General features: G+C 40.9%; 2 protein-coding genes and 1 long non-coding RNA gene across 3 annotated transcripts in view; 2 read left to right on the forward strand and 1 right to left on the reverse strand.

The window, feature by feature from the left end:
• The window catches only part of LOC120788029 (somatostatin receptor type 5-like), a 2011-nt gene extending 658 nt beyond the window's left edge, over positions 1-1353 (forward strand). Inside the window, exons 1-3 of the mRNA XM_040123485.1 lie at positions 1-50; positions 175-519; positions 1279-1353. The exon at positions 1-50 is cut by the window's left edge and continues 658 nt beyond it. Of these exons, the coding sequence (XP_039979419.1) occupies positions 1-50; positions 175-519; positions 1279-1353 (470 nt within the window). The remainder of the gene's footprint in view (positions 51-174; positions 520-1278) is intronic.
• A 17642-nt stretch (positions 1354-18995) lies between these two features.
• Positions 18996-51317, forward strand: LOC120785982 (Na(+)/H(+) exchange regulatory cofactor NHE-RF2). Its single transcript, XM_040121029.1, has 6 exons — positions 18996-19644; positions 20395-20694; positions 41998-42216; positions 49544-49697; positions 50211-50329; positions 50446-51317. The coding sequence occupies exons 1-6, from the start codon at positions 19438-19440 to the stop codon at positions 50608-50610; spliced, it is 1164 nt and encodes a 387-aa protein (XP_039976963.1). The 5' UTR covers positions 18996-19437; the 3' UTR covers positions 50611-51317.
• LOC120785991 lies at positions 50323-57565 on the reverse strand. Its single transcript, XR_005706653.1, has 3 exons — positions 57462-57565; positions 51694-51776; positions 50323-50509 (listed from the first exon to the last, which is right to left on the reverse strand). It is a non-coding gene; the product is annotated as an uncharacterized LOC120785991 (long non-coding RNA).
• Positions 57566-72089: the final 14524 nt, after the last annotated feature.

Genomic DNA, 72089 nt, shown 5'->3' on the forward strand with positions numbered 1-72089 from the left:
TTGTTCCCCTCTTTGTCATCAGCCTCTGCTACCTGCTCATTGTCATCAAGGTAATGGGACAGATAAACTTGGCATCTGGCTTTTGTTGGTGTCCAACTCAATTTTTGAATTTTCCTGCGAGGTACTGTTTTCATAATCTCATTAACCCTTTTCAATCAACCATCTCACTTTCAGGTGAGGTCAGCAGGTGTGCGTGCAGGCCTGACAAAGCGGCGGAAGTCGGAGCGTAAGGTGACACGCATGGTGGTGATCATCGTGTTGGTGTTTGTACTTTGCTGGCTGCCCTTCTTCATTACCAACATTGTCAATCTGATTTATATCATCCCTGAGAGTGAAACCAGCGCTACAGTCTACTTCTTCCTGGTCATCCTTACCTATGTCAACTCCTGCGCCAACCCAATACTCTATGGTTTCCTCTCTGACAACTTCAAGCAGAGCTTCCAGAAGGTGCTCTGCTTCCACAAACCAAATGGTGTTGGCACTACAGACCAGATGGGAGGTAGAAAGACTGCACCCAAGGTAAATTACAATCCTATTTTCTCATCCAGAAATTACACACAGATTTTGATTTCTGAATAAAGACACATATTCTTCTTTATTACTGCATTTTTCAGCAGGTATACTCTGTGCATTTGGCAGCATAGTTTAATCCTTTCGCGTCACCCCATTTCAAATTTCAGCTTCTGATACTTTAAATAGTTTATATGTGTGGTACTGTGTACTAAACTGTCCTGAAATTTTGAAAAGACCCTTACCCAGATTAAGTGATTTAGGCCCAAGCCAGATAATTAACACAATGTTTTGGCCCAAACTAGTTCTGACCATAGAGGGTGATATTAAGGGGGGGAAAACTTCAAAAGAAGGGTGGAAACAGAAGGAGATATAATTATTCTGCCTTTTCACCAAATTTTTATTGTTTGAAGTCATTCTTAGTAACATGTTCACGAGTTATACTTCCGGACGATACCATATTAAAATCTGAACTGTCCATGCACACAAGTGCCATCGGCAACCCCCACACTGAGTGCTATCCTCTTTTCTTCGGTGTGAAAATGTGACCTCCAGTGATTTAGCCGACTTTAGATAACAGGCAGAAAATAACTGAGCCCCAGAGTATTACCCTTAACAATAACATTTCCAGGGTTTTCTTAATTGAAAAAAAAAAAAGCAAACAGCAGTTTATGTCAACATTTTCTGTTGTTAAGCTCATCAGTGATTCTGTTTCTTATTCTGTCTTTATTGCATCGTTAATCTCTGTGTGTGGCATTGTTTCCACAGTCTCTCCAGATGGAGGTTGTTGAGAACCTTGACAGTGAGCCTTTCACTTCAAAAATAGCAGTGAATGGCCAGTGATCGCTGTGACCCACCATGTACTAGTGCGCGAGCTACCACACGGAACTTGAACAATTTACCCCTGGACCTTTTATGATTGGTATGTCCTGCCTTTATTGCTGATGCTCCCTCTGTGACTGGGACATTTCTGGAGAGGACCAGAGGAGTAAAGCTGGAGAGAAAACTACTTACAGCATTCATCACAGAGCTTGGCATTTTTGTTTGTACTTTTTACTGTTAGCTGACTGCATTGTAGAAATCTTAGTTTATGTAATAATGATCTCAGTACTATACAAAATACAGTAATGAGAGTTATAAATGCTGTAATTTCTCAAACAGCGCTAGAGAGAACCAGGTTTTTATTATCAAACAGATGTATACTAGAGACAAGCATTTTTTGTTTCTCAGTTTTTTTTATATTTGATCATATTTTAGTAAGAATCATTGTTGTCTGATCTGCTTTAGTTTTATTTGCTACTGTTGCTATAAATGCATACTCAACACTTGCCATATGTTTCCCTGTTACCTTGATAAATTCATTATAATGCACATTTCACAGCACTAAGAGACATCTGTGAAGGAAGCCTTGAGTTGATAGTTCAAGCTATTTTAACAACAAATGGCTTGAAATTAATCAGGGAGTGAGAACAATATTTCTGTTGAAACAATAGTTTAATATTTTGGAAAATAGTATTATAATCATTCTCTGAGAATTAGATAAGACTAATATCACTTCTGTGTCTGTCTGCTAAATATAAAGCTACAACCGGCATGAAGTTAGCTTAGCTTAGCATAAAAACAGGAAATGGAGGTAAAAAAAACAGCCTGGCTTTGTCCATCAGTAACCTGTAGAGCTCACTAATTAAGATGTTATATCTAATTTGTTTAACTGATGCAAAAAATAAATTATAAAAGCCACAAATTGCTATTTAATGGTATGTAATGGGCCTGAATATGTCTTGGCTTTGCCCAGTTAATTCCTAGAGTCTGGGCTGGTTGCTGGTTGGCAACTACTCCCAGCCAAAAAATAGTCCAGCACATAACCCCTGTAACATGGCAAATTGTTGTTTTTACACTTTTTGTACAGATTAACCAGTGATATAATGTGTTCATTAGTGATCTCTAGAGATGGTAGTAGGAGGATTTTGTTTGCAATGGACAGAGCTAGCTGTTTACTCCTGTTTTCCGTGTTTGTGCTATGCTAAGCCTTATAGTTAAAGACACAGTGAGATGAAAAAATACATTTTCCAAGCTCCAATCATGTGCGAGTTATTCATCTGTCTCTTGTTACATGTTAAAATGTGTCCAAAACTCATTTGATTATTCTATAGTAGCTAGCTCCTTGGTAGCTTGTAGAGCATACACCACATTGCTGAAGCTAAAGACACTCATGTCTGTTTCACTTTGACTTTAACGGACAGACATAAGACTGGTATCAATCTTCTAGCACATTTCCCAAAAAGTCAAACTATTTCTTTAGTTTAGAGTGATGGAATTAGTCCTGTGGAAATCTACATTATGCTGAAATTACCATGTGAGCCATGATAATAGAGGTCATTTCACCCTGCTCAGTGATTTATTTATTTTTTCAGCAGACCTCTATTGGGCATCATATTCACACCAGCTTTGACCCCAGCTATTATTTTAAACTCAACCTTTGTTCTCTCTTAAATCTGAGAATTTACAGTATTTAATTTGAACTGCTATAACCACATTGATAACTGTTCTGCTGGTTACTGTAAAGCTGGTTGAAATATTGTTGATGGTCATGACTATTATGTTTCTTTTGACTTGTTAGTTTTGATCGGCTTTTTGTGACATTTTGACTTTAATGCTATAAAAGCTGTGAAAAATGCCTTGAAATAGCACAGCCAGGTATTGTCTTCTAGTGAATTTCTCTCTTCTCTTTCACATTGCTAAAACAAAATCTGTTGGAGATGATAACTTGGTGGAGTGAAAGAGCATATCATTTTCCAACCTTAGCCACATAGCTTATCATATCCTTACTCACCGTTTAGCTGCTGGACAGTGAGCTTTGACATTTGATACCAACATCATTCGGGAGGGGCTGGACAACACTCTAGTAGCGCCACAGTTGTAACTTGGACCAAGCAAAGACCATGTTAAAGATGTTTATGATTTTTATGGTGAGTTTGAAAAGCTACCCTGTAAGATGGAGCTGTGGAAACATGGACACCTTACAGGAGACAAGGGATTTATTTGTGTTAGAAACACTGTGAATTTTAAAATGAAAGGTAATTTTGAATATGGAGTTTTCAGTTCCAGGACGTCCTTACATGCAGAACAAAAATGCTAACACAGTTATGTTATCATGAATATTAATAAACGATCAACTCTGTCATGCATGCTGACCTTGCATTAATCCAACATAGTACAATGTAGGGCTGCTGATATGAGCCTGCATGAAAAAAACCTCTTTTATACGTACATTTATCTCGTGAACAATCAGTTGATGTTTATTGTTGCTGTGATTTATAAATATTATGGCAGGTTGATGTTTAGACTGAGGCACTTTATCATTATTTCCAGTCGAAACTTGAAAGTGGCAGCTTTACACTTAAATGTTAATGTCTCTCAACATAAACCAGTTTAATTTTCCTGATTTTTTTGAATGAAGTTAAGTTTTATTGCAAAATCAAAGGGAACAAGAAGTAGAAGTATCTTTTTTCCAAGGCGGGTCATTGGAACAAATTTGGATTTATGTGTTATAGCTCTATAACATAGGTTTGCCACAGAAATAAAACATTTACATAAAAAAAATCAAAAGCTGATGGCAGCAAATTTTAGCAAGACAATTGAAAGTTTCCCCCTGAGCTGACTTTTTATTTGTTGGTGGTGGTGGGGTTTTGTTTGCTTTTCCCCAGATTAATGATCTAGCAATGCTTTCACTGTTACTTTAATAAATGTCACCGTATCAAAACAGTGTGGAGTGCAAATTGTTTAAAGAATCGAGTTGAAATAATTAGTCAATTAATCGATCAACAGAAAATTATTGGGGAACTAATTTTATAAATGAGGAATCATTTCCAGCCCCTTCAATGTGAGAATTTGCTGCTTTTCTGTTTTCTGTTTCACTGTAAATTGAAAATCTTTTGTTTCCGGACTGTTGATCTAGAAAAAAGACATTTGAAGATAACAACATGAGCAATAGGAAACGGGGATTTAACTAATAATACACAGCTCATTGTACTGTTCTCGTCCATATTTAATATGTCAGTCAAACATTCACAGTGTAGGTTGGTTAAGTATGTGAACCCCTCAGCTAATGACATCAACAAAGGCTAATTGGAGTCAGGGGTTAGTAAAACTGGAGTCCAGTCAATGAAACCAAGTTGGATGTGGGGATTTGAGGTGCTTTGACAAAAAAAAAAAAAAAAACACACTTCTGAGTGCCTCACAATGGGCATCTGTGTTAACAAACTAATCTGAATGAGTTTAAATATTCATCAGTCCACAGTTCGACCTGTGTAAAAAAATGGAGATTTTTTTCTTTTTTACTCTCTCTAAGTGGGCACACAACTGAATGACTCCAAACAAACAACAACAGATATACTCAATGAGGTAATAAAAGAAGCCAAGAGCAACAGCTAAAGGCTTAAAGGACTCACTGGAGCTGGTTAACATCTGTGTTCATGAGTCTACCATTCGCAAATCACGGTGCATGGTTGTGTGGAGCATGGTGTCAATGGCAGGACATCATGGAGGAAGCTCTCTAAAAGAAAAAAAACATCACTGTGTGCCTGAAGTTTGCCTAAGAGTGCCTTGGCACTCCATAATGCTACAGTCCAAATGTTTTGTGGACTGATGAAACTAAGGTGGAATTGTTTGGGAAGAACATGCAGCACTACACCTGGTATAAAAAATGCACTGCATACCAACATGAAAATCCTATAGGTGAAGTACAGTGGAGGGAGCATCATGATTTGGGGCTGCTTTGCTGCCTCTGGGCCTGTATAGCCCGCCATCATCAAGGGGAAAATGGAAAATCAATTCCCAGGTTTGTCAAAGTATCTTACGGGATAATGCTAGGTAGAAGTTGGGTGTTGCAGCAGCAAGGGTTTACTTACTTTTTCCTCCAGCACTGGGAAGGTTTAATGGGTGTGTTCAGTAAAGACAAAAAAGATTACAATTGTGTTTTTATTAGCGTAAGCACATTGTCTTTGTTATATACTTTGTTTATACTTGTTATTTAGATGAAGATTAGTTCCAATTTCATTTACAATTAACACAGAAAACTGGGTCATTCCAAAGGGTTCACACACTCTTTTTCTCTTCTAAAGACACACAGGTAACAGGAATACAGGGAAAAACACAAGGTAGCATGAGCAGAACAAAATGACCCAACAGAAAACCAAGGGAGTGAACTGGTACGTATAGTCTAGTGTTGATTAGTGAACGAAGTGCAAGTGGGGAGTGCTCAGGTGACCGCAGGGCTGCAGACAGGTGGGGACAGGTGTGTGGGGAAGTCAGGTGACTGGGAACAGGGAGGAAAGCCCAGGGTCAGCTGATGGAAAAATGGCAGGAGACATGGGCAGAATGGCCAAAATGAACAGGACTTGGGCAGGAGTCATGACACTGTTGGCCTAAGGAAGACGATGATGTCTATGTTTTGTGTTGTAGAGATATCTACCAAAGTTAGCATGCTAACCAGTTAGCACTGGCCCCTCCTGTCTCATAAGACCACTTTGTACCTCAAGAGGCAATAGTGAGTCACTGTAGCATCCAGTCTGACCTCAGTCAGACATGAGAGGATGAAGAAGTAGCATCTGCGAGTAGGCTATTAACCCGTGTTGCATCCATCCTCTCTCTGCAACATTTCTCCACTCTTTCCTCAAGCTCAGCTATTGATGCTGCTTCTCCCCTTCTCCCTTGCGTTCGTCAACCTCTCATGGCTCATCCTCTACTCCTGCCACCACTACATCTTCCCTGTCTCTCTTACTGGGAAAACTTGGTGTGATATTTTTTTCGTGAGACTAACAATAACCAGTTTGTCTCTGTGGCAAAAATTGTGTCCCAGTCCATACAAGTTTGACAACAAGTCAACCAAAGAGTGCATTTCCTTGTTTCTCAAGATAGGGGTGGACACCCAAACCCTCTGGTAATATGCTGCCCCCTATTTGTTTGGAGTATGAATTCGACAGTTGGACAGTTTTTACATATTGCCCCTTTAAGCAGCTGTAGTCAATTTAATGTATGCCTTTGGCCAACTACACATTTTTGAGACATACTGTGCAACACAGGTTGCACTTAGTTTAAGCTTGTAAAAGAACAAACTCCATTGTTTTGATAACTTTACATGGAATTATGCCATATCACACTGTATTTAATTAACAGGAGTTGATTCAGTATTCATTCAGTGCAACGCATTGAAGGTTATAATGCAGTCTGTGAATTAAACTAATTACCCCCTCCCCTGCACGGTTTCCTCTTCTACAGCAATTTTTTGCTTTTCTACTGCCCTTTAAACTCACCTTTATGTTTTCCTTAATTTCTCTATACTGTATTTCTATAACAGAATCTGTTATTTCCTTCTCAGCCCTTATTCCGAGTGTGTTTACTGACAACCTGTTTTTGTGGCAGGGTGTGGGGGTAGAACCACTATGTTCCTTCTGCAGCTTCTGGCTACCTTTGTGTTTGTAGTCATGCTGCTTTTGTTCCACTGGCCTCAGTGTCAATTGAAAAAAACAGTATTATTATCAAACAGAGAAAGGAGCAGATTACACTAGAACTGTTGTTGGCTCTTGATGAAAGGAAAATACCCATAAATGTTTTGTTACTGAACTTAATAATGACTTTAGTCCCTTAACACATGAACACATATACATCTACTTCTTCTACATTTTTCTCATTGACTCCCATTGTAAGAAATTGGTCCAGTTAACCAACAAACCTCAGAGGGGTTTCTGTATCTGGACAAAAATGGCACTGATTTATCCCTCTCCTTTATTAGTGAAACTAAAAGAATAAACAGTTACACTACAGCAGAAATCTGCTGAAAATGCTCTGGGCCATTTTTGACTTTGGATTTAGAGGGTCTGAAGCTCTGCAGGTTAGAGACATTAATTTCTAGCCACATTAGCAGCATAGCTCCGGGGGAGACTCTCAACACACCGAAAGGCGAGGGTCACGTGACTGAAACGGACAGTGGGTGCTGTCACTAGGATACATTTGTTAGTCTTGTTAGCTGGTCTACTTGTATTACAGAAGAAGATAAGCGATGAAGAAGCCCACAACACAGCTGTTCTTGGAAATCTCTCATAACTAACTTCAATAGCTCAAATAAAAGCTCACGAAACAGCATTGTCAAACCTACAGTCATGTTCATCAGTTAGATATTATTGGAACAGCTTGCACAGCCAACAGCTAGCTCAGCTACCACAATTCATCCCGTGACCCTCTCCTTGCAGGCTATAGTGGTCCATTGAGAGTCTCCCAGGGTTTGAGTGATTTATTTCTGGACAATTACTATTTTAAACTCACTGGAAAACATTCTGCCCATAAGTATCCGTTCAAAGATCAGACTCATTAGTTGTCTGACCACAAGACATTGGAGTTGGAAGAGAATGTTGGTTGTGGTGGTCCTAGAACATTCGGTGCCAGAGGCAAGACTGCACCCACAGTGCTCTTCTCACAGATTTAACATCAAAACAACATTAAAGAGTTAGTACATCACTATTTAGCCTGTAACAATGAAACAAGCAGCACTTTCATCTATAATATGTCGATTTAATTACATAAAAACAAATGTTCTTCTCAAGGAAAAACAGTGTGCAGCTTGATAGTTGATGACAGACGATGGCTAGATTCATTTTCTCTAAATTAGCACTAAAGAACATGTATTGCACTTCAGTCATCTCCCCATCAGGCACCGGCCCAGTGGCCCAAAGAGTCAGGAGGGCAGCTAGGTCAGAGCCCCAGTCTGAAGAGACAGGTAACATTTCTTGATGGAAAGTCAGTCAAGAGACTACAAAGATACACAGAATAATTACAATGGGGGCCAGGGAGCCCATTGTCTTATGATCCGTCCATTAATATGAGTATGAATATAATTGTCATAAAAAGACTTCAATTTTTCTTTAATCACAGGAATTCCTTTCCTGGCCCTGAACATTATAAGCCTCTCAATTCAGCTGACTTCATCGTTTTGTTGCCTCATATTTCAGTGCAAACTACAAAAGCATTGATTGTATCACAGCCTGTGTACAGGCCTGTCACAGCCTGACATACCGAAACTGTCCAGCCCCCAACCCCCCATTTTTTTTAAAGAGCACCACCTTTTGCAGTTTTCATGACATATAATAAGCAAGTCAGTGTCTTTAGTACTGTGAAATGCCACTGTGGCAGGGTAAAAACCCAAAAACATGGTGTTTTGTAAAAACACGTAAACCCCATGTTGTAAAACGTTTTCCCCATTTTCTGTTTGTCAATTAATTTTAACCCATAATGTAACCATTACCACCTTTGTAGAAAAAAAAATTAATCTTGCGGGTTGATTACAGCTTTACTTGCCTTGTTGACAGTTTGACCGGTCAGCACATACACACACACACACACACACAGATTGTATCATTTCCTGTTATAACATGTAAACTTAAAAACAAATCATTAAATGTGTGACTTATGATGTATGATGCAGTTTTAATGATGTTTATTCTCACGAAAATGATATTGTTGGAAGGTGTGGTAGTTTCAGTTATGTATTGTGGAAATGTGGTGCTTTGGTTTTTTATGAGGTAAGGGACTTTTATTGTATCTTTTTTTTTTAAATCTCTCTCTACTGTGAACACTGCTAACACATAAATGATCTTTAAAGAGTGCAAGCAGTAAATAAACAAACCTAGCAGTGAATGAGGAATTGAAAATGGAAGCAGCCTGAGGATATCAGTTTGATATTCTCAGTATCTCATGAAGTTTCTTCAAATTAGCTATATCACGTTATAAGACATTCATGAATACTGATTTGATTATTTTGGGCAGCTTTTATCATGTGTTCATGTTCATGCAATGCAATGTTTGTTGTCTGAGTTCAACGTCACTTCCAGGAAATCAGTCTGACTCGTTTCAAATGGAAGATAATATTGAGCGTGTGACCCATCCTATCATCGATGTTCTAGTGGTCTCTGGGAATACACTAGGAAACAGACCACACCCAATTTTATTATATGACACACAAGATGTGTTTGTTGACACTGTGAAATCAGTGAGACACACAAGAGAAGAAGGGTGAGTATTTTGTCTCTCTAAATAAACCACATGTCAGTTTGTGTGTTGACAGCGAAGAAAGGAATTTAAGCATTTATTTCTGTGGAGGGGAAAGAGAGGTTATAAGTCGCTGACACCTGAAGATCACCAAGTGAAATGTAAAAGTTGTATTTCTATATTCAAAAAAGGCACATTTTTAAACAATTACAAAAGAAGAAAAAAAGCTCTGAGTATTTTTGTAAATACTGGGTCCCAGTGCTGGGAACTAAAAACCAAAGTTTGGGGAAAGTTACGTTAACAACACTGATATTCAGCTTCTAAACTGTGACAAAGCACTGTTTAAAAAAACAAACCTTTTTCTGATCTGACACCAGACTTTGGGAGAAATGCTCAAATGCTTCTTGTTAACTTAATATATGTTCTGGTTTATCCATTTTTGTGTTATGATTATGATGATTTTTGGACTGATCCTCACATTAGTGGTTCAGAATTCTCATTATATTATAACTTAACATCTGGAATGTACTTAAATAGGCCTACTTATGTGTTTTGAAAATATTTTTCCCATTGATGAAATTATGTTTTAATTTTGTTTGTACTATATCGTATTTCTGTATATTATTCAGGTGTTTAGCTTGGACCTCTATTTATACATTATTTTAATGGCTAAACAAATATCAATACAAATAATACAGATACAGTCAATTTATTTGTAGCCCTTACTTTTAGATTGTCCTCATTAAGCTGGGTTATGGAGACATATGGATTTAAACATATGGATAGAAATGCTAATATATTCTCTTTACTTGTTTTAATGTTCAGTGATTGTGATGAACTCAAGAGTTTCCTTGTAGCCTGTTGATGATGTTTGCTGATGTGTTGTTGCTGAACACCATTTATCCCAAACTTTAGTTTTGTTTCCCACCTCTTTACCCCATAGGTACACAATATTTACAAAAATACTTAGTGTAATTAATTCTCCTTCTAAAATGCCCAGCTGTTACTTTATTGTTCCCCACTTTATTGTTTTTTCTTCCACTGTAACCAAATTTCAGTACAAGTAGTAACTTCTAAGTATTTTATTGGTGCCTGATTCATACAATAAAAATATACTGTAAATCGTGGGCTGTATTATAAAGTGTTACCCAAAAGCTCTTTATCACAGACGCCATTGCAGCCGTGGCAAGCCAGTACTGATACTAAAGGAGACAACTGTTGAGACTGAGCAGTGGACAGAATCATGCTTTTTACTGAAATTCAAATAAACAGGCTTAAATCTATACAAAGCTGCTAAGTTTAATTTTTAGCTGTTTTCCTCAAATCTGGTCCTGATTACAGTTAGTATAGTGCTCCTTTGCATCAAAAGGAGCCAGTGGAGGTGGTTTGGGCATCTGATCAGGATGCATCCTGGGCACCTTCCATTGGAGGTTTCAGGCACGTCCAATTGGCAGGATACCCCAGCGTAGACCCAGAACATGCCGGAGAGACTATATATCTCCCGAGGGGCTCCCATGCCTCCCAGAAGGAGCTCGAAAATGTTGGAAAATGGAAAGCCAGGTCTTGTCCAGTGCCCATCTGCACTTTTGACCCTTCATTTCTCATATACCAGTATATACAGAATACAGTATATCCAAAATTTATAACTTCTTTGCCATTGTTACTAATTAGGAGAAAAGTTTTTTTGTTGTTGAAAGCCCTCAGCCATCCATCACAGGTGTGCTGTGTAGATCTTAATAGTATCAACAACACCTTTTTTTTAAAAATTCTTTAAATGAATTAACTGAGACACGGCGGACATGAAAAGGGATATTGCAAACTGAAAAGAACCTGGGGAGGGTAGTGAGGTAGTGTTCATAATTCCTGAACGCAAAAAACTGCATTAATTAATTAAATCAAATGATGATGTGACATGTGAAGATGTCGGACATCAACCAAATCCGCAGCTACACACCCTTTGAACCTTTTTTTTTTTTTGAAAAAAGAAATGAATGCAGATTTAAGGTCCACCAAGACTCAATACAGTTGAGGTCATTACTGTAACATTAAAGGGGATAGTAAATTGTAGTTGTGTATAGGCACAGAAATGTATATGATTTTAGAATTTGCTTCACCTGAATGAGGACTAAACATTGTGTGCAGAAATTAAGGGCAGAGTCAATAATCAATAAGTCGGTAATTACTGTTATTAAAATATCATGTACGGTCCACAGCCTTGTGGAGCTCAGTCGATTTGGGCAGCATTTCTACTTGGTACTTAAGAACAGTACACAAACATATGTATTATTTTTGGAATTCATATGAAAGTCAGGAAACATGATTTTTTTCTTCCTTTGCAGTTCGCAGTGTGTTTTAGCTGCAGATGTCTGCACGTACGGGAGCGAGGAGCACTGGAATGATAAGAAGGAAGAGTGGGGTGTCCTGTGTGGTTAATTAAAGCTGAGAGTTGTGCCCTTCTCCACCTGACAGTGTCTTTACCTCCATCTGCTAGGGGGAGAGGCAGGATGCCTCTGTCCATTTCAATAATGTATACAAGATAGTTGATCCAGCAGAATAAACCCAAGATATATGCATGCTGCCACACAGTATGTCACAACATACTGAGAGTAAGATGAATTTGCAATCTAAAGAACGTGTATAGGCATTTGTCTCTGTCTCTTTGCCCATTCCCTCTTTGTCATTGAGTATCACTGGACCGCTCTCTTAGTTTCAATATCTGTCTTGGGGAAACAAAATGGAGAGGGTAAAAGTGAAAAGTGCATACAGCACTACAAGACTCATTTAATATTAGGAACACAGTAAAGTGTCACAGCAGCCACAAGATTTACGACACGAGAGTCGTCCAGTGATGATGATGGCTTTAAGACTAGAAATTGTCATTATCTATATTTGTTCACATAGTATCAGTCCACGTCAAAGCATGACAAAGTGGTATTTTCCTCACACACGTTTCTTTCTCACCTACACCCATTTGATATTTTGGTGACTCTTTGTAGAACCCAATACACCAGAGTGGAAGGATCGGTGCAGTAAGGAGTGTGTCAGTGTGTCAGTAGCAATTAAAACAGGTCAAAAGTGTGTGGTAGAGAGCCTGTTTGTACTTTTTCTTTTTTTTTTTTTACACTTTTACCAAAACTATTAATGCATCTTGAATGATACATTCTACTTTGAGACAGATCCCAACAAGCAGTAAAAAAAACCCCACAAAAAACTGTTCATTATAAATAAACGCGTTAGTGGTTTGAGAGCTGCCCGGATGTGCCGTGGCACACGGAGTGATAACATCTTCTACAGATGTCAGATATTGTTGGTTACAACTTAAGTTTTGGTCATAGTGTTTTATAAGTTGTTTATATCAATGAAAAAGCCTGATTTCTCTGGCTTAATGAATAAAACTTTGTTCGTTTGTTTTGTCATCAGCCTAAAAAACCTGGTGTTTGTAGATAATACTGTCTGCTGTGGATGTTGTGTGTGCTGTGTGTTTGCTGACTCATGGAGCCATTTAGGTGAAGCTGTGACAGCTGTGACAAAGACTTACCTAAGACTTTCCCCTGGAGATTCACCCCTGATGACAGCCACGGTCTTCTTCAATGTCAACACAGGGCAACTGAGCCAAATACCTAAACAGTGCTGTTAAACAAGCCTCATAATGTGTGTGTGGGAGGGTAAGACGCTAACAGACAACTGACAAACCCATCCCTTTCCTATAGCAGAAAAACATTGGAGTAACACCGCAGCTAATCTGTATTTATTAACATTTGCAGGCATTCCTAACCTTGCAAGGGTAAAGAGTTGGTACACTGTGCCACACCCAAGCTGGAATCCACATTGCTCCTCATGGATCTACTGTGAGACCCGGCTAACTGGAGCACACCCTCCACTACTCCTTCTCAAACAAGGGAACTACCACCCCACTCTGCCAACCCACAGGCACTGTGGACTTGTTTGGTGAAGAAGGAGCTGAGCTGGAAGCCAAAGCTTTCGATTTACCAGTCGATCTACATTCCAAACCTCACCTATGGTCATGAGCTTTGGGTAGTGACCCAAAAAATGAGTTTCTTCCATAAGGTAGCTGGGCTCACCCTTATACTGTAGATAGAGTAAGGAGCTCAGACATAGAGCCAGTGGAGGTGGTTTGGGCATCTGATCAGGATGCATCCTGGGCAACTTCCATTGGAGGTTTTCCAGGTACGTCCAATTGGCAGGAAACCCAAGCGTAGACCCAGAGAGACTATATATCTCCCAAGGCCTGGAAATGCCTCATGATCACCCAGGAGGAACTGGAAAAAGTTGGAAAATGGAGAGTCATGTCATGCCCAGTGCCCATCAGCACCGTTGACCGTGCGTTGCACTGTGTCATGTGCATGGTCCATGTGGAGTGTGGAACACAGGGAGATGTCTCTCGTGTCTCGCCACTGAACAAAGGCACACCCAGATCCTTCCTGAAGGAGGTCTCAGAAAAGGTTGGGACTTATGTAAAAATTGTCAACTAAGAGCTTGTAGCTGGTGCCCAGCATCCATGTGTCACCTAGCTCCCTCACTGACTCATAACTGAGCTCCTTACCACTTCTTCCCTGGAACTTTCCCTGATGGTCAGAAAAGTCCCACGTATAACTGTTCCTCAAGTTTGCCAGAATGAAGAGTCCGTATCCCCAGCAAGCAGGCTTTCTTTTTGATGTATCGTTTGAACCCAATACAGGCTTTGGAAGCAACCACTCTCTAATCAATGGAAATTTCCTGGTTAGGGTGATACTTCCTCTTGCAGGCATCCCTCATCTCCTGATAGAGTGGCTTCATTTTGCAGAGCGGATCAAAGGCTGCTGTGCCTCCCCTTTGCTCGTTAGCAGCATCCTCTGCCAGGGTATTCAGCTGAAGGGACTGGCAGATCCTGAGGAACTTCTTACCGGTCATCATGTGTCTTGCGAAGGAGAAATTGTACAATTTACGCACTTGCCAGTGTTCGGTGAATGCAGAGGATTTTACTACACTCATGTGGACAACCAAGGCCACAATTAACAACATTTAAACAGGTCAGCAGAGTCACTGGGGAAACACACAGGGAGAGGCAATCTACAACATATGTATTCATAATTCAAACAAAAACGTATTTATGTCGAAAATATAGAGTTAAATATGTTATAATGTAATTAATGCTTTCTTGTCAAGAGTAACGCCTCCTCCCTCTAGAATCATTGCATCTGCCTCAGAGTCAATGGTAGACATTTCGCTCTCCTCATCAGTACATGCCCCCACCACTTCCTCCTTTTTATTTTCACCATCAGTTTCACCATTCTTTTCTTCACTAAACTCAAAGACCAACAAGCCTATTACAAACTGCGCACAGGCGACTGACTTGCAGGTAGTTTGCTTTACATGGAAACTTCTTTGTTGTGGCTATAAAGCTACCCACTGAACCTGCATATTGTTGTTTTCAGAATTTCATTTGCTATACAAAGCACCAGTCATCAGCACAATCTGTTCCACCTGGCACAATCTTTAAACATCAGTATATGCCTAATATTTACATGCTACAGAGTGTTATCTCACTCTGCACAGTGAAACCCCTACAGATATTCCAAAATGTTGCGGCACATCTGGCTTTTGATCAGCCTAAAGGGGAACATGGTACTCCATTGTTCATTGACCTCAAAATCAAATTCAAGTCACTAATGCTCGCCTACAGAGTGACTTCTGGGTCTGCACCCATCTACTTGAACTCAATCATACAAGCTTGTGTTCCTTCTTGGCCACTGTGTTCCTCCAGGGAACGTCGTCTGCCATTGCAAACCCCACACACAAAGAAATCACAGTCCAGTCTGTTCGCGATTGTAGTTCCCTGATGGTGGAATGAGCTACCAAATGCCATCAGAGCAGCGGCATCCCTCTCTATCTTCTCTATCTCTTGAAGACTCATCTCTTCCAAGCACCTCCTCTCCCAACACCTCTAGCACCCCAACATGGCTAACGTGCACTTAACTGTGCACTTCTTTACCTGATCTCTACATACTTTGTCTTATTGAAAGGGTTTAGTACTCAGTGCTTACTCCAAGGTCTCCAATTGTACTGAAGCATAATTGTTTCACTTGTAAGTCACTTTGGATAAAGCGTCTGCCAAATGAGTAAATGTAAATGTAAGTAATGTTTGATTAAACTTTTCCCCGATATCCGGGCTTGTGGATTAGTGAGTGCACATGATGCATTATTTCGTAGAAGTCTTGTAACTGATGTAAACCTTGTGCTCTTAATGCCAGGCTGCCACTTTTATATCCTTTGAATGCACACACAGAGGCCAGAGCAACTTGAACATCCTTAACAGGCTTATTTCAGTCATAAATGTATAAGTTTTTTTTATCTGCAAACATCTATCAGAATTTTAGCAGGTCTGAAAAATTGCAAAAAGACACTTTTTAGCAGGAAAATGTTTTTGCAAAATTAAAGAAAAGTAAATGGTACAACATGGAGGGAGGAGGAGGGAGGGGCAATACATCTGTAGAAAAAAACATTACAACATCTGTCTAATTGTCTTTCTCTATTTCTTATTCTGAACCACATAGAGTTTCTTAATTGACTTTCAGTTTGAGTACAGGCAGGAGTACAGGAGTTTCTGAGGGTCTTAGGTCACTATCCACTGTGTCCCCCGTGCAAATTTAATATATTCTACATTTTTTTTAAAGATGTATCATGATTTTATGCCCTCTGGTTAGGCTGTTACTAACATTACTAAAATAACAGTGAAAAAAAACAGTGAAAATGCCCATTCCAGTTCCAAGAGCCCAAAGTGACATCTTAAGATGTGTTGATTTGTCTGAAAAATAAAGAGAGATTTGTTTGTTCCTCAGGACATGCTAACATCAATCTAAAAATAAAGTACACCTCCAAGCAGGAACAATAACAACATAAAACGCTGTTGCTGTCATTGTGTTGTCTCTGCTGAAATTGAATTCACCAAAGTAGCCCCACGAAAAGGATGATCCCTCCTGGCTTGAATGACTCGAAACTGATGTATTAAATGGGACAGTCATCAAGATTAGACCGTTTATGAGCGAGTGGGCATACGGGTGAAAAAGAGTGAGCGAGTCAGTGTGTGGCTCGCGTGTGTTCCCCGGAGGGGCTGATAGAGGAGATGATGCTCCGAACCAGCGGAGCCAGTGCTGTGGACAGGAAGATATGTAGGATGGCACAAAGATAATAATCTGGGATTTAATAAGCTGTTTGTTTTTTAGTGTAGCAAGGCTGTCAGAGCTGTTCATCCCAGCATCAAGTTAGAAATGATAACAGACAGTTCTTGTGAATACAATAACTAGTGTAAATATAATGATGTGTGTTCCTTTGTAACTATGTAACACATATTTTATTATGCCATTTTGGCCAGGTCTCTCTTGTAAAAGCGAAAATGTATCTCAAAATCTCTCTAACTAAATATAAGTGACTAAACCAAATCTGCAAAAAAATGTTAAATGTTAATTATATCTGTATGAATTATATAGAGTTTATTATCAAACAGCCTTATATGTAATGCATTCCAAAAAATTACTTTTGTGAAAGTTTTTTCCACCTCCATTTACTTGTGCTGGACTGAAAATGTAAAAGGAGTTGACCTTTGAATTTAAGTGTTCACTGCCCTCCAGCTGTCACTACAGCACTACATTAAATTGGTGGCTAACAGTGTTAATATCAGTATAATCAATTCAATATTAGTGCAATTATTACAAACAACAACAGTGACATCAGTACTGATAATAACTGCCGGTTACAAGTTGTTTAAATGGCACATTTATAGTCTGGAGTCGATCACGGCAGCGAAATTAACTAACTAACCTGCAGTGAATAAATGTTAGTTCACAAATGCATCTACAGGGATTTTCTCTTTCCCTTTAAAGCTGAAACGTTTGGTTTTTCTGATTTTAATAATGATCTTGAAGGAAAAAAATGTATACACTTTATTTTTACACTTGCCAAATATAAATGTCCATAAGATATCTTAGTCAAATAAAGTTATGCAAAAATTAAAAAAGATTAAAAATTAAAAACAATTGTGACCACAGAAACCGATGATGATGTTCAGTGCTCCGTGGTCACAGTCAGAGACTACAACTCCATATTCTTCAGTAGCAATATTGCAGATGTTGTTACTGATAATTACAGGTACTTATACTCATGTTAGTACTAATGATATATATATATTTTTTTAAAGGTGTATGCATTAGGCTTTCCAGTAAACAGTCCTTCAATAATTACGTTTTGTCCACTTTCATTGAACATGTGTGGGGTTTTTTTTTTTTTTTTGAAGGTTTTAACCAGAGATGTTGGGGATGCCATCGTGCCTGCCCTGACATCAGGTGGTATAATGGTGAATTGAATTGGTTTTGGAATCGCGAGTGTTCACTGCCCACCAGTGGTCACGGTGAGGAACTGCAAGACTGCAATACAAATACCAAATACACAGTCTCAATATGTATCAACTGTTATTATTATCAATATATATATAAGTAATTATTAATTTCGAACAACAGTAACATCATTACTGGTAATAACTGTATTATTAAAGGGCTGTTTTAATAACAGTTCTATGCCGGTCCTTTCTGTGCACATCTTTGAAAGTAACCTTTCAGAGACGTGCACACGTGATGGCATACGAACATCAACGTGAAATACTTATAAAATGAAGTCCCCAAACCGAGGTTGGAGTAACCCCTTGACAATTATCTAGAGGTATCGGCAATGACGTTCATCATACCGATGTTGATAGCCTCGGCATCATAAATGCTGCCGAGCAACATCCAGGACCCCGTGGTGCATTTCACCGGACGGTCCTGCAATGACAGCGCCCGTGTGACTGCGAGGTGGACGGAATATTAGCACCAGAGCTCAACTCAGCCGAGGCAAGTGGAAACTGGCAACGGCTGCTATGAAATGATCACGTTCATCGTTCTGATGTGTTTTTTTTTTTTTTTTTTTCTTTTTCAACTGTAATAACAGCATGCAACTAAGAGCACTTTTTCATATTCCAAGTAGAAGAGCATTTCGAAAATAATAAGGGCCGGTAAAACTCGGTTTTAGCAGCCCTAACCTGGCCTAAACCTGGCCTAAACCTGGCCTAAATGGTGTTCAGAAAAACCACAGTCAAGCATCTCAGGGTTAAACAGGTTTAAATTGACACAGAAGATGCGTGAACAATTTTCATCGTCGCGTTTATTTCTGGGGTCATCTTCGCATAAATTCAATACAGTGCAAAGGACTATGTATGTTCGTCCTTCGGCGCTCTCGTTGGCTCATGGGGACACTGTTTTTAATGATTTCCTACCACCCAGGGGCAGTATTGTATCACTTTGAACCCCACCGTCTCCGGCCGGAATATCGCCGTTCCCTCGGAGAAACAGACAGGTAGCCGGGCTGGAGGTAGGTGGTGCTGTCGGCGTACCGGGCGCAGACTGCACTTATAAGTGGACGCGTGTTCTCCGGCCGGTTGTCACGGATAAGGCGCCGAGGGGGGACGTGATCTCTCCGTCTTGAACGCGTCCTGCCCGGAACTTTCGTGATGCTCCGCTGGAGGCTCTGAGGTCTGGATGAGTTTTGGAGTCGCCAGCGGTGCGCTTCGGCTTGGACACGAGAGACAGGGTCTGATGGACTGTTCGCGTCGTTTTCTGAAACTTTCACTGTGCTGCCTTTTCGGGTGCATTTTGTACAGTGGGATTTATTCTTTCGGAGCTGCTAACTCTGTATTTCTGCGTTGCTCTAGAATGGGGGAGAGCGTGCGTATCGGGTAGAGATGTTTTCGCTCCGTGGAAGTTTCGCCCTGCGCCCGCTCTCCTAAACTCCCATCTTTGCGTTTTGCTTATTCGACTTTCACTGAGCGCTGCGGGAGGCTCAAAACGACGGGAGGGAATGGCCGGCGAGCGGAAACCGCGGCTTTGCCTCATGGCCAAAGGGGAGAACGGGTATGGCTTCCACTTGCACGGCGAGAAAGGGAAGAGCGGACAGTTTATCCGCAAAGTGGAGCCTGGCTCCCCTGCAGAGGCGTCGGGTCTGCGCGCCGGGGACCGGGTGGTTGCAGTGAATGGGGTGAACGTGGAGAAAGAGACACACCATCAGGTAAGTGGATGGAGCGTTCATATCTAATGTCACGCTGGCTGGTGTGCGCATCCTGACAGTGCGGTATGGGATGGTAAAAATCATGCCAACCAGACATCCATTCCAGCCTCCTCCTGGCGTGATGAGCCAACAGTCTGCAAGTTATTAACTTCGAAACACTTTTCCCACTCACAACCAACCACATGTTGCTATGATTAAAAATCTGTCTTTGCGCTTTCCAATCACGTGCTCCATTTCATGTGACTGTCCTATAGGCTACATAACGTATTGTTCCAGATATTCACTTCTCTCATGTAAACATCCAATGATCTGGATGTTTACATGTGAAATCCTGTAAATGCCTCGAAATATCTGTGAACATGTCTGCAGAAGTGACCCTGTGAATTATACCACTGACAAACTGCCTCCTCCTCTGATTGCATGTCGTCTTGTTTCACTGTGGTCTTAGCTGCTGGTCAGATATAGACAGCAGGTTCAGATAATCATTTACCCAAGCGGACAGAGGCAGAGGAACATCAGCACCAACAAGCTCTGTGTACAGATGGGCGTCTCTCTAACTTTGTTGTGTTTGACGCTCTCAGATCAGTTCTGCTGCCCTGTTGCTTTTAATTTTGGTGGGAAAACACAAAGGATGATGGAGCATCAGGTTCCTCCTCAGCCGCTTGTGTTGTCATATAACTCCATATTGTCGAGTTAAATGAAGTTACAGGAGTCACAAAAAGTGTCTTAAAATACCATCCCATCCCTCAGGTGGTACAGCGGATCAAAGCCGTAGACCATGAGACCAGGTTGCTGGTGGTGGACCACGAGACGAACGAAAGTCTGCGCAGCCTGCGCCTCACAGCTACAGAGGAGATGGCCATTCTCGGGATGGGGCCTTCCTCCTCATCCTCTCCCCCGGCGTCCCCCTCCCCTTCCCCTTCCCCGTCCTCAGTCCCGTCCTCCCCCGGCAAGAAGCGGGAGAACGGCTCGGTGTCCAAGCAGCAGGTCACGCTGAGCAGCCAGGTGCAGAAGCCCACCAGGAGGTCACCTTCAAAGGCTGCAAAGAAGGTAAGCTGGTCCACCATCAAGGCAGGACATGTGGGATTAAGAGTAATAAGAGTAAGAGCATTGTTAAACTTGATCTCATTATTCTCTTAACTGAGAATAGCTGGACTATGAAGTGAAACTGAGGTGAGTGCAGGCCTCTGGAAGCTCATCCAGACTGCTATCTGAAGTAAACAGTTAATATGAAGTCAGTGAGTTTCTTTTTTATTAGTGTAAACAAGACGGTAAGGCATCACTAACACTCCTCCTTCTTAGTACACCGACAAATAACTAGCTTTAGCCTGAAAACAGTCCCAGACCCTCAAACAAAGCATTCCGAGAGATTTGTCTGCTCCCAAACATGACAGTCAAAAATACCAAACACAGTGGTGGACGGTTTGCAGGTAGTGAGTCACCTCTTTGAACAGATGCTCCTTGGCTCACACAAGCTCTCATCCCTGACTTGTTCTCTTGCTGCTCTGCCAGGTTTGAGATTAGATTAAGTAGATGTCATGTGAGTTTCCATCCTGTTCTGTGGCCTCCCATGCATGTGTGGTGTGTGTCTGTCTGTGAATGCGTGTGTCCTGACGGAGGGAACAACATGGCTAGCTGAAAGCATTCCAGATGTTGTGTTGGAACATCACAACATCTGGAGGGCAAGAAAGGTCAGAGGGCGGGACCCTTCAGAAGTGAGGAATCTGGAAATGGACAATGCAGTGACTCTGCAGAACAGGAAAGCCACAGAAATCGTAAAGGAAAATCTATGAATAAAGACGGTCTGCTGACAGATTTTCTGAGTGCCTTTGTTTTATAGATGTGAAATGATACTCCAGAGGGAACATTTCTGACAGGCCTTTCACATCTTATCTTCTTGTGTTTAGTTATACATACTTATTGACACTGGTGCCTGCATAAGGTTCAACGGGCATTTGATACATTTTTGTTTTCATTTTTTTTTTTAATTCAGTGTTTGACTATTCCATGTTGACACGAAAAACAGGATGTGTTTCCGTCCGCTTTGTCTCTCCTGGAACGCAAAGATCTCATCATCTTCGGTTTCACATGCTCCCTATCCGCGAGTAGAGGCCGCTCAACTTCTGCTTTCTGCATTTCCACAACATGTGTTTTCACTTAGGTTTGCCCTGCCAATATGTGAGCAGTACTGTTCCTACAAGAGCAGTGACAAGGCCAATCAGTTTCATCTTAAATGTGTGTGTTTGTCTTTGCTCAGCCCTGGGTTTGTGAAACTGTGGGGAGAAATCCCAGCGCCTGGTGGGGTAGGATTTGCCCATCTAAAGCTGGGGAAATACTTACAGGTCTCTCATTTCTCTCTTTCTCTTAGACTTTAATGACTCTAGTGAAAGAATGGAAAGAAAGTTTAGCAGGATGAGCCAAAAGGCATTAGCAATGCAAAATGAAAAGCAGGAAAACTGGACAAAGCATGAGCTTCTGTTGAAACACTGACTTTTAACAATTCCATTGACGCAGGGAACGTTGACTGAACATAAACTGCCTCTTGTTTGAACCACTGGAGCATTGAAACCTTCCTCTGCCACTCGACTGGTACCTTCTGAGTCTGTGAAGGGTTTGGAAGTGCCCCGTGACCCATCTGTCCCATCTCAAAGGAAGCTATTACCCCAAACATGCAGACTCAGTATTGAGACTGCACTCTGTTACAGCATATTATGTCTTGTGTGTACCAGTCATTCATCAGTGTGGCTGGCGAGGAGCGTGTGCAATCAATGCAGAATAATTACCAAAACAAAACCAGAGGGGAAAACAGATCAGTGGTGAAACCATAAATCACCAAGTGAACAATTGTAACTAAAAAGAACATAGATAGCCTTTCACAGATGTAAAATTCTGCTCAGTTTGCAGTGAGATGTTTCATTCTTCATTCTTCTTCTGATCTTTAGGAAAGTGCTGAGAGCAGCACATTTCTTCGGAGAGGTAGGAGAAAAAGAGAGAGAGAGAAAGCAGACAGCACTTGGATCGATAGAACCCAAGACTGAGAGCAGCCAATAACATCCTTGAAGGTTTTTTGGAAGGTCTCCACTTGCAGGGTAGTGGAGTCACACACTGAGAGGGGGGAGTTGTGATGGATGGATGCTTGGTCCTGCCGGTGCATGTGCCAGTTGGTCAGTTTGGAGTTTGGCTGCTGATCTGGCCCAGCTACCAGTCAAAAAGTCAGCAGTTGCAGCTGCAGCAGTGGCCAGTGCCCGTTCAGACCCAGCGGCCAAGTCGGGCCGCTGGGTTCAGTGCGCTGTTCGGGGGAGTCATGGAAGACAGAGCAAAATAAGCGGAGTTTTCAAAACTTCCGGCGGAAGTACGTCACTACGTCTACTACGTCATTTTGTTGTTACCAAGCGGGAAGCGCCCACTTTGGTTACAGTCTATTGTTGCCAAGATGTATCTATCCCATGCTAAGAGAGCAGTTTGGGAGCTATTGAAGGGGAGCACATAACAAACCTAAGCTATGTTTATACATATTGCCTACTTACAACAAGCTACCTGACTATTAATACACACCTGAAATGCCTACTTGGATGGAAATCTGTTTCCAAGATAGGGCCTTCCTGCCGAGGTCTTGATACGGACATAAACTTGTGTCATATAATTCAGGAAATTCAGATATACACAATATCAGGTTTTCCTAAATGTTGCCTTCCGTGCCGTGCTGGATGCCTAATTTCTATTCGCCACGTGGGTATCCATCACAGAGTGCAGCTGCGTATGGCTGCACCTCATGTGCGCTTTGCTCAACGTAGCAGTCTTAGCACGCGGTGCAGGTATTTTGCGTCAAACTTTGAACTACTCAGAGATTGAGAAAATATCATTATCTCTGATGTCCATCTTTAGTAAACGTCCATAAATCCTCTTATGAAATCATTTTTAAAAAAAAGCTCCTTATAGCTCCAGAACTTACCTGAGAATCATCATGTTTTTAAGTTTTCTTTAGTATCAAAGTAATCTAGCGGTAGTTGTCCATACATACGTGGGCGCATTGCAAACAGGAACTGCTAAAGCTAATTAGGCATACTTTTAGTTGTGTCAATTTGCCAAAATGTAAACAATTATAGGCTAAAAAACAGGGCTTAAGTTGCAACCCACATCTAACGAACTAACTCCATGGCAACATTATACTTCCTGTTTACATCCTTCAAACACCTCCAAATTATGGGAACTGTAGTTCCAAAATTTAGAGCATGATTATCCCCAAAATAATAAAAATTAGGCGGAGGGGCCCACAGTGTCAGACTTTGAAAACCCCTGCTACAGAAGGAAAATTAGGTCTTTGTGGTCATCTGTATTCAAATAGGGCAGTGGACTCAAAATGTTTTGTTGTGTTTATCCTCTCATCTCCTCTCTGTCAAAGCAACAGGACTCTTTTGCAGATACAGATTACAGTCTAAGCCCTTAAAGGAAACACAACATAGACTGTACTCACACATATCCAGGCATGTACATGGATACAGTAGAAACCTGGATGGACATGGACCTTTTCTGCAACTATAATCACTTGCACATTTGCCCAATAAATATTCCCACTAGAGTTTTTGTGTGTGTTTGTGTGTGTGTTCCCTGGGTTACATGACTCTGTCTGTATTTTTCCTCTGTTTTATGACCACTCATCCCCTAGGATTCTTTTTTTGTTGCATACCTGTCACGTTTACTTTGCTTGTCTTTACTTGATTTGTGACACAGCAGAGAGAGTTGAGGGGAGGCTGCTGACCCGCCGACTTAGTGCTTCTGTATCTTTGTGTGTACATGCGTATGTCTACATGCAGTATATAAAGATGGGCTGTGCTTTTAACGTCTTTAATTCTCTATTCTCTTACTGCATTTCTAACCCAATTGCTCCAAATAATTTTTCTCAGTTTTCCTCATGTCTTCACCAAATCTTTCCAGATCGACAGGATTACAGTTGAGTCATGTTGAGCTGTTAGAAATCCAATGTCCAGGCCTCAACTAGGCCATTGCTGTTCAAAACAACCAGCAGTGACTTACACAACCTTATGTAAGCCTGGTAAGTGTAGAAGCTTAGCTTATAGCGAAAACCTGTTTTGTTGTTGTAGTTGGGGCTGATGACTCGAGGGCCAGTGTTGGCAATACATGTCGCTGTCGCTGAACATGTCGCTAATTTTTCAGCTACTTCTTTGGACCCAGATTCAACAGTTGTCAGCCTTTTGTACTTTTAAGTCTGCTCACCAAACCCCTGAGTTTAAAGTGACATCAAATATTGCCCTGGCTGTTGTCCTCAAACCTCAAACCATAGTTATCATCCATCAATCAACTTTTTTCTTTTGGAGTAGAAACATCCCTCTTTTTCATTTTATGCAGTAAATGTGAGTTTAGTATAAGTGCACTGTTAAAACAGTGAACTTCACCTTGAAAATAAATGTGTTAAACATTGTATGTCTTTTATGGCTATAGCGTATATCTTAGTTAAGTATTTATATATATTTAAATGGAAAGCCAATTAAATTGAAGTGAAATGTATAAAATGGACCTGAACTAAACCTCATAGAGGGAAAAGAACTTTAAAGACATCGTGCCTTGTTCTCAGTCCATCTCTGTGTGACAAGAACAGAGGGAATTGTAACAAATTGAGGCATAAGGTCTGTTCAGTCACTTTCTTCGCTACCATCTCTCAATCAATTTTCTGTTCACTTTCCTGTTTAGTCATCTGCTTGAAGGCACGATGGTAGCCAGCGGAGTGTATCAAACGTGTTTAACAAGAACAAGGATTGCTGCTTAATCCTTCAGGGAAAAAGGAAGAGAACATTTCAAGGACAAGAACATTATGACTTTGGTATGAGATGTATCATCTTACCTTAACACACACCTGAGGTGTCAGTGCTCTGTCTCGGTGTTTGTCCTTCTCCCCTTTGCATACACATGCTACGAGGTGCATCATGTGGGTGTGTCATTAACACTAAAGCCTAAGATAACGTGTCAGGTGTCACTTTCTCACCAGAACCTTTTTTTTAACCTGCAAACAAACACACATGCACATACATCAACCTACAGTTAGAGTCAGAGCGAACAGGACAGATGTTTCTACTTCAGAATTTTAGAAGAGTTTCAAAAAGTGAGAGGCTTGAGCAGATTTAAAAGAACAAAAGGCTGACTAAATTGTCGAGCTTGAATCAAAGGTAGCTAAAAAAAAAAAAGAATGACATACAGAGACATATAAGCAATGATCACTATTCCACGGCCACAAAGCGGCAGACAGGCTTGTTTATGGATTTTCTGGGGGACATGGTTTCTGGTATTCTCCTTGGCCTGAATTTTCCCTCTCTGTTGGTGGTGAGGTCTCCACCACACACACAAACATATTGGGGTCTTTTGTTGTTTTTCTTTCCAGTTGTCGTGAACTCCTGGTTTGTCACACCGGGCCTGTTAGGAAATATGGCAGTGCGCTGGAAAAAAATGAGTAGGTCAATATTTTGCAAAATGAAGGTCTGTAAAGTTTTTGAGAGAGGGAAATAGAGGCAATGAGAAAAGGGAAGAGATGGAGTTTTGTTGGAAACATGCATACAAATCTTTGGCCACAAAGCAGACATACCAATGTGTATGCATTGGGTTTTGTTTTTTTTATTCTTTTTGATATGGCCATGTTGGCTTTGACTTTTAATAAAGTTATTTCCAAGAACTTTGGCGCTTAAAGCATTATAAAATAGTTCAGCTCAGGGAGAGATACAAATCAATATGAAGCTGTTGTAGCATCCAGGCGACTGACCTAACTGCCAGCATACAGACTAACATGTGGACAGCACAAAATAAACTTCTGCTAGAGATCATCTGCCCCCCGTAGAGTGCATACACACACACACACATCTGTTAAAACAGTTTTAGGGAGAGGAGGGGTGTGTGTTTATGGGTCTTTGCATGGCCAAGAACGTAATACAGTTTTGTGGGACGTTTGTAGAATCAGACATATTTTATGTTTTATTCAGTATGTGTGTCTGTGCTCACTCCAGGTAGAAGCTTAGGTGCATATTTGTGCATGGCTATGAGAGGACACATATGGGCTCAAATTAGGGTCAGGACGTTTTTCAGCTTTTAAAGTGTCTTTGTTTAACCTCACCACTGATATAATTTGTTCACAGTTTTTATTCACACATTCTCTCTTTTTTTTTTTTTTTCACAAATTCAAATCTCTACACATGCAAAACTTGAATTTCTCATGCAGATTTATGTTACAGGTATACAAAGGTTGATTTACAACTAAACTCTGATTTCCATCTAAACAACCGTCGAGACTAAACAAGCCAACATGGAGATGAAGTACACAAGAAAGTCCGTACAGTTTTCACAAAATCCTCCTACAGAAAACTGTAAAGACTTAAACATTTACATCTTGAGGCTCAATTCATTTTTGAAGTTGTGGATTGTGGTATTTAAGTGAAAGAGATCTGCGTGAGAAAACCATGGACAGAGAGGACAGCATTTAAGGGTCAGGGCTTGAGGAGGTCATGGGGTCAGGACTGAATAAACACAAATAGTAACAGCCATAGATCTCAGAGAGAGAGTAACAGAAGGGAGGTCTTTGGTCACAATAAACAAGAAAAATAAGTTATGCACCTTGTAAGCGTGTGGCATTTAACATTGATTTCTACATTGACATTAAACCGTAAATAGACCCACAACTGCAGCAAACGTGTTTTTCTGGTATGTTCCAGTTTTCCTCTATCACTTTGAACATGTTGTAAGACTGTCGTGACGAGGACAGCTGCTCTCATTTCTTGTTTACCACATTATCCTTTAAGTGTATCAGGTCTTTGTGTCACTCCAACTAAAACATGATCATCTCCAGCCATTAGTTTGTATTACAATACAAAATGGGATGATGGCTCAGGTCAGGCTCCCCAACTCTGGGAGGGTCACATTTCTTCCTTGCCCTGCTCCTTGGCTCAGTTTCTCATTTTGCCAGGGATAATAGGCAAAAGATGTTGCCTGTCAGCTTGAATGAAACAGCATATAGCACAGGACTTGTCTGGAGTTGGTCAGCACTGCAGCCTGTGTTATCATCTCTGCTCGATTTCTGCCTGGCACCCAGACATATGTGAGGTTGATTCTTGTTGCTTTGACAAAATGAGGCGTTTGAAGTTATGTATAATACTTCAAGGGCTGAACAGTGGCAGTGCAATTGATGTGGGGGCATTGAAACAATTTCTCTTTTTGGCAAATAGGAGGCATTTTATTTGTTGAACCTTTATTTAACCTGGCATGCCAACTAGCCAAAAGTTTCCAATTTAGTTGCAGTGAATATTTCAGCTTTTCTTAGAATAAACCTATCCATGTAAGATGTCAGATGAAACATTAATTTACATAAATTTTATTTTAAGTGGCTGTACATTGGCAAGAGTGAGTAAGTGTGCAATTCTTTTTACTAACATCTGGAGCTGGTGTTCAGGACCTTCCCCCTTCTCCTTGAATACCAACTGCGTTACATCAGGATGCAGGGGTCCGGATTCAGTGTGTGTGTGTGTGTGTGTGGGTGTGTGTGTGTGTGTGTGTGTGTGTGTGTGTGTGTGTGTGCATGTGTGTGTGTGTGTGTGTGTGTGTGTGTGTGTGTGTGTGTGTGTGTGTGAGAGAGAGAGAGAGAGAGAGAATAAACCAAATTCCTGGAGTAAAAACATGGCCTGTAAGATGTGGACGGGTCACGAGTGGGGAATGAGGGTGTGTGTGTTTGGGGAATTAAGAGAGAATAGAATTTAGTAAGGCAGTAAATGTCAGAGAAGACAAGCACGACTGAGTGTATTGTGTTAAATGTGTGTGTGTGTGTGTGTGTGTGTGTGTGTGTGTGTGTGTGTGTGTGTGTGTGTGTGTGTGTGTGTGTGTGTGTGTGTGTGTGTGAGAGAGAGAGAGGGAACACAGCTGTTTGTCTCCATGTATTATCTCCCCATGCAGAGCTGATAATACTGTATATTCAAATGGTGCCCTTGTTAACCCAGAAGATGTTGACCTGTTTCTCTTCAGACGTAGCTTGAATCAGTTTGCACAAATATTCTTTGACCACTACAGGAAATGTTTGTGTTACTGTGTCATGGATTAAGTTAAAGTTCTTACATAATTTGATATGAAATAATTAACTCCTCCTTTTCCATGACCTCAAGTTTCAATCTGGCTTTCAAGCAAAGAAAGAGACTGAGACTGCTCTACTAACAGTGACCAGCTGGTTTATCTCCTACCTCTCAGTTTATAGTGCCCTTCTGAACTGTGGAGTGCCTCAAGACTCCGCCTGACGTCCTCTTCTGTTTTGCTTTTACTTGTCTCCATTTTGCCAAATAATCATAAAATATCTTTACATTGCTATGCAGACGACACACAACTGTACGTATCTGTAAAATCAGGAACCTCCAACTCAATGAAGGAAAATTGGAAATAACCCTGTTTGTGTCAGTAAACACATCAGAATTTAATGATAAATTTGATAAAGTGGTCCCTTCCATTTAGCCTGGTGCCAGAAATGTAAGAGTTATCGTTGATTCTAATCTAACTTTTGATTATCAAGTTAAGTAGTTCAGTATTATTGTAACTCACTATTAACCTGCTTGAGTGGACAAGCCCGCTCACACCTTCAAATTATAAAGAATGCTACAGTCAGACTGTTAATGGTAATAAGAAACAGAGATCACATAACCCCAAGGTTAGCCTCTTTGCATTGGCTTCCAGTTGTTTAAACTGATTTTAAGGTTTTACTCATTACTTTTAAAGCACTTCACGGTCTTACTCCAGCATATATGTGTGAGTTTTTGTGCTGAAATGTACCCTAAATCTAAAGGAGATTGTGCATTTCTTGTCAGGGCCACTAAACTCCAGAACAGCCTTGGTCTTGATGCTTCAGTGTCTTCCATTAAATCTCTAACTAACCATTTCTGCATTAATTGTTCTTTCCTTGCTGTGCAACATTTTTTTCTGTATTTGCTGTCCTAATATTTTTAAAGCACTTTGTAACTTTGTTTTGAAAAGTACTGAATGAATGCTTTGAAAAGTGTTTTTATTATTATTATGACCCAAACTCCAATTGTACGGAATATGAAGCTGTAACATTTCTTTACTGAACCACAAATTGTATCTGTAGCAATTAAGACACGACCCAAATCTTCAACATTATTTATAGATTGCACTACTTCTATATAGCTCTTACTGGGTCAACAGTGGGAAAACATACCTGCCATCTCCTGCCATCTTTGAATTATGTGGGACTCAAGTCCTTTTTAGAACTCATTAACACTGGTATTTCAAGCACTTTTGGATTTTGGGTCTGTCCCAAAAAATAAGGTCTGTTTGGGAAACATACACTCGCACTGCTTCTCAATCTCCATTTTCTTAATCTCCTCTTTTAATTATCAGTTATTGAATGTGAGAATATCAGCGGAGCATAGGTCGGCTGTAGCCAGGCCAAGGATCGATCAGTGTGCTGCCCACACAACAGCATCTCCAGCAAACATGAGAGAGAAAGACAGAGAGAAAAAAAGAGAAACAAACACTGTAAAAATGGAGAATTCGACAGGCAGGCAGCAAGAAATTCTTCATTGGTATATCTCATTGTTGCTGATCGAAAAGTCGTTGAAGCAGTGAAAAGAGCTTTGAACCTTGAGTTTTTCTATTGTTATCCGTTGATGGCTTGGCAAACAGAGGCAAATACACTGTAATCTTCAGCCTTGCCATCACAACTGTGCTGTTTCACAGGTTTATTCCTAATCCTGACCACTCACCATGTTCAGTCCCTTCACATATTCAGTTTGTATTTGCTCCCTGCTGCACTCACAGCTGTGAGGCAACATACATTCCCACACATCGATCCGTGCAGTGTTCACACACACTTTAAAAAACACACTCAGGCATTTGTTTCTGGTGTCCCACTGGCCCTGCTATGTTTCGCTCAGCTCACACATCAGCTTGTTGGATCAATTTAATTGCAGCCCTCCTTTGCTCTGTTCGTGGGAGTGCAGTAGATGTAATGGGAGAGACACTTTGTATCCTTATGGATCAACTGGGAATTCTATAGATGCTTGAGTAACACTTGACAAACGAGAGGAGGAGGTTTAGTTTATGTGTGTGAGGTGAGGTTAGTATGTGTCAAAGTATGAGAGAGGATGTATGTGGGGTAGCAGCAGACAGGAATCCCCTCTAATTGCTTCATTATGCCAAGGAAACTGGGAGACAGAAATTTACGTCTACTGTATCTGCTACACTAGGGGGCCCCTCCTCCCTCTAAGGGTTTGAATACGCACACATATAGGGCTGCAACCATTTAACTATGATTATTGTCATTGTTGATTAATCTGCAGGGAATTTTCTCAATTAACTGAATACTGTTTAGTCTATAAAATGTTAGAATATAGTGAAAAATATCAGTCACATTTTTCCAGAGTCTGACATGTTGTCTTCAAATGTCTTGTCTGACCAACAGTCGAAAACCTAGATATTCAGTTTACTATCAGAGAAGACTAAAAAAATCTGTATATATTCCCATTTGAGATGCTGGAATTAGAGACTTTTTGACATTTTTAGTAAAAAAAAACAACTTTAATGACTAATTGATTATCAAATAGTTGCTGATGAATTTTCTGACTAATTAATTAATCGACTAACTGTTTAAGCTCTACTCACATCATACACACACATTTTTTGTACACACATCCTGAGAAAAACACACACAAACCAACAGCCACCACCACCTAATACTCCAAGGGATATCTGCCACACACTGATAACAAGGGTGTGGACCCACACACAGATTGAATCACCAACCTCAACCGCTATCCCGTCATACACATGAAAAACAGTTAGATGAAAATAACCAGAGAACACACACATACACACACACACACACACACACACACACACACACACACACACACACACATGGCAGCACATAACTGCTGAATATATCGGCATCGCCAACATCCCACACAATTTAAATTGACACTTAAATGAAAATAGGCAGAAATGTGGTATTCTGTGGCCTCTTCACTCCTGCTGCTGAAAACTACATTTGAATGTGTTGTAACGCAAGGCACGCAAAGATAAGAGAGGGAGAGAAAGTAAAAGAGAGTGGGAGGGTTAAAGTATTCAGGCTGAAGGAAGACATGAAATACCATGACATGGAGGGTGGATTGTTAAAAAACAAAAACAAATAGGAGCTAAAGGAAGAATGAAGTGTAGAAAGATAGTGGGAGACAGATGGAGAAAATGTAAGAAGAGTTTAGAAGGGTTTAAACCACCAGTTGGTTTGTCTTCCTTTCTCTCATGGTTTTGCTAACATTTTCATTATATGCTCTGCCCGTAAAAATGAAACAAACACACTTGGATATGTTGAGAACCCGTTATCATACCGTAGGCTTAAACCGATGAGGAGGAGAGTCTGTTTTTATATAAGTTAGTTTTCTGGAAACTGATATGGAGTATCATTTTGGGCGGGTTATTTGTTTACATCAATACTTTTTCAGCTGCAGTGTCCACAAGCTACTGTAACGTGAAAAAGGTCCATGACAATGAAATAAGCTTCATACAACAGGTTCTCTCACAGAGAAAAGTCTGAGATATGAGTGTGACATGTACATTTGTTGCTAAAGAATTTGTGGCATCAAGAATCTGAGACATATATTTTCATGCAAGAATAGGGAAAAAAATGCAATACATTCTTAAATAAACTAAATAACGATGGGATTTGAAATTTCGGTCAGCCAAAATAAAACATTTGGAGACATCACCTTGCAGTCTGGGAAGTTGCAATGTAAATTTTTTCAGGATTTTTGGCTGAACCACAACAGTGGGGCCAGCCCTGTAAACGCCAATGTCCATGAGTAGGTGAGTGATTGAGTGAGTGAGTGATAAAGTTACACCATTGTTCAGCTGAATGCTGCGTGACTGAGTGCTGAAGTTACACCACTGGTTGGACAGCCGAGTGTTGGAGGTTCCGATTGGCCGTTGATCTTTCAAAATAATTTGTCGCAAACAGTTTCTATTGCGTCTAGGCAGTTTTACCAACTTAGCACCTCTGTCGCTAGATTTACCGACACCCCTTTAGCAAGTTTTCTTCTTCTTAGCTACTTTCCATAGAGGAGAGTCGCCAGTATTGCCCCGCGACTCCAACGTCGGGCTTTCCCTCTGCAGGCAAACCTCTCCATGTGTCTCATTCAAATGACTGCATAGACGTAAATGAGCTTCTAACTTTCTCTCTAGGTGATCAGTTTACAAGTAAATTTAGCCGAAATCAAAGCATAGCTGTTGTCTTTAACTTATGTGTTTAGTGATTTAGTCAGACGATGTTATGGTTATACGGTTATAAAATCAGGAGTTTAGCCGTGCAGAGCAGCAGCTTGGAAATGGCTTGGAAGTGACTGCTGGTTAACGTAGTCGTTTAAGTTACTATTTCATACTTGTTCTGTTGTCTTACAACAGACACAAAAAAACATGTAAACGAGAGTAGCTTTATTGGGAATTCGGCTGTATTATATTACTATATATGTGAGCACAGACAGTAGGAGAGAAGCAAACAGATAAAGATCAGCATATGAAACAAAAATGATCAAATATTTCTTAGTTGTAGTTCATACTCTTCATAAAGAATACAGTATAATACACACATAAAATCATGTAGATTCACTTCAGTGGGAGAGAAATTAACATCAGGCTTCTCAGTTGGTAAAAAGTCACAAAAGCTTTTTGTAATAGACAAAAAAATGCAAGCTAGAATATGAAAACTAGATTAAACAATGAGCTGTCAGCTAAGGCTAGAAATTCTTATTTTTTACAGCCAGGAAATTTTGAAAGAAACACTTTTCTACTTGGAAGAAATTGGTCTGAGGAACAAAAATGAGAATTTCCCAAATATGTAGTCTGTAGAAAAGATTAAAGTCATTTTGTGGACTCTTTTTGATGTAATATGTTGTGTAGATCCTTAGCAACATTTTTTTCCGCTCAGAAAATCCTCACACAGCCCGTTGAAAGCCAAAGCTGACCTGGGAACAGCCTACGCCAAGAAATGACGGCAACAAAGGCACATATTTGTTTCAAATTGATGTGATTAGTAGTAGTACCATTAAAGGATCACACCATAGGGCTTTTGCACATATTCTTCAAATCACTGTTTTGCAAAGCAGAGCATTCAACTCATGCTGCCTAAAACAACTTCAGTTCTTCAGAGGGTAGTAGTTTCAGCCTCCATATGTTATTGCTTGAGTATAAGATCTGCGACACAGCAAGTGTGCATTTGGGTCACTGAGTCTAAATTTATGAGTTTTCCGATTTTTATCTTTTTTTTTGATTTTGAACTTCATAAGGGAGATCAACCTTTGAAACCTCAAGAGACAGACAAGCCTTGACATTTGAAAGTGTGGAGTAGGAGAGGTGTAGTGTCCATCGTGACAAAGGACAAAAACATGTGTAGTGAAATATGTATTATTTTTGGCAGTACCAAGGCTCATTGTTTCTTGATTGCAGATTTTGAGAAATTGGGAGAAAAGTATTTGTTTCCTTTAAAATATAGACTTCTTTGGACGGTGCTGGAGCGGCAGAGTCTCATCTTGCTCTGTGCTAATTATTCATACTGTAAGTCAAGCTGAGCGCCTTCATGTTCATCACATAAATATGTAGCTATAGCCAGCAGCTAGTTAGCGTAGCTTAGCATAAAGACTGGAAGCAAGGGGAAACAGCTAGCCTGGCTTTCTCCAAAGGTAACTAAATCCACCTACCAGCACCTCTAAAGCTCACTAAAACACGTTTTATCTCACTTGTTTAATTCAAAACAAAAAACAACAATTTTCTGTTTTACAGGGAGTTATATCCTTGACTATTTCTTGCTCAGCAACCAGTGGATACTCTTGGAGGATACTGCTCCCAGTGACGAAATAGTCAGGGACATAACCGCCATAAAACTGCAAATTGTGCTTTTTAGACTTCAGATTTTGTATTAATTAAAGAAACAAGATATCACATGTTAATATGTTTTAATAATAGTTTTAGAGATGACAGTAGATTTTATTATCGTAGGACAGAGCCAAGCTAGCTGTTTCCCCCTGTTTTCAGTCTTTATGCTAAGCTAAGCTAACCTGCTGCTATCTCCAGCTACATATTTACCAGTAAGACATGAGAGTGGTATCAGTCTTTACATTGGCAAGAAAATGGGTGAGATTTATTAGAATGGGGATATTTCCCAAAATGTCAAACTATTCTTTTAATCGACTAAATTTGTGGATTAAAAAGCAGGGCTTCAATTTCGAATCTTGAACCTGAGGTCTCCATAGTTTTCCAGTATGCACACTGACTTTTGTTTTTACACATTCCATCCAACACTACTCTCTCTCTCTCTCTCTCTCTCTCTCTTTCTCTCCCCTTCACTTGTTCCTGAAGTTAGATCTCAGGAAACACTTAAACAGCAGGTACTGCACGTAACACACAAACTGCAGCAGAGCAGGGGACTTTGTAAACAAATCTCAGCAGGTCTGTCCTGGTAGAGCAGCCCTGGACACACAAAAACACACACACACACACACACACACATACACACACACACACACACACACACACACACAGAAAGCTAGCTTTCATGTCACAAAACTCTTATGCAACACACTGCAACACCAGAGGGAAAAACTGTTGGTTATCGAGATCTCTGGCTAGTTTCGTGTTCTCTCTGCCTCTCTGTCGTCCACATGCTGTGCATCATCTCCTCCTCTGCCTGCCCTGTTTCTCTTTATCTTGCTGAGTCCTTCTCTCCGTCATATCTCACTGTCACTTTTTTTTCCTACTGCCCCTTTCCTTCATTTTCGTTTATACAAACCCTGATTCCCTCTCTGCTTTTCTCCTGCTGCCTGTCATTTCCTTTCTCTCTCATTCCCTTCTCACTCCCCTCTCTTTCTTGCCCACTGTGCACTGGCCAGGTCGGCCTTTTTCCTCTCTGATTGAGCAACACTTGAAGCAGCCACATGTGGGGCACACACACACACACACACACACACACACGCACATATACACACTAACCAGAATGTCTGAGACACAGCATTTTTCTTAATTTGGTAAAGCCCTGTTAAATGATCCTCATGTGGGATTTGCTAGCACTTTTGAGAAGTTGTAGTCTTTGTACTAGTGCGTTACAGACATAGAACCACATGTCAGTGCAAAGAAAAGATTTAAATCTGCATGAAATCTATAAATTATATATGTATGTAGTTTCTCTACATACATATATCACGATTTTGAAACGTTACCCCTCATGTTTAAGCTGCATCTCTTCTCTCTGACAGATAGGACTGGTTCTACTGGTTCCGTTGCTGTCTCCATGGCAACTGGTTGTCATCCACCACATCTCCTGCTGTTGTTTGTACTTCACCAGGCGTCATACAACATCAGCAAAATTTCCATTCAGAGCTCCATTTTTAATTAGATGTTGCAGGTATTATAGATGAACTCCAGCTTCAGGCTTACACTCACCAGGTATCACGGCTACCTCAGGTTCTCAATCTAAATGCAGAGATTTAATTTTTTTTAATTAACCCCGCAGCATGTAAATTAAGATACTGCCATGTTTGAGTCCCCCTCAAAACTTGCACTGTAAAAGTTAGAAGCACACAAGCGCTCATATCAGCAAATTGGCTGCAAAAGCTCCGCTCCCTTTATTTCAGTTCAATTAAAGAAGAAGAACTTTATTTATCCCCAGTGGGGCAATTAAAAAGTATATGCAGCAGAGCACACATGTCCACACACTCGCACAAACACATCACACAAAAACAACATCTAAAGGATAAAATAACACGATGCAAAAAATGCTAAAAAAAAAAAAAAAAAAGGAAAAAAAGAAAGAAAGTATTAAGTGCATCTTAACAGAGGGCAGAGAGCAAACAAGGTTCCTTACTTACTGTTGTGATGCCTGTCAACAGTAACTAAGGAGGGCAGGGCTTAGCAAAAGTCTTGGTAATTTGTGATTTAGAAAGTAAACAAAAGCAGGCTTCTCGTTCTACAGTGACTTTGCACTTTGTCAGCTGAAGAGATTGTCACTAGCTGACACCATCAGCTGTAGCTAGCTGTGAGTTGGATGAAAACCCTCTTTCCCTTTTTGAATTTATAGTGTTTACAGCCTGTACAAGGGTCAAGGTTAAGTATGCACATGATGGCTGCATACATGAAATTGCACTTTTAAGACTGAGGCTTAAGCTGCATGTCCCGGGCAAAAAGCAGCATCCTCACCAGCTGATGATCTGTGGAAAAAGGGGAGCATCCGCTTTTGGTGTGTTGCAGGGTAGAGCTAGTTAGCCCCAGTATAATAGTAATGTGTTATTTATAAAAATGCAATTAAAATGTTACTTGATCTAACACAATGATCAGATTGATTGATTGATTACAGGACTACACTCAAATGAATCTTCCAACTTGACTGCATTTTATTGCAGTAGGAATCAATGATTTAATTTGTTTTGCACACTGTAGGCTTATGGTAATTTCTTGATAACACGCCCAGCTGGAAAAAAGGCTGTCGGCTCCTGTAGATTTTTTCCAAGCAGTGAAATAACATTAACAAACTGGGATACAGTTTTTAGGTCATGGAAGAAGGGACCGTGGAACAAAAACTGATGAATGAGCATTCAGTTTAACTTCAGATTGGATTTTCCCTGGGAAGGGTTGGACACAATGCTCTCTTGATTGTTTAACCTGCTACGTACTGATTGACTGATTTCGTCTGTACATTTAAAGGCCTTTTAAAACATTTTCTTTTACCTTACCCATTACTTGCATTCAGTAGATGCACACATAATTGCAGTGTTTTTCGTCAATATATAGGTTATTTATCCACAGTAGTGGGTATGTTTGCAGTACACACATATTAAACTGAAAATCGTTTGTAAGATATTATACGCTGGCACACAAACTGCATGCTTTTGACTCTGAGCACAAAGGAAACCTGACCTTCTGATCTATTAGATCCCCCTGTGGGAAGCATGCAAGTGAGAGCAGTGTTGACAAAATGCTTTACATGCACGCATACACACACACAGACACACACACACACACACACTGGATTTAAAGTTCCTTTGTAGTATAACAGCACACACAACCGCACACATATGCATAACCAAACACACCTCATTGTGCTGTGAGCCAACAGTGAGCCAATGATCCTTGGCTGTGAAAGGGTTAACAGCGGTCGTGATCCATCCATCGCAGTAGGCCACCGCTCAATTATTCAACGCGCTGCGATCTAATTTCATCAACTGCCTACGCTACTGCCAACGGTCACAGACAGAGGCAAATATGTGTGTAAACACCCTAACTGGTATGTTTTCATTCATACACTAAATAAACCTCAGACTGTCCCCATCAAGACTCACAGATGCAGTCACAAACATATGCAGATACACTGTTACTGCTCCATGTATGATGAAAATGAAAAAATGGTCCAGTCGACTTTTCTACAATAACAAGTGCTTTCATGCATCTACCACCACAGCAGACATATAATCTGTGATCCAAATGTGAGGGTTTAAAAGGGTCGTCCAGTCACTAAAAAGTAAAACGCAGAATATAGCACAATCTGTTGTCGTTCTCAGGTTCACCGGCATTTCTTTTAAAAGCAGGGAAGAGCCATAGACCTCAAGTTAATTATGTTTTTTTAAATACAGCTGTAAAACAGGCCTGTTGTTTGTTCTCAGTTATGATCATTTGACAAACACACAAAATGTCGATTTTCCATTGCTAAGACAGACCTTTCAGTTTGCTAAAACCCTCCCCTGAACAGTGACTGTCTACTTATAGCGTCGCAACCAAAACCAAAAATGCAAGAGCAAAAGCTCTTGAATAGATTGTGTGTTTGTATGCTCTGAACATAAGCTGCAGATGCTAGCATGTGTGGCTAATTGGCTGACCACCTACAGTAATTCGCTGCTGTCTATTTCTTTCCCCGTCCTCCACAAGGCTCATCAGTTGCTGAGGATGCTTTTCGCCTGAAAGATGCAGCTCCAACCTACTCATGTAGCTAACGTTAGTTCGGTTAGCTCGGTGGCTTCAGCTGATAAAATGTGGTGGTGACTGACAGTCGCCGGCTAATGATGAAAAGCCTGCCCTTATGGACCCATTGTTTAGAAACGTTTGTATTATTTGTATTATTTTGAGTGGTAAACCTTCCCCCGTTATCAAAGTTTTCCTTTAACTCCTCACGTGCCATGCAAAAACTGAAAACTTGATAGGCATAGCAACCATAACTACGGGGGGTAGCGTTTAGTGAACGGTGAATTATGTGTGTAAATTTAGTTCAAATTCATTTTGTCAGAAAATGAATGATTCAGCCTTAAATTCTAGTCAAAGCTGCTGCCCCTGTGAAATGCTTCTAACCCTGTGTGACGATTCATTTTGCACCATAGTCATGTGTGTACAACGTACTCTCCCCCGCATGTACTCGCAGAGACTGACAGAAACGAAGGCTGATTGTGGCAGGAAGCTACAGGGAATCATGGGATGTCCCTTTGACTGCACGTCCTCTCAGTGTGACACAGTCAGGACACTGGGGTCAGTGCACATGTGTGTTGTGTTGGGGCATCAAACTCCATAATATTCTGCAGTAGGCGTGAAATATTCCATATCGTTTTCCAGAAAAACAGTCTGATTTATTGTAGAATTTCCCGTGTGAACTTGTTTTGAGCGACGCCGCAGTTACATGCATGAGCCTGGAACAAAACATGGATACTGTGTTTTTTCCTACAGCTTCTCTTCACATGTGGGACTCTGTTTTGAAAAAAATGTCCAATGCTGATAACTGGCCACCTCCCTGATGACAAGGGGGAAAACATTACATGTAATTTTCTCTCCCATTAAAATATTTTTCACAAAAACCATGAAGTTTTCAACACCCACAGTTCAAACAAACGTGATGACCGCATTTCCTTTGATGGCTTCTCGGTTTGGAGAGGTTTTATGGTAACTTCAGGCCCTCCAAATTTCTTCGGCTGATACTCTTAAAATCTTTCAAACGAGGAGTTCTATGTCGTTGTCACTTTACTCCACCATCAGTACAAGTGAATGTGCTTTGGCACAGAGCAAAGGACACATGCAGCCATGTAGTCACCCTCCATCGCTGACACTCAGACCTGCAGCAAACTTTCACAGCTAAGCTCATACAGATCAAACCCAGCAGCACAAAAAGACAAAATCAGAAGTGTCCCCAATGCACGCTAATGTCAAAGACACGGCGTTTAAGAGATGGCGCAGGCCCCAGGGGATGATTAGGGGGGTGTGGAAAGGCATTGAGAGGCAGTCAGAGGTTAGATTGGCAGACCCTTGCGTCTCCCCCACATAATGACTCCCAGCTGCGCTACTCTCACTGTTTATGTTCGAGGAGTTCCACTGCTAGCTCTTTTCCTCCCCATGGTCTCTTACTGGAAACTTCGGTCATCTTGATTTTTTTGCACCGGCGTTTCTCTCTGTTTATCTGTTTATCTGTCTGCTGTATTTCCCTGCGCGCTCTAAACCTGCACTGGTTCTTTTCTTGAACTCTTTCTCAATCATCTTGCTGCATCTCATTTTCTATCCCTCCCACGCACTCTCCCCATCTTTGCTTATTCCCATCCTCCTCTCCTTCTTTCCGCCATTTTTTTTCTTTTGCTCCTTCGTTCAGATCCCAGGATGCTAATACATTTGATTTTATATTTATACATTTTCTTTCCCTTGGAAGATCCACCCCTGCTGCCCAACCCAGGCACTTCCTATCCAAGCAGGAAAAGAGGGATCTGGAGGGATTCATGAGAGTTGAACTGCTCTGAATTATTCTGTTGTTACTCCCTCTCTCTCTCTCTCCCTCCTTCTCAGGGCAAGCTGCCCAGCTCCCTGCTACCCTGAGGAATTTGGTGCCTGAAATGAAATTATATGTTGCCATCTGTGTTATTTTTTTATGGTTGAGGGCCAGAGTCGGAGGCAGTATTGTGGTGATCGAGGCTCGGTCGTGATTTATTTGCAATAATCGCGCAGTAAGTTGAAGGGGAGATAGACTGTGTGGAAATAAATGACGAGTAAAAAAAAAAAAAAAAGAACAGTCCTCTTTTCTTCTGTCCGAATAAATCATCAGCCATCTTTTCCTCTCTAAACACTTCAGTACCTTAGTATCTCTCTCACCCTGCCCACATGCTCCATATGTATTTTTAGCAGTCGCATGCTGGGCCATGGTGCTAGCTTCACATATGCAGTGGAAACAATAGACCTCTCAAGTTGCATAATACGACTGCAGACCATATTTTCTGGTCCCCTGTAAGCCACTCAGCAACCACTTTACATACATGTTACCTCACAGCTAATACCAGCTGAGCTGGCCGTCATCCATCAGTCCTCTCACTGCACATTTTTTTCCCCCCAGGTGTGTAGGTGGTAAATCGGTGTGATCACACTGCAGAGCTTGAGGCACAATTATACAAATTCTATAAGTTCTTTCACCGAGGCTGCAAATGGAGAGTTTCACTGCAGAATGAAACCCACTCTATATTAAAATGCGACAGCAACTCTATGACTGAATGGCAGCACAAAATTAAAACACAGAGGAGAATGAATCTGTGACCAACAAAGAGTGAATTCTTTCAAAAATGTTTTTTTTTCACATTCACCCTAGAATGTTTTGATTATTATTTGGTAAAACTGGATTCCTCTACAAAACAGTAATCTTTAGTGCCTTGAAGAGACACTCTGCCCACATTTGTTTTTTGAATGAAACACTCACCCTGTGGGCTTGAAGGGTGGTTGTTATAAATGACCAAAGTGACTCAGCCATGTGTTTTAGTCACGTCTCTTGAAATCGTCACATGCTCTGCAGAAAGCAGCATGTAGCTCTGACATGTCCCATCTTTCTGCAGTATGCTGCACTATTTAAAATATGGGCTTTTAAGTATCTTGAACTGATAGGTAAACCTTTGCATTAACATTATTTTTTACCTACATTCTAGTTGTATCTCATTGCTCCAGTTTTGAACTACAGTATGCTAACTTTAGATAAGTAATTCCTTACATAATCACCCTCATAAATAGTAAACTATGCAGTGTTATGTGAGCACACTGCTATGTTTGTGTTATACTGGTAAAGTAAAGTTGAATTAGGTATGCAGGGACTTGAGTGTTGACAATGCTCTATGTTAAGCAATATGTTGATAGGAAAAATGTACCAAATAGACATTTTTACCCAAACTAGTCATGCGCAGTATTGCAATTGATGTATGAGATTCTAAAACTGCATGAGTTTCAAATCAAATCTTATTGAGAGGTACAAGAAAATGGACGAGGATTTTCGCATTGGTGCTTATTAAAAAAGGACCAATACATACTTCTCTCCCTCTGCTCCAGGAGGCTCTTGCTCAGTCTGAAGCTCAGACACAGGCACAGTCCCAGTCACGGCCCCAGGTCGAGCTCGTTCCACGTCTGTGTCACCTGGTGCGGTCTGAGATGGGCTACGGCTTCAACCTCCACAGTGATCGGTCGCGGCCTGGACAGTATATCCGCTCCCTGGACCCAGGATCACCGGCAGATCGTGCTGGGCTCCAGCCACAAGACAGACTCATTGAGGTAGGAAGAAAGAGTGCAGATGACGGGTCACTGAGATCTGGGGGGGTAAAAAGGGGAGAAAAACCTGATGATGGAATGCAATCAAATACAATAGTCCTGCAGTAAATTCACTTCAGATTTTGTTGACACTGCCAACAAGGTATTGATTCAACACCTTTTTTTTAGCTTGTGGTGTTGTTTTATTGGACTGCATTAAATTGTCATCGATGCTGTACCCATTATTTTCTCCATTCAGTGTATGTGTGTGTGTGTTAAGGATGTAAACAAATAAATATACATTATTCAGACATGAGCACTCTGAACAGATCTGCACAATATCTGAATATTTGCAGTAAGATTTATCCCTGAATTTAGGGACCATCACAGAAGTGCATGCAAAATAGCCAAGGGAACTTTTCAGACTTCTGTCAGTGGCTTTCTCATTTTTATTTCATAGTCACTTAAGACCAACTTTATCTTCATCTTTGCATGCATACCCCTTCTTTTTAAAATCAAGCACTATGACCCAATTGATTATTATACAACTAATTACGCAGCAGACTAGAAAGAGGAATGAGGGGGATCATGAAAAATGTACACAAACTAATGAGGTGATTACTGATAAAGGATTCCGGGTTAGGCTGGTATATATCGTGGTACATTATGATTGACTGGGTGTGAGAAAATCCCTTGAGAGGCCTCTTGTAACTCCTGATCTTCCCACTTTGGAGAAATGTGGTTTTACTGTATCTTAGTAGGTGTGTTTGTACTGTATAAACATGTTTCTATGTGCCTACACACCTGATTTTGCACATGTGCCCACTTTTCCCTGCAGCCATTCAATCCAGTACCTCCATATAAATCTATATGTACTCTTAGATGTGCTTCTCTTGAGCATTTATTCCATAATACACCAACACGCGGCACTGCCCACTCTTTCCCGGAAGCTTTTGGCCACTCTTAATTAGAAGTCGACAGATGTCTTTGCACAGTGTTTGCATAGGAACTTATTTATCGTGCTACCGTTCTATTTATAAAACATGTGTAAGATAATGGGAGAACACCTGAATGCATTAGCTTATTGGAGAGTGAATCCAACAATAGCACAAATAAAGATCAATCGTGTGTACGTTTTCTAAAAATAACGAGTGTAGTTTTTACCAAAGTCTAAAGCTACAGAAAAGTTGCCAAGTTTACACCAGTTCATGCACTGATCAAATACAGATGTGACCCCATCTATTTGTACAGTCACAGCTGTAATTAAAAGGAAAGGGGTCACATTTGTGTCTTCTATCAGTTCTCTGTTTAAAAGGATAACAGGACTTGGAGTCTGGACTCAATCTTTACTGTGTGTCAGACTGGAGAGAGAGGAGAAGCAGGGCACAGGGGAGAGTCGGTTATAAATCGGCATTTACGCAGGGGCTGAAGGGGGACAGACACGGGGGAAGGAGGGAAGGTGTTTGTATATGTATGTCTCTTCCTATAAAACACTGAGAGAAATGGAGACAGACAGAGTGTGTTGGATGAGAGATATAGAAAGCAGCAGAGGGGGAAGATGCAGACACAGTTAGGAAAGAGAGAGTACTTAACAACAGATATCAAAGGCAGGATGTAAACTTCCAGGCAGTATTACAAAGTCTCAAGTTTTACAGAGTCACACAAAAAGTAAAGGCCTATGATTCAAATCTCTGAAATGGTTGACAACATGGGTGACAAAGGGCATGGGTACAGCAAGTCAACTTTCCCCTGGTTTAAAAAAAAAATACATGCAGGCAGTAACATCATCATCTTCATGAGCAGCTTTTCTTCTGAGTGTACATGCACAGCATTCACCCTTCATTCCCATGACCTTTGCCCTCACTGGCTGTACATCAGGATCCAGACCAGGCTGCAGAGCAGGCCAAGCAGGATTCCAATAGGGTCTGATGGCAAGGTTAGACAGAGTTCATCAACAGAGATCCCCCAAAAATGTAAAGGAACACACGGGAGGTTTTGCATGTTTCAGGAAGTCTTCAAATTGAGTTTCTGATTGATTTCTTACCCTTTGGGCAGCTAATGGTTCCCTTTATAGTAATCCATGCCAAAATTGCCTGAAACTTGACTTTTTTCCTTTCGCTAATCTTAGATTTAGTAATAAATGGTGATGTGCTTAAGAGCAGGACCTGTTTGCGTTCAGTGAGCCTTCGATGTTCAACTGAACCGCTAAAACCAGTACATTTACTCTATATTTTGCAAAGAAATCAAACACAGAAGACATTAAAGGAATAGCTTGACAATGTGGGAAATTTGCTCATTCGCATTCTTGCCGAGAGTTAGATGAGAAGATTGATACCACTCTCCCGTCTGTACGGTAGATATGTAGCTGGTTAGCTTAGCTTATCAGAAAGACTGGAAACAGGGGGAAACCGCTAGCCTGACTCTGTTCAAAGGTAACAAAATCTGCCCACCAGCCCCTCTAGAGCTCACTAATTATTACGTTATATATCCAATGATATGTTCACTTTAGTTGATTTTCAAAGGCATCACCAACTGTTTTAAATCTTCAGAACCTGATTTTCATTTTACAGTGGACTCACTGAATGGAAGCCCATGTCTGCCTGGAAAGTAGGAAATTTCAAAAATAATTGACAGTAGTTTAAACTATACAATGGGACCAAATGGAAAACCATGAGCATGGTCCTATAACTACGATCAAGCAGAGCTGCATGTCGTAAATCACACTTCAGCAGTGAGAGTCTTGGCATTAGAGGATACTGATGAGCTGATCCTCCACTGAAACATTAGATGGCTGGTGAGAGGGTCTGGGAATGTCCTGTAGCAGGTCACTGATGGCAGTAACAGTCTGCCACGCATAAACTGATTAACACACACTCACATATGAGTGCACACACACAATGAAGTTAGAAGGTAGTCAAGAGGGTATCCAGCCAAATAGAGTTTGATTAAAGGAGCTTTACTAGCATGATGTACATGTGCACATATTGCCAAAAACCCAGAGATCTGAATATAAATTACACAGAAATAAAATAAGATGAAAATAAGAATATCCGCTTATTTTGGAGCTCAAAATTAGTCCATTGACAAAAAATTAATCAGCAACTATTTTTATAATCATTAAATCTTTTAAGTAAAAAAACAAAAAAAACCTTTCCTAACTGCAGCTTCTCCAGTATGAGGATTTACTGGTTTTTGTGTGTTTTATGTCACTAAAAACTAAATATCTTTGGATTTTGGATTGTTGGTCTGACAAAACGACATTTGAAGATGTTATATTGAACTGTGGGAAAATGTGACTGACAGTTTTTACTATATTCTGACATTTTATAAACTAAAAGCCTAATTGATTAATCAAGAAAATAATGGGCAGATTAATCTATAATGACAATAACTGTGAGTTGCAGCCATAGTTTAGTTTTTCCTGAGCAACATAATGTGGGAGATTTAAAAAAAATTTTAACTGTGAGTATTTCTTTGTATTATTTATGTATTGATTCACTGCATCTATACATGTATTTTCCTTTTTGTTTTATAAATGTGAAAAGGAAACATGTATTTTGTGTTTTTTTGTGTAAAGCTGTGGACTGTTTTTGTGTTGTAATATTCTTTAATTTCCTTTTGGATACTGTAAGGTATATTTCATAAGATTTGAAGGGCTCTGGTAAATCTGTGGTTTCACGCCAGCTTAATAACTTTATCTCAGTGTATTAGTTTTGTTTGGACTGAAAATTTTGAGCTCCTGTTGAGTTAGTTGGCTGTGTGTGCATATGTGTGTGTGTGTGTGTGTGTGTGTGTGTGTGTGTGTGTGTGTGTGTGTGTGTGTGTGTGTGTGTGTGTGTGTGTCCGTTTACGTGTTCGTGTACGTGTGTGTGTGTGTGTGTGTGTGTGTGTGTGTGTGTGTGTGTGTGTGTGTGTGTGTGCAAGCATGCGCGCGGATAATTGCAACCATCTCCGACCATGCGTCACGACAGCACTTGTATTATCTGTCAGCAGCTTGTTAGAGAGGTGAACAACCATGACAGCTCCTTCTCTCCCTCTCGCTGTCTCTTGCCTTCTTTTCCTTTCACCACGCCCGTTTACACTGGAGGCGTATCAGCAGCTTGCGTTGTAAAGGTTCTGATGAGAGCTCTTTCTGCCGCTGTCTAGCACTGACACAAGTGAACGCCTCATCGGTCTCTCAGCTCTGTCTGAGCTCAACCGTGCATACTCTGGAACCCCTCGCAAACATCACAATAGTGGGACATTAAAGACCATACAAACCTGCACCACACTTACTTTTCGTCCTGTACCCACATACACATGTGGGGTAAATTTCAGGATAGCCCACAAACCAGCTCCACAGTGATTTGACTCCAGTTCACTCCCTCGCACATCACAAAACAACACACACACTCAATCCTACACCACCGTCCAACATTTTGTGACGTATGAAGATTAGGAACCATCATTTCCAACCAAAACAAGGTTGACGTTTGCTGAGACATCACCATGTGCCATTCACTCTTTCCATAGAACATAACATGACAGCTGTTCTTGGGAACATTGAATGTCTACTAATTTGTCTACCAAAATCAGTCTCTGGATAAATTCTAAGCAACAAATTGGCCATGCAGTTCCTCAATCATGTTTTGTTTTGTCTGGAACAGTTTGTACAATAACCTGGAGGTTCAAAAGGAAACAGTTCAGCTCATCATGTTAATCACATCTCAAGGTCCATTTTACTTTACAAAGGGACAACTGAGCTTGTGAGATCTTGTCTGTATTTGTGAAGATAAGCTGGAGACCAAAGAGTTAAAAGTCACACACATCACATGCGTCATATTCACAGATGTTAGCATGCGTTTGATACGGCTTGTTTTGATCAATCCAAGGTCAGTCTGTAACTGCCTCCTCACAGACACACACACACACAAACCACATCAAAAATGCACCAGTCGACTTCAGGTGGCTGGACGCATGACTTTGATGAGACATACAATAAAACATGTGCACACGCACGCACACACACACACACACACACACACACACACACATGTCAAGAGGTTTCCTGAGGAATTATCCCATGAGAAATAAGCTTCTGTACGGTTCCTACGGCATGTATTAATTAGCCCAGTGGGCAGAACAGAGTGTATTGTCTTGTGTGGGATGGGCTGTTAATGAAGGGCAGTGAAACATGACACAACACCTGTTGTTTGGCCGAATACAAAGATGCTTGTCATCGCTGTATCAAACTGTCTGTCTGCGTGTGTTCCTGGCTGACTGATGATCTGTCTATCTGAGGAGAGGAGAGGAGAGGAGTTGTTCACATTTTCCATCTGTTGATGCCACGCTTTCTTCATATTTCTTCCATCTCATTTACAATGGTGTCTTCCTTTCATTCTTTCTCTGTATATCTTGTTTTCCCTTCTTTTCTTCCCTGAATGTCCTGTAAGGTCTGTCTTGACCACACCTATTTGCCATATTACCCATCACCTATTACCCATCCTATTTTCTACACATATTTCACCTCCATTTATCTCACCCACAAATGAGAGCCAAAGCAAACTTTAGGAGCTTGCACTTCCCATTCTCTTCCTCTGCTTAACTCCGTCCCTTCCTGTCATAAGCGGTGAATTTTAAACAAATTCCCTCTCAGGACTCTGACACCTGAAACCCACACTATAGTCGGAGCCCAGGAGAGCCATCAATAATTGATTGTGTACCAACTCTAACTTGCCTGCCTCAGAGAAGCCACGGTCTAGACAAAGCTGTAGCAACACAGGCCTCCCGATGCATGAAGCATCTAGATAAAACCAAACAATAACAGGCTATTGTGTTTTGCTAGCTAGGTGTAGAGGCAAAGGCCTAACTGTCAAATAGATGGTCAGTCACATGCACACATATTCATTATGTCACTTTGTTTAGTTGTTTCTAGTCCTATAACTGATTGTACAAAGTATCCAAGAGGTGTTTTCTCTCCGTGTGGTTACATTTTTAACTTCAGGCTACATGTACAACTGCATGTGCTGCTGACTGCCCTGAACACTGAATCCCTGTTGCAAGAATTCAGGATTCATAACAAGAGTTTGAGCAACATTGTCGAGAGTGGTTCAGGCCCTCTGAGAGACATGATGAATAGTCTATAATCAGTATGTTGATGCATGGCCCCCCCTACTGTGTGAATAAAGTAGCACAGGCTCTCAGCCTTGTATGCAGTATGTAAACAATGAAAAAACATTGAAGGGACAAAGGTTCTTTCAGGTGATATATTCAAAATAGTCTACATACTTCTATCAACTCACTGAGCTGGAGAGATTTTTGTTGGAAAAATCTGATTTGGTTCTTTATAATTCCAAATTAGAAATCCGAATTTAGCAGGACACAGTACTCTTGCTGGAGTTAGTGTGGATCAGCTCTGGCCCACCATCCCCATATGTTTTGATATTGCCCATATATTCAGCCTTTTTGGGAGAAAAGGAGACGTTTAATGTAAATATATACTGAATCTTAGTGTTGATGCTTTGTTTCGCTTTCTGTATTTTAGAGATATGTCAAAAGCTTTGTGAACAAGGGTTATCTACCCGCTTACGACCCGCTGCAAATTTTAAAAAAAACAAAAACATTCCATTCAGAGAGACCCCCCTACTATGAACATCTTCATAGACACTGTCAAATATCTGCGCTCTATAGAAAAGATGATGCCCACTCATCTACAGAAAGACAAGGGTGAAACATACTGGAAGAAATGGGATTATTACTGTCAGGAAGCAGACACTAATTAATGATCCTTTTTACCTTTTTTTTTTATTTCTCTTTTTTTGCTCTTTTTAATATTAAGGGCCATTGGTGGTCAATCCCCTATTTAATGAACTTTACCTGTGTATTTGTCTGTGTTTAATTGATGGTCACATCCTGGTCCTTTCAATTATGGTCTGCATCCCATTCTCACTGCTAAAATGAACATGTTGGGTTTTTTTTTTTTTTTAAACTTAAAAGAGAAATAAAAGTGAAGGATGGAATAAAGTTGAATTTAATTTAAGTCAGATTTCACAAACAATGAGATAGAAATTGCTATCTGACCAGATAATAACCATATGATAACCAGATGATAACAAGCTGTTTCTATCTGAACACGCAGGTATTCAGATCAGTCGGTGAAGTAATCAATTCTTAGTCTGTTTCAAAGGGCCAAGTCTAGCTTTCCAGTCAGTTGTTTTTAACCATGTTTACCAAAACCTATGTAGAGAGGATGCACTAAGTCACCTGAAAGCCACTTTTATCATAGCATTTGGTTTGCTGATGGAGCAGCAAGAGTTGTAATAACTCCCTCTGCCAAAATCCCTTCTCTGTTTTTTGTATGTGTGTTCTCCAGGTAAACAGCGTGAACATTGAGGGCATGCGGCACGCAGAGGTGGTGGCCTTCATAAAGAAAGGGGGAGATGAGACCTGGCTGCTAGTCGTGGATCCAGACACAGACGAACACTTTAAGAGGAGGGGGGTTATCCCCACAGTCAGTCATCTCAAAGGTAGGACTACACTACCGAAAAAGGCTGTGTGTTGCATGTAAATCTGAACTTCCAGTACGCAACAGTATTGAGTAGGTTTGGGTCACGCCATGCTAGGAAGTAATCGCAAGTATTTTATTGGAAAGGATGAGTTCTCAACAAATCTGGGTAACACTTTTTTTTTCTAGAAAGTTTCCCAGAAAAAAAAAAAGTTAAATTTTCGAGACAATGTTCTGTTATTTCAGTTATTTAAGTTACAGTGAATTGTGTTGATTTTATAAGCAGATGTAAATTTCCACAAGAATTTTCTTGAAATAAAAGCTCCATTAAGACACCTTTATTCATCATTCATTTTTTCTTTTTCGAAACTTAATTCCAAATTTCCAGACCTTAAAATGAACTACAACAAACCTTGCAAGACTTCCATTTGTCGACTGAGAGCACATTCCTTTGAACATGAACTATATGTAAAAGTTTTTAAAGACTAGAGTGTAGAGTGATTTGTATGCATTGTTTGATTGATTGTTTTCACAGACTATGATGGTCCGTCCATATCCAACGGCTCCCCCAGCCCTCAGATCAACGGCAGCTCCACCACACAGTCCATCAGGTCCACACACTCCGACCTCAGCAGCCAGGGCAACAGCACACAGGTGGGTGTGGGCATCCGTGTGTGATGCTGTGTTTGGTTCCTCTACATGAAAAGTCAGTACTCTCAACCCTTCTGTCTGTGTTTTCCCCTTCGGTAATCTCCCGATCTCCGCTGTAGCTAGCAGATGATGAGGGCAGCCGGCTGTTGGACCCGTTTGCTGAGATGGGCCTGAGTCTAAGTGCTACAGCAGCAGAGGAAAAGATGAAGGTCCATGCCAAAGAAAAGAAGAAGGCACCACAGATGGACTGGATGAAGAAATATGAGCTCTTCAGTAATTTCTAAGACATTCCCCTCCGAGGACACTTCAAAAACCAAAGGACAGATCTGTCTGCAGCCTTCTGCGTTGTGGGAGAACGTCCCTCTTGCTACAAAGACCATGTTTTTTCTTAAAGAAAGAACTAAGATGTCTCAATACAATAGAAGATCATTTGTTCCTGGATTTAAAAGTGACAAAAGGATAATGTTGCCCAATGGATTTTACTTATTCAGCCGCTTCAGAGACTCTTTTATCAGCTACTTTTCCCTCATCAAAAAAAACGTGCAAAAACTGTATATACTTTGCTAAATTCCCACTCTTAAGAGGGAGGATCATCTTTAAATGCTTCAAAGACATGTACTTATATCAGATGGGAGCATTGCAAACAAAGTTTCACAAATTTTCCTGAATCCTCATCACTGTTTTCTCTCCTTTGATCATCCCATCCTCCCTTCTCCCAGAGACTAATTTCAAACAAATGGGGGGAACAGTTATTTTTATATTTAAAATGTATAAACAACTATAAATAGACAGTATCCCATCATCATGGACTGCATTTTAAATAGTTCTATGGACACTGTGACATTAATGATTGTGGACATTTGAGTTTTGGCCCAACAGTCAGAGGAAGCCCAAACTTGGCAGAAGATCACTGTGAACAAATTTAGACCCCCACCTCCAGCCCGCCAGGACGTTTGATGATAACCACTGACAAAAAAAAAAAAAAGGATGGCTGTGTGTACTGGCTGTGCATAATGTATTCTACATGTATTTGTACATTACATTGAGATAATTGAGTGATCATCAACTTAAGCCCAAATGTGCACCAGCTGAACCACTTCAGATCAGCCCCGCTTTATTCATAAGGAATTAATGTTACTTGTTACTTAGCACTCAATCTTATCACCACTAAACTCTTTTCCCAAACTGTGCTCCAGTGCACATGTGCATAATAAAGGTAAAACCCATTAACATTAAATGCATTAATAAAGTAAATAATAGAAACTGGAACCTAGGACAGGAATATCTAAGTTTCTCAGGGCAAGTGGCACGAAGAACAAGTTTTTTATTGTCGAGAACTTAATGTGTACAGTAGAGGGCAAACTTACACCACAAACAGAGACCTCTTTGGGCACTTGCGCTAAATAGAGTAGATGTTTATCCAGATGTCACTCGTCATCTCACAATGTCCCTGAAACAAAAAATTAATTCAGGTGAGTCGGAGGACAGAAATTCAAGATAGTTTGAAGATTTATTCCCAGTGGTATTACTGAAGGTGGATCTAAAGGAAAGAATAACTGAGAGGTAATCGTTCAGATGTAATGTGAAGGACACTTTTATTTTTATGTACTTATTATGTTATATTTACACTTTTAACTGTGATTTGAAAGCAAGCTGATAAATGTGAAGGCAGACAGCCGGTATGATATTATTACCAGCTGTGGAAGGAATATTTAAAGGCTGGCAAGGCAGCCAATAAGTAACATGTCAGTATTAGAGATTGTACAGACTACAGCTAACTCTTCATTAATGAATAACTCTAAAAATCAAACTGATAAATTTAAAAGGGATTTTCTCAGAACATATTAGTCAAATAAGTGTGTCATCCTTTATCAGTGGTTTCAAAACTTAAAATAGACAAAATTAATGCAAAAAGATGGAATGAGTTGATGTGTGAAACTGTCCCGGAGCCACGTTTGAATCCAAAGGAATAGTTGAACATTTGGGGAAATACACATTTTCGCTTTCAAGCAGAGAGGTAGATATGAAGATTGAAACCACTCCTGTTTGCACAGTAAATATGAGGCTACACCTAGCATCAGGTTAGCTTAGCTTGGAATTGGGGGGGGCTGATTCCTTGGCAACAGCTCAGTGCTAAAATATAAAACAGCAAATTGTCATTTTTACTCAACAACTTTTGTACAGATTAAACAAATGAGATATAACGTTAATTAGAGAGCTTTAGAGGTGCTGATAGGCAGATTTTGTAACAGCTGCACAGAGCCAGGCTAGCTGTCTCCCCCTTTTCCAATCTTTGTGCTAAGCTAAGCTAACCTGCAGTTCGCGGTATAGCACTGTACAGAAATGAGAGTGGTAGCGATTTTCTCATGTAACTCTCCTTCAGAAAGCAAATAAGAGGATTTTCCAAAATGTCAGACCATTCCTTTAATTAAACAAACCTGAGAGAAAGCGGGGTTAAAGCTCAAAAGTGCGACTAGCATATTTTAGGATGAAGGGATATGATCAGATACAACATTAGCGGCGTGTGTTAGCATTTTCCATGTTGGAGGGAGTGTAGGAGACGCACAGAGTGAGGTCAGAGATGCTCGGGAGGATCTGGTGAAAGAGACTGTGGGAGCCATGGAGCTTACTGAGGATTATTACACATACAGGGACAGCTGTCATACACATGCTCACACACATTTGGAGCACAATGAGTGTGAGCGTGTGTGCAGAGAAGATATCCATGCCGCAACCCAAGCCATGTTGATATCATGTATTCCAACAAGTGGGACTGCAAGTAAGAGAAATGTCAGTCATCTATGTTGACAACTTTTCTTTTCTGGTACCCATTCACACCCTTATTCTTACTTTACAGAGCCCACACTATTAGTCTGTGTGTGCAGTAGTGGTCATAGCAAAACACTCTGTTACCATGGCTGATGCACATGTATATACAGTAACAGCATACAGTACCTATGGCAGGTTACATTTTTTCAATAAAGTGTGACAATTGCGTTTTTGAATATATTAAATTGTCATCTTAGTCTTGAGTACTCATGATTTTGTTTCCCATCACTCTTGTTTCTCTCGCATTCCTCCTTTTTACTGGTATGGTGTCTTTCATTTGCTCCTGTTTCCCCTCTCTCCCCTTCAACCCCTCGCTGTCTCTCTCTTGCTGAGGATTATGCCGGCGTACAGTTTCAGCCTGTTCTCAGCCTTCTCCACCAGCCAGCTGCTGTGAGCTTTCAGGCCACACAAAGGTTAAACAGAGGTCAAAATCAGTGTGTTTGTGTGTGAATCTGTGTATAAAGGAGGTTAGGAATGTGTGTGTCTGTGCTTTTACAGTAAGTGTACTGTATCTCCATTGTCTGCCTCTGCCTGTGGTGTTCAGTTTGTGGCTGTATTTTGTCTGTGTCTGCATCTTCAGCCAATCTTAGATAGACAGTGCTGGAAGAAGTACTTAGATCTCTCACTGATGGAAAAGTACGAATACAACAATGCAAAAATATTTCATTAAAAGTTAAAGTCCTTTGTTTGTAAAAGATTAGAAGTCTTATCAGAAAAATGTAGTTAAAGTTTCACAAGTAATTGTAGTAGTTGGGCAGAAAATAACGTGTTTACTGATATATTATTTATGACTTTATTTGATTTTTAAAACTGATGCTTTAATGTGTATGCAGCATTCTACTTATGTGTTTGGTTGAGGTAGTTTTACCTACTGTATATACACGTAGGAAGTTTAGCCCGTGGTTTCTCAACCGAGGGTTTAGGACCACCCCCAAAGGGTGACAAAATAAATCGGCAGGGTCATGGAATGATCAACAGAATAAACTTAGTTTTGCTACACAAATATGTATAAATCTTTTGTACTTTTTTCTCATCTCAGCTATATACACGAGAATTATTGGAATCATTTTTTACTTCTTTTGGCCTCAAACACTGAAACCATTTGGTGGAAGAGACAACAACGGACAGTGGTGGAAAGTAGCTAAGTACATTTATTCTGTCATTGCACTCGAGTGCAGTTTTGAGGTGCTTGTACTTGAGTAGTTCCATTTTACGCTACTTCATATTTCTACTCCACAGACTTTAAGACTATATTGATCTACAAGCTTCCCAGCAGTATATAAGCAAATCAAAACTAGCTCCACCTTTACCAGCTGCAGCAGGTCATGTACACATTAATGTATCAATAAATATAATCTAATAAAACAATACTAAATATTTTGAAATGGGTCATTCTGAACAATTAATACTTTTAATTTTCATACTTTAAGTATATTTGATGCTATTACTTTAGTACTTTTTCAAAATTTTCAGCACAGGACTTTTAGTTGTATTTCTGAACTGCGTTATTTCTACTTTCACTTCAGTAAGTAATCTGAGTCCTTCTTCCACCACTGACAACTCATAGACATCTGAAAGACGTCTATGAGTCGGTCAGTTGGTCAGAGTCCTCGTACTATTCACACGTGGCCCGCTACACTTTTTTCCAAAAACAGACACCTACAATATACCCATTAGTTAGAATCAGCTAGAAACCAAAATACCAAAATACTGTCTGTCCACTAGGTGGCACACCACTAGCATTTAGCATCCAGGAAGTAGGCCAAATCTTGATAGCATGAGGCTGTGGGTACATCCAGTGCCCTACCTGATCTTTGTCAAAATGTAATTCCACACGTGGGCAAATTATCAAGCTCCCTGGAGGTTATAGCAAGGCCGAGTAGTGACGCCAGTACATCAAAGGACGGGCCCAGTTCAAAGCAGTCTGCAATTTCGGAGCAGTAAAAGCAAGAGAACAGAAGCAGAGAATAGAGCCACAGGTGGGCACTTTCTGTTTAGCCTGGCTCAGCCAATGCAGGCATTTCTACTTACTACTGATGATAGATGATTGCTTGTCGTGCACCCTAGGTTTCTGTTCTCCTGCAGCCTCCTGGACTTTAATTTAAGTTCTCAGTATAAACAATTTTCCCCCAGTTTTCACCTGTGTTTTTTTTTTTTTTTTTTTTTTTACCCTGATTTTGTGTCGTCTAATCCTGCTCAATATCCCACATCCCCACCACCAACCCACCCAAGTTCAAGTGCCACCCGTTGAACAGTGCCAGGGCTGTCCGGGATGCAGCGGTGCCCACAGGGAGAGAGAGAAACCAAAGGCTGACAGGGAGGGGGAGGCAGAGAGTGAGATGGGGGGGGGAGGGGGGGGGGTTGTCCGTCCCCATGGCAACTGTGTGTTTTTGTTAGCGCTCGTGAGTCAGACAAGCAGTGACTCACAGTCAGGAGGAAACACACACACACACACACACACACACACACAGTCACATTCATACTCGCACTCCCACTCACTCAAAGGGAAGCCAAATAAGGACAGCTACACCAACAAGCACAGAGAGGGAGAGCGAGAGGGCAGAAAAAAGAAAAGAGAGGGGAATGAGTTGGAGAATTTGTACAAACCCAGAAAAATCGAGACTGAAACAAACAAAAGGAAAAGTAAGAAAGAGGAAAGGAGCAAAGGCAGAGAGCTGGGATAAGAGAGCGCATGCACCAAAATGGAGGGAAGCCGAGGATCCAGAGGGCACGAGTGCGGGCACATACCCTCTCCCAAGAGCACCCTTCACATGGGTGGGGGTAGCGGAAACATACACACAGACACACCCAGTTTGTGCACACCTTGGCTTAACTTACTGAACCACTCATTTATATTCTGATGCCTAAACATGTAGGAAGGCCACCTAGTTGTGCACAAGAAACTCTGCATTTATTTGATTTTGCAAACCTGTTTCTGGGTGACTAACTGGAAAATGTAAACAGTCTAGCAAAGCTGGGCTGAGAGCTGAGAGCTGAGCCGGTCATGTGATGTTTATGCATTGTGAAAATGGGTAGTTTGATTATTCTTGTGTTCGTCATCTCTGTTTCCTATGACTGATGGGTTTATTTTCCCACGACCTGTTGCCTGTTGTTACAGTTAGACAATTAGGTGATGGAGATACTAAGAGACTAATTAATAAGAGACTAATTTTATTTACTCAATTGAGTCTGCAGGTTTATGTGTGTGTGTAGGCTGGGATTTACATATAGCTACAGTCCATGATTCGTCCCACACTAAATGCGTGTTCTGGCTACCGTTGACCCTTCTTTGTGTGCAACCTTCCCCTACTTTAACTCTCCCTCTATGTCTCCAATGGCTGGAGTTCAGCTCAAAACAGCCAATCAGAGTCTAGTGTTGCTGATCCCTCTTGTCAGGTTTATCTCCACAGAGATAACACATTAGAAATATTACCTGTCCTCCAACCGCCGTGCATTGTTTCTCTGTTTTTTTTTCTTCTTTTTGAGTTTCGCAACACAACGGCAGGAAAGCCAAAGTATACACTTCGACTTTGAACAAAGCTCCAGATAAAAACAAAACAAGATGCTTTTTGATAAAAATCTGTTGGTTTTTTTTCAGGTATGCTCAAACACAGATCCTCCCTCATCTGGCTTCGTCCCTCCATCTACAGTATGCTACCCCCGTACAGCAGGTGAGCAGCAGGTGGAGAGAGCGTGGCATGGAGATTGGAGGTTTCATGAGGGACAACTACAGGGGTCAAAGGTCACCGCTAAGTGGGCAGGCCAGCTGGGAAAGACAGTTAGAGACTGATGTTGGAGCCAGGAGGCTAACGAGGGAGAGCGGAATGTGGTGCAGAGCTGTAAAGGGTACAGGAATTGGGGAGAGTGTGTGCGCCTGTTAACACACAAGTGATTAATGAGGCGGAGGAAGTCACCCCGCCGTGTGTCACTCCAGATGATGTCAGCGGTTGAATGGAGGAACAGAAACACCATGTGGCTACAGATAGGCTTCCTCTCTCACTGACCACCACAAATAAACACAGAAAACTAGTCCTACGTGTACAGTACGCTTCTTTTAATCAGTTCCTCAAACGGAAAGAGAGCAACATATCCACAGGCCATGTTGCACAATTTCATTTAATTTGAAATTGTTCTGTTCTTTTTATAGTCGCAGTGCAGTTAACAACACTACTACCGACATTCGATTCATAATCGGTTATTACTGTAATCGCTGAGGGCATAATTTCCACAGCGATGTCCCTCTCACTTTGAAAAATCCTATTTTTTATCCCCCTCAACTTTTATAATTTCAGTTTGATTTTCTTACCAAAGTCTCTGGCAGCATTGTGCTCTTCCTGTGCTGCCACCGTAGTCCAGATGGGAGAAGAACTGGGAGAAATGGGAGAGTTCGTAAATATGTTGATAATTTCCTTCAAAGCAATGAGCTTAAGAACAGCGGTGACCCTCCTTTTCTTGTTCTGGGTTTGGCCTATCATGCTACATACAGGATGCCCTGCCTCGTGGCTATATGCAACCTGAGAGGAAGACCTGCGGACACCACTCAGGGCTGGAAAAATGTTCTGTGTTTTTATTAACAGTTAATATTATCCTTAAAAGATCCTCAAATTGAATATCCATCAAAGATATGATAGTTAGTACAATGTAAAAATCAATTATCTGTAACGAAAACTACGTTTTTGAGCAGGATTTGTGCATTAAAAATACAGAGGTTTACACAGCATTTTTATTTTGTGTTATACTAACATATGTACAATAAACACATTTTTTTTATTTATTTATTTAAATGCATATAATTGCAGGAAATTGCATATTTATCTATTTATCCTGCTTCATAGTGTCCCTCCGCACTTTTTAAACCCTCGGTAATCACCGACATTGTTTTAAACCTGTTTAAATCTTTATTCTCCCATTTAGAGAGAGGGGTGATAGGTAGAAAGAAGACACTGTGATCTTAAGCATATCTGTTTTTAATCTTTCCTTCTCTCTCCCTGATTTTGCTCTCTCGCTCGCCTCCGTGCTATGAGCTCACCTCAAGAAAATCCACCTCTGTTTCTTCTGTGTTTTTGTATCCTGAGAACTCGCCTGTTCATGGTGTTTCACCACCTGCCAGACCCGCCAGTTGTACCGCTCTTCATTTGGCCAGCTGGGCGGTCAGCTGGTTGGTCAACAGCCTTAATGGATGGATGGATGGATGGATGGATGGATGGATGGATGGATGGATGGATGGAAGGATGGATGGAGGGATAGATGGAGGGATGATTGGCTGTCTATGTAAGAAGAAATGCCAAGCAGCCTTGGGGAAATGGAAGGAGGCACCATTTTCAGAAAGGGAAACCACAGGGGGAGGAGGTAGGGAACAGAAAAGGGAGTTACAGCAGCAGGAGAAAACTAAAGACAGGAGTCAGGTCACACACAAGAATTCAAGATTCTATAAGATAATGAACTGGCGTTGAGTGCAAGAAGTGAACGAGCGAGAGGGGCAGGAGTCAAGTAAATGAGGGGAGAGAGGACAGAAGAAAAGCACGAAGGGAGGGGGGTTGTAAAGGTGGTTTTGGCTGGATATTTTTAGCATGTGGAGTGGGAGAGGGCGGTATCTTCTTAGGGGGTTTTTCCAGAGAAGTATATTTAGAGTCGGGATGTGTAAAAAAGACAGAGGGAGAACAGGAGGGATGTGCACTGTACACTAATGCCCGTCTGATGTAAGAGTCTGCAATAGGACCACACACATTCCTTTTATTCTCTCTGTGGCACTGCCCTCGCTATATCTGCCTCTTACTCATTCACCTGTTGACTCACTTGGTCACATATAAAGCATACATACATGTACAGTATGAACATAATCTGACACAATCAAACATATACATTTTTTTTTTTTTTAAACCACAAATCCAACACACACACTGACGTTTTTCACCCATCAACTCACAGTCACAGGCCTCTCACAAAGTCCAAAACATAGTGCACACAAACATTCTTGACCCAGTTTTGAAACAGGGGAGTAGCTTCTCAAAAGTGAACGCCCTGTAGACAGGTCGAACATTTAAAACAGTTGATGCCCAGCAGCTTTTTAGCACATCAGCTAACACCAGGCATTCCAGACACCGCAAATCAGACAGAGATTTTCCAAATACTAAAGCAGCTAATGTGGTATACAGTTGAAGAGAGCAAGAGAGAGGGAAACAGCTGAAAAAGCAATGCTAATAATAATGAGTGAAATGAGAGAGAAGAGAGAGAAAGGGAGAGCAGTGTGGTCTCCGTATAGCTTGCTAAGGATAATAGCATGCATGCTGGCTGGGGCAGACAGAGAGAGAGAGAGAGAAGAGAGCGAGCACAGAGCCGCAGTGACGCCATTGTGGTTCCACAGCACTTCCTGTCTACTGCCGCAGTGTTTGTGTGTATTGTCTCCAGGGCAACTACCAATACATAAATACCAGAGAAGTAGGAGAGAGGGAGAGAGAGATAGCATAGAAAAAGAGAAAAATAAGGACAGACCAGTCAAAGTCAAGTGGATCCACTTGGAGCCTCCAAACTGGCTGGTTTGAGTTCATGCTGGTCTTTGTGGAGTTTATGACCGAGTTCTGGACTCATTTCCAGTGACCAGTCCAGCATGGATGAGGTGTAGAAAAGTTATGACCTCAAATGTCCCAGGATTGGGTCAGGAGTGGATGGTGGAAGAGGAGGCCGGGAATGGGGAAAAAGTGCCCGAGGCTGCTAATTCAGGGCGGAGCTGAGGAAAGGGAGAGGGACAAAGGGTTGAGAGGTTCCAAGCTGTAGCCATGGAGTCAACATTGGGGGGACCAAATCTGCCAAAGGATCTGGATATGGATTACTAACCGTTTCTGATCGGAATGAGAATGATTATTGTATCAAGAAACACTGACTCATCTCTTGTAAAACTATATACTTCTAACTTTTCTGAGGCCGTCCAAAAAACTGACAAATGTCACTTCCACCCTACCTCTTGCTCATGACACTCACTGTGAAAGCTGACTGTAATTAATCTGTTTGCACTTGAATCAAACAAACACTAACTAAAATCGAACTCAGTAGAGCACATACCTCCGCCAAAGTTAAACAATGCTACACTAGTCTGTCGAGCTTTTGTAATAGAAAATTAAAAGGAAAAAGGAAGTAGTCTGATAACATAAATGATTTATTTGTCATAAAACATAGTAAGTACAATTCTGTGCCATTTGGATTTAGCATATTCGTCCAGCAGATCCGGTTTATTATCTGGATCTGCACCAGGTTGTACAAACTCATAGATCTCAAAACCATAAATATATCAGATTTTTTACATCAAGATCCATATAGAATTTCCTACGAAATGGATGGAAATAATACATTTTTAAAAAATAAATAAAAATGACCTATCACATAATGTTAAGGAAAAGGATAAAAAAATTACGCACCAAAATTTAATGGGTTCCTCCCTTGTTCATGCCCCATCTCTCCACCAAGTTTGGTGCAATTTGGTTCAATAGTGTTTTGCCTAATCATGATGACCAGCAAATGAAAGACACAGGTGAAAACATAACCACTTTGGCATAGGTAATAAAAACATTTACGTTAGTTGACTACACCCGTCGGCACTACTGTTGGTCGCTGGGTAAATGTGTGGCTAACTCCAGTTAGGTTAGCTATGATAGCTAACGTTAGTGATGGTTGATTGATAAGTACTCGCAAATCAGTCACCAAAAACGTTTGTTTCCACTCCATACAATTACTAACACTTTTTAGCAAAATATTATCTACAATTACAGTTCCAGCGCAAAATCTCGTATCGATGTTAACATTACCTTTTCGTGCATGTCCTGAGGCCTATACTACGAATCAAGTTCAGCATACCCAGGATATCGTTATGTTATCTGGTTTCACTAAGCCTACCACAATCAACCACATTCATGCTAAGTGGTCACAGGATGGTGGTTATCAACTTGGTAAATCAACCCAAACTGATAACCACTTGGAATTACTGGATCTATACTGCTATGCTGCATATCTCCAATGCTACGCTGCATATATCCAATTGGATATATGCTACTATGCTGCTAGTGGACTGGCAGCATATTAGACACATATGAAGAAATTGAACACATAATCCAGGCTATAAGCAACTGTTGCAGCTAGCAAATGCAGGAAGAAAAGCTGAAAAAACTTGTGACTGTGTGAATGTGTAAGTTAATAGGCTTATAATAGCACTTCCCCATCCTTACATCACAAGTAACTATAACTATAACTATAACTAACTATAATTACATTTGTGTATTCCATTAAATTAATATGTTGCTTAGATGTATTCTTACAGCATGTATGACAATTTTAGCCTTATTCTTTCAACTGTCAACCCAGCATTGTCAAACAGGCTTGGGACCAAATAAAAAATAAATATAAAAACATAATTCAAAGCGGTAAGGAAGGAGACAGGAGAGAGCTTTCCTACTCTTGCCTTCCTAAGAGATCCTCTCTCACTCCGCAAACTGAGCTCCACCAGATCTTCTACAAATGGTGATGCTATTTTCCAAGAGAATTGCATGGGCAGTAGGCGGTGCTTTTATCTGCATTGATCTGTTATCTCGAACATAACCTCCTCCAGATCAGAATTGATCCACTGTTGTAATCCTGAAAACCCAAGGTTAAACCTTACATTACCTCGCCAACCAGAATTCCTGCTTTGTAATACAGGCCATTGGCCGAAGTGAAGTTTTATTATTGGTATGGTGCTACAATAATAAGTGTCCCGTCAACAAGTGACGTGAACAGTAACGGATCCTAACTAGGCAAAGCTAGCAAGCGGAATATGCTCAGAATGTATGGGCTGTTCACTAGATAATGCACAGAATGTATGCTAGCTAGCATTAACATTATGACAGGAATTTAGCATAACACTGTGAGACGAAAACCGTTCATGAGATGATCATTTTCATAATGCTTAACAATATATATACACATATATGTGTATATAAATATATATATGTATGCATTTTTAGCATATTGGAAAATTGGGGGGGGGGGGGGTTGGCCCCACATATATATATCATAATTATGACCCTGGACATGTTGATTAGAGAGGCCCCCTATTAGCTGGCAGCTTGTAGGTTCAGTCCTCCCTAGCAAACTTATCCAGTGCTATTACCATGACCAGCACTTTTAAGCTAAATACTTAGCACCTACAGTATTAATATACATTATAGGGAGCTGAAATAAAACCCGATCTTAAAGGTTCTGTTCCAGAAGTTAGAAAAACTCATTAAAAATCACATTGACATTTGTAACTACACTCACTAATAACTACAAATCCAGTTTTGGAAGAGATAAGAGGTCATTCTTTTAAAAATTATCTAAAATGATTAAAAAAATGATCTAATATCATTGGTTATTCAATATTTCTTTAGTTGCCTTTAATGAACACCATTGCCAACAACCCCCACACTATTGAGGGGTAAATGTCACAGCTCAACAAAAGAGGCGAGTCCATGGGTGAGTCGAGGAGTCGATTTGGCGCAAGCATATCTGAAATAACAGCAGGACAGAGAGGAGTTTATAGTGTAGAAGTTTTTAGACAGTACATTAGAGGTAAAAGGTTAGAAAAACATTTTTAGAAAAGAACGTTGGTGAATTTTATGGATACGGATGAAACCAAGTTAGGATCACTGAGTGCTGCTGCACTGATACATTTTCACGAGACCTGTACTTGTTTTGTATGCTGAGAAATTAACTGTTGTGTAACTTTGTTAAACTCACAAAGGTTTAAACTTCTAATAGCAACTCCTGTTGTGGATGGTGAGTTGTCTTACAATATGGAAAGTGCTCCCCAGGAACATTTTTTCAGAAAGACCCATGAAAGAAATGCTCAATGAGAGATTGCATCAAGTTAGCGAAGCTAGTGGAACAGAGAATAAGTGACGTCAGGACTTTGTATCTGTATATAACTTTCTATTAGATTGAGTTGCATGAAAAATTAAAGCAATTCAAAAAGAGACAGTAGGAAGGAATCTACACTCACTAAAATATCAAATAAAATTTAAAAAGCAAAAGAATGCCTGTTAAGAGGAAATGGAAAGAAAAAAACAAAACAATCTTCTCCAACGAGCAGAAAGCCTGTAGTTTTTGTTTTGTATACTTTTGATAGGTATTTTCAGAAGGCAGGTCAGTATTTCTCTACATGTGGTGGAGGAGTGCTGGATTGTGTTCACGGGCTGTGAAAATGCAGGAGCAGAGGACATGAACATGTACCGCTCTCTTTGCCCCCTGGCTCCCAGAAATTACATTTATATACATTGAATTTGCGACAGCAAATAGGTTTTGTAGGAAACAGAATTAGAGCCAGATTATGTTTTCTGTTAACATAATGAAGACACAGTATGTTGTTAATTTATGTTTTTGGAAATTCGCAAATACGTTGATACTGAACATAGGCCTATCAGTAAATGATAAATGTTCACTGACAGCGTATTTGTTTTCTGCCAAAATATCCAGTCTTACTTGTATTCACCACAGCATCATAAAAACTTTTTAATGGTTATGTTTAGGCACTCACAGCACTTGGTTAAGGTTAGGGAAAGATTATGGTTTAATCCAGAGAAAGTTCACAGTTGTGACTTCTGAGCCAACATGTTTATTTACATTTTACAAAGCAATTAAAGTGCCCTTAATCAGGAAAAGACAAGAGTACACTACAGTCAAGCTTTTATGCATGAATCTGTGTGTGAGCGCAGTTTGCTCTCTCCATGCAGAAACTGTTATTAAGAGTGCGTTCTTAGCCAACGTGTCTGGTTAAAGAAGGGTAACACTGATCGACTGGCACCACTTGTAGCTCTTTCTCTCGTTCCCCTGCATTTCTTTCTCTCTCTAAAACCATTTTCCACTGCGTGTTGCATAATTGGATCTGACTCACCATGACAACCAAATGGAAGTTGATTTTTTTTTTTTTTCCCAGACCCTGTGGCCCAGATTGGAGCCAGTAACTGTCGTCTGACTCACCGTCTAAGATGGTCACTCAGCCGAATGTCCGGTGTGACTGGTTGACGCACACACAACTGCAAACAGTACACACTGCTACTGTACGTAAAGACACATCTTCACAGACGTCATTGTACTGAAATAAATGCATGTATAGTGTAAGAGCACACAAATAATGACATGTTTTAAAATGTGTAAAAATATGTGCAGAAAGAAACACACAGATATAGGTCTTTTATAGGTGAAACACCAAAGCAGAATGTGCTATGGAGCATATTTCTCAATGAACTAAAGATGACACACGTCCACCGTGACTCTACAAATTCACCCACAAGCCTCAGTGAATCTCATCATCTATAGTCCACAGGGACCTTAAAGTTCAGTGTTGTATTGTGTTACCTCCTTATGATACACATGGACATACTGACTGTACACAAAACTGTGTATTAAAACAAATGCAAACACACACACTCTGTCATTGGTGCACCTGTCACTATTATTTTTGAAAGCGGTGGACACATCAGTTGGAACACAGATGTGCACGTGGGAACATTTACAACCGTGGTTACATATCGCTAGGCTTCACATAGGGCTGTTGATGTTTCACAGAACCATTAAAAACAGATTATGGCCTCAGGGGAAGAAGACGCACAGAGCTTTCTTTCAGCACTGTTTTCCAAATACCACTACGCTCACTGCCAGCGGGAATGATTGCAGAACATTGCGCACCAGAGCTTGCTCTCAGTCAATTGGCATCAGTGAAAAAGTTGCGAGATATGGCTTCTTTTTTACAGTTTCATACCGGGCTTATTTGGATCATGTTTCAGCCAGACTGAAAGAACTGCTATTAGCCTTGAACCGAAAGTTGTCTTCTTGTGATGAGTAGGTTTCACAGTTGTATCATCTCAGTCATTACAGTACTGCTGTTGCATGTGGCTATATGCTAATCGTGATGTCTATGAGGCAAAATAAGAGGCAAGTTTGTGTGGTATTCATCAAGTTTTAGACCACAGAATGGAGATGGAAACTTTTTTTTTTCTTATTTTCTGTGAGGGCTTTATCACATAAACAACCCAGTTAACACGTTACAATATCTAGTTCATCTGAAACATCGTGTCTCACATAGGCTTTGTGCATGACATGAAAAGATGGTCAGTGTTTATGCAGAAATACAGATATGCACACAAACACGCATTAAGAGAGAGAAGGACAAAGAGAAAGAGGGGGGAAAAAGAGATTTTTGATTTATGAAACACTCCACTCTGTCGTCACCCAGTTCACTCATACCACATGTAATCTTTGCTAACTAACAATCAAAAAGTTAAGACATTCATTACATTTCAGTCAACTCCAGCTGTTATGCAAAGTTGTAAATCCCCTGTGAAGACAACATAGAAACTGAGGTCTATAAACAAAACATTATCCCATCTGAAGATAAACGACGTGTTGCAGTCATGTGTCTTACTGGCATAGTTATCTCTCTAAGCTTGAGTGTATGTGTTGCTAAGAAACGCACAAGTGTGTGTGTGCGTGTGTGTGTGTGTGTGTGTGTGTGTGTGTGTGTGTGTGTGTGTGTGTGTGTGTGTGTGTGTGTGTGTGTGTGTGTGTGTGTGTGTGTGTGCGCGTGCGGAATGTGTGACGTGACAGGGGCGTGGTTCTCTGTGTGGGACTTCACCACTCACACACACCCAAAGGCTTCAGGAGAAGAAGGGGAAGTCGTAAAGCCTCTAATAGCCCATCTCAGAGAATCGTGTTACTGTCTCTCTGCCGGGGGACGGTGAGGGGTCCTGTGCTTGACAGGTGCAGATCAAACCAAGCTTGGACACAAGCACCTCACACACACACAAATACAAACAAGATGAAGCTGCAAAGGCATTGAAAAACCTATGTTCTGTCATTTTCTTCCCATGTGAAGTCGTGAAACCACCACTACTTCTGGTTGATTTGTATCAATGTTGATGCTTTATTGTTCATTTTATAATCTTGATCAATCAAATACAGGAACGAAGACTATTTTTGCTAAGACGGACATAAATGTCATCACACAAACGGTAGCACATTCAAATTTGCACTTTCAAGCACATCCATATCCATAGATCTGTTTCGCTCTAAAAATGATTTCGATATTGAAGTCATGTCTAGCTTTAGGTGATCTGGAAAAGTCAGCCATGCTATGTGTCTTTTCATTTATTTTGCTGTAACACTGCACTCCTGTCCCACTTTAAGTCCCTCTTTCAGCTTAATAATGCAGCTCGGAGTTTCACCGAAACAAGAGACAAGACCGCTTCACGCCAACTTAAGTATGAACACTGTTTACTGCTTTAGAATTGATAAGACTGAGCCTTTAACAAGCACTATTTTGGCATGGAAGTGTTTGTGTTTAGTGTGAAATCCTCTGCTTCTTATTGACTGCACACAAATTTAGATTGAGAGCAAGATCCAGAGCTTTGATTGACTTTAGCTACAGCTATGTCATCTTTCAAATCACTGATTAATGCTCCATTTAAAGACTTGCTTTAATGTAACAACCTCCTATTATTGTTTATTTGTTGTCTTGTTAATATGACTTTTACCATTTTTTTTATATTTCTAATGCATGTTTGCTCATCATTTCCTTTATTCAGTTCATTTAAAAAGTGCTTTGTGTTTTTAGAAGTACCATACGAAGAAAAATCACTCTATGAATAAACCCACACAAGTCTGCATTCCTAGATAAGTACAAAATTACGGTGCTAAAAGCATGTTGTGACATTTAAACACCTGATATTAGAAGGGTCTGAGGAAATATTGTCTCGAAGATGAATGCGATCACTCTGATGATCAAATTATCAAAGAAAGATATGACCATCACCTGCTTGAAGAGGCGAATAAACATATGCAACTTTTTGCTTCTTCATCTCTCTACAGAACATCTCCAACACACAAGACAGTGGAAAAAACTATCTCAGTTTCAGTTTGTCCACTGAAACACTGCACATTTAGCTCAGTCCTCTTCCTGTCTGCTATTGACTCAAACAGCCTTTGCTCATTTATTAGCAGCTGTGCGGCCAATTATCTCCCTGCCCCCTTTCCTGTGTTCTCGCAGCAGCCGCGGCCATGCGAAAGGGTAGAAGAGAGAGGTCAGGGAGGGAGGGAGAGGAGAGAAGGGGAGGGCTCCTCTCCTCTGACATCGTCATAAAGGAATCCCCTGCATTGGGTTGGGCCCGCCCACTCGCTTACTCTCACCCTGTCTGGCTCCCAGACACACTTGCGTTCACACACACTCCTGTCTGCACAGCTGAAGGAGAAACAGACTGACAAGAGAGACAAAGAGTGGGAGACACAGAGAAACACTGAAAGACGGAGAGAGAGGGGGGACGACAGCTGTGAAGTTCAACTTTAGAGTGTGACACTGGAGAGCATGAGGACATTGAACATGAGACAGGGGAAAGGAGTGAAAAATGTTCTCTCAGGTAGGTGCAGCATCGTGTCTGTCTCTTCTCAGGAGTTTATTGTTGTCCTTTTACTGTTTTATGACTTTATGAGCTGGCAAATCTGTACACTTTTCTTTGACTTTTTTTTGGTTTTGTTGTTGTATTCTTGAACCTACTCGTCTTCCACAGAGAAGCACTTCACACTCACTTCACAGCAATTCCTGCAACCTGTTGATCAGGACGGACATTCATACGGAGCGAGAGTAATGTGTGCCTGCTGTTCAAATGTACTGTAATATTGGCACTGGAATATTGCCCTGATCTGAGGTCTGCCTCTGTGGACCGGCTCCGTTACAAAGGTCAGACGTAAATAGTTCCTTTGAATAGGACAGCTTCATTTCTGTCTGTCTGTCTGCCTGTCTGTATGTTTTTTTTGATTGAAGGATTATATCCCCACCCGCCTGAATGACTTAGTGCATTATTAGTTTGCCTGTACCTGTTTGTCTGGCTTCCTTTGCAACTGTCTGCTTACAGTATGTATGTCCTCTGTCTGCCCGTGTGTGTCATCTATCTGTCTACAAGTCAGTCAGTCTGTGTGCCTCTCCCTCCCTGTGTGTTACTGGCAACACAGAGTGGGAATAGAGGTCATAAAAAGTTCTAGAAAAGCAGCCGAGAGACGTAATGGTAGTGGTGAAGCGAGGCTGGAGCCGCTCAAACATTCCTCTCATTGTTCAGAGGCCCTGTAAGTCCGTGAGCTCCCAAACCTCCATGAAAGGAAGGGAATCCAGCAGCTACTGAAGCTAACTCAGTTTGAGCTACAGTTGAGGGCCGGCTGTCTCCATCTTCCTGTCCGCCGTCCTGTCTGGTTCCCCCCTGGGAGTGTTGGTACAGGCCAAATTGGGCTGTGGAAGGCGAAAATGGAGCTGAAAGAGGGAGACACGAGGCTGAGGCACAGAGGAAAGACAAGATAATAATGAGTTAATTTAGCCCAACTGGGGGGGGGGGGGGGGTTGTCTGTTGCTTTGCTCTCAATGCAACTGACTGTGACTTTAGATAACCTCTGCACCAAAGGACATGGGAAAGAGGGGAGACGGGTTGAAGGTACTGTTATTCTTCGTTTCTCTGTGAGGAATAATTATGTTGGAATTCTTACGAGGGAAGGCCAAATGAATGGATGGATGAATGGATGGAGGAATAGATGGAGGAAAGGAGGAATAGAAGGAGCAGAAGGAGCAGAAGGAGGAAAGAAGGTGGGGATCTAGCACTCAAGCTTTGGCTTTGGTGGGGTGGCTGGGTCGGTGGGTGTGCCCGGCAGCAATCTGTAGGAATGGGCCCAGGCTCAGGAAACCGTGGCGTAGTGGAATAAATGTGTGTATGTGTGTGTGTGTGTGTGTGTGTGTGTGTGTGTGTGTGTGTGTGTGTGTGTGTGTGTGTGTGTGTGTGTGTGTGTGTGTGTGTGTGTGTGTGGTTTTTCTGCATCCATTTGTGCACGTGTGTTTCAGTGGCAGCAGGGCGGCTGTACACTAAGTACAGGGCTGGTGGTGGTAAGGGTGTTTGGCAATGAATCAGGCTGTGGATAGGGTTACACGCATTGGGAGCAGACCACGGGCTTGGGCTGGGCTCTTCCCTGCTGAGGCTAGCTTTACGGCCCAAAGAGACTTTGAGCTTTTTTCTCTTTTTCTCTCTTTTTTTTTTTTTTTTTTTTTTTTTCTAGAGCTGAAAATACTTTTTTATTCTCAGCCTAATGTCCCACATGTGGTGCATTCCATTGATTCCAGGCCAGCCAATGAACATTCCCCTTTGATTCAGAAAAACTGCAACAGAGAAGAAGGTCTATAGTAGAGCATTAGTCCTTGTCTGAATGTCATTGAATGTCACGGCCTCAGCAATAATTACGCCCTCACACGCAACTTGAAACAAATACAATCTCTCTCACATGCGCATACATTCCCAGACACACACTCCGTCTGCTAGCAAGAGCACCAGGGTGTGGTACTGTTTAAGGTGTGTGGGTTCAAAGACCTTTTAAGTCAGTGAGATGTGTTTTGCATTTCCACTGCAGTTTTTCAAGTGTACTGCTGATTCGATGGTTTTGGTCAGGGCTGAATTAGCATCCAAACAGTTGATATTAGTAAAAGAGTTTGACTATCTGCTACTCTGCCTCTGTTTTTTTTTTGTTTTGTTTGTTTGTTTGTTTTTTATTGGTCAGGTTGAAGACTGAAAACATTGCATTGAAAAAAAAGTTGCAGAGGAAATGCAGCCACAGTTTCTGCTGCGTTAGGCGTCTTTCCTCTCCATGTTCAGCTCTTCTCCTTTTTGGACTCAGGTGATCTAGGTAATACAGTTACTCTTCCACACTCTCTGCACTTATCAGGGCAAGTGTATTTAAGAGGTGTAATGGATACGACAGCAATTATGAAAAGCAAACATGGCATATTTACACTTTAAGAAGGGACGTTATTGTAACCCTTGTGCTCCAGTGTTGACATAATGTCTTGAACCATTAGACTTAGACAAATTGATTTCACATGAAGCTGAGGTTGGAAACAAACTGCCTTCTGTAAAATTCTCTGATGCAATGGAAAGATACAAAAATGCCATATATTTCAGTTTGATTCATACTTATTGAGTTCATAATAGCAGCGTACAGCCAGCCCGTGGGTCGGCCTGCTCACTGTTTGTTCTATAAAGAGGTTCACAGCCTGGAGGTGCAAATTATGTCAGACAGGTATGTATTTGTACTGTTCCGGGTTTATGAGACCGAGTGCGAACCCAGCCAGCAGCCTACTGACATAACTGTGTTTGTTTACTGATAGTGAGCATATTTTGTGCGTAGACGCAGATTGCGTCTGGCCTGGGAGCATGAGTGCATTTCTTAATGCATCTGCGCACACACACACACGCAAGGGGCATAGGGAGAGAGAAGATATATGTTGAAACAACAAGGGGTTGAGATCCAGCTGTCTCAACAGAGGCTTTTCCACTTAACTGTGTGCCCTTGTGTAAACGGCAATGTCAAGTCTGAACTCAGGCTAAAGAGGAGGGAGAAAACAGCCAGTGGCCACGTCTGCATTTGGACCTCCATACATCGTGTGTACTAATATAAACTGTAGAACACACACATAGCGTAAACTGCACACCCTAAAACCATCAAAGCACCCACACACAAGGCCGAAAGCCATGAAGACACTCTCTAAAAACTTTCTGTGACTTTACTAGGGTACATCTGCTGGCAATCGTCACTCAGTGATACCAATTTTCCTATTCTATTCCTCCAACAGGATGCAACACGTTGGCACAATAATGAGCTGCCAATAAGTTGCAGCCCACATGGCAGAACCATATGATTATTTCAAACCATAATAAACATCCAGTTTGAGAAGAGTGTAACAACAGGATTGCCTGGTTCCTACAAAAAAACAAGACAGGCCAAATGCAAAAGTGAGACATGCTGCGATCCTCACAGCGAGTGTTTGAGGTGAGGTGTTGGGCTAGGACAGTGTGCGTCAACCAGAATGCCGTCATTACAGGGGAAGGGAAGGAATGAGCTCATAGACATTAACGGCTGCGGGTTTGACGGGGGAACGCAAAGGGGAAGAGAGAAACCGATGGAAAAGATGAAAAGGCAGAGAAAATAACACACATTATGAGCCACTGCCAGATGAAAGGATGGCGGGATAGAGGGTTTTAGGTTGATGGAGGAGAGGAGTTAAAGAGGAGTTAGCCTGCTGTCTTTGATGGGTGTTGGGACCTTAAATGACCTCTCTTGAAACGGCACGGTCTTATTGTGAACATATGGAGACAGACCAGCCGGGGGGATGCACGTTTAATAAAACAAAACAGAATTTGTGGAGACGCTTAAAAAAAAAATTCAACAAGAAATGTGTAAAGGTTCACTTTTATGTCACTGCTTTCATTTTCCATGAGCTGAGTGACAAAAAAATGCTTTGTAAAACTGAGCCGCGCCCCAATGTAAGAATAATTCCGCTGATAACTTGTCCCTGAAATTACGTAGATCTAGCCCGGGCCTCAAAAAGGCTAGTAACCTGTGAGAGAGAGTCAAAGAGAGAGATTGATGTAGTATATAAAGAGAGACCAGACAGGGCTTTCTAATTTCTTCCCAGTAGCACCAAAATCACAGTATGTTCTGAGCGGTTGTAATTTGGTGTTATTGGTTGATTGAACCACAGACTGAGAGAAAGAACACTGGCCTGGAGGAAACTACAAAAGCACCCACAAATGAAACAGGGTTTTTATTCTGTGTGAGGTTCAGCACTGAGATTTTAAGTCCAGTAGTTGCCTTGTTGAGTAGTATTTCAAATATTGGCCATTTTTTAAAGATACGGCATAGAATAAGAAGTAGGTTTAGTACTATTTTGGGAAGCTCTTTTCAAACTCTCCGACCTGGCTGCAGCAGGTTTGTAACAACAATGATACAGCGTTAGTGATAGTGCCCAAGAGCACCGTGTCCCTGGCACAGCTCTCCAGCAGGCCCATAGTGACAACAGACAGCCGGCTAAAACTTATTTAGAGTCTGGAGTTCCCCAAAAGTGTCCCAC

Source organism: Xiphias gladius, chromosome 3, assembly GCF_016859285.1.
Source record: "Xiphias gladius isolate SHS-SW01 ecotype Sanya breed wild chromosome 3, ASM1685928v1, whole genome shotgun sequence".
NCBI classification, from domain to species: domain Eukaryota; kingdom Metazoa; phylum Chordata; class Actinopteri; order Istiophoriformes; family Xiphiidae; genus Xiphias; species Xiphias gladius.

What these genes read in the sequence shown, in the direction of transcription:
- LOC120785982 (XM_040121029.1), top strand. Translation starts at nt 19,438, where the DNA reads ATGGCCGGCGAGCGGAAACCGCGGCTTTGCCTCATGGCCAAAGGGGAG. An exon ending in AGAAAGAGACACACCATCAG is followed by an intron (nt 19,645 to 20,394) that starts GTAAGTGGATGG and finishes CCCATCCCTCAG; the next exon opens with GTGGTACAGCGGATCAAAGC. An exon ending in CACAGTCAGTCATCTCAAAG is followed by an intron (nt 49,698 to 50,210) that starts GTAGGACTACAC and finishes TTGTTTTCACAG; the next exon opens with ACTATGATGGTCCGTCCATA.